This window comes from Mesoplodon mirus, assembly GCF_964341445.2.
Source record: "Mesoplodon mirus genome assembly, chromosome: 16".
In the NCBI taxonomy this organism is placed as follows: domain Eukaryota; kingdom Metazoa; phylum Chordata; class Mammalia; order Artiodactyla; family Ziphiidae; genus Mesoplodon; species Mesoplodon mirus.
In genome coordinates, this window is record NC_138992.1 from 6066854 (window position 1) to 6138942 (window position 72089).

A 72089-nucleotide genomic window follows, 5' to 3' on the forward strand; every position below is an offset into this window, starting at 1 on the left:
AGGCTCAGGAAACTGGACCCCTGATAACTGATAAGTGAGGGCAGGAGAAGATAGAAGTCCCAGATCAAGACGAGAGAGGGTGAATTTGCCCTTCCTCCGTCTCTTCGTTCTATTTGGGTCCTCAATGGCTTAGGTGATGCCCACCCACCTTGGGGAGGGTGATCTTTACTCAGCCTACCAATTCAGATTCAAATGCTAATCTCTTCTGGAGACACACCAAGAAATAATGTTTTAACAGCGATTGGGGTATCCCTTAGCCCTGTCAAGTGGACACATAAAATTAACCATCACGCAGGGCAACAATATCTTCCAAAGACTGAGGATAATATACAGTAATTAAGTCTAAACCACCAAGCAATGTCTCTGGCTCACAGCATGTACTCAGGAAATATTCATTCCTTTCCTTCTTCTGTTGAGGAATCAGGTCTTCACAACTGATACCTCTATTATTGGTATAACGTTCCAACTCAAAAAACAAAAAAAATTAAATAGAATTGCCCATGAGAAGAGAAGAGGAGAAATAAAGGTAACATATTCATTGTTCTCACAACCCTTTGATTTGATAGACAGGGACTCTTGCAGAAGTGACACTCTTGGAGCGAGTGGGTCTGTCTGAGCCAGGCCATCTGCATTCACCAACCTCACCCTAGTCAAGTGGAAGACCCCAACAGTACTTGCCATGAAAATACAATCTTCCTAAAATAATGCAAAAGACAGAAGAGGTTTGAATGGGACAAATGTCTGCAGCTGAGTGGTCCCAGAAGTGCACCCTGGACAAAGACTTGAGTGCATTGCATTTAGGTGGGAAGAGTTCTCAGGAAGCACAATAAATGAATGAATTGAGGTGAGGATGGAAGGCACACAGTGAATCATACACTGATGGGCAAGACACTGCTGCAAGCAAGTCGGGGGGTCCATACCATTGAGGATTTAGAAAGACTGGACAGAACCCACTGTTGAGTTATCTGACCCAAAGGCAAGGATACTGGGGTGTATATCCACCACTCCTGTCTGTCACTGTCTGTCTGTCACTGGTTGAGGGTTTTTCTCAGGGGAGTTGCTCCCCAGCATTCTGGCTGCCTCTGCTCTCCAGTTCTGACCAGCAAAGGACTCAGCTAAAGAGTCCCAGGTATTTGCAGAAGGGCCTCAGGGTAAGGAAATGGTGAGTGATGAAGGAAAAGGGACCAGACAGCAACAGCCGCTGCTGCAAATAAATGAGGTGACAAGTGAGTTTAATATAGCAAGACATAAACTGCAGCCAAGACTAGCCTCACCACAGTTGCATTATAAACATTATTACCAAAATGCGCGTGAAAACAAACAAACAAAACACTTCAGCAAGTGGGTGGGGGGATGAAGAACAATTGTTAAACTGGGGGACATGACAACTCGTTGGAACAACTCAACTGGGCTTTCTTTCCTGAAGCTTTTTAAAAACTATGCAGTAGAGAGGTGGGTTTTTTTTGCAGTGAAGGAACTTCGCCAAATGACCTCTCTAGGTTCCTATGGGAAGAGCATCTGAAATGTTGAATAAAGTAAACAAAGTATGCTTTGTATACGTACAGAAGGTACTAAAAAGGAGCAATAAATCCAAGTCCCTCATTTTTTTATCCACTGCATTAGTTTTTAATGTCATGTATTTAATTGCAAGTTTATGCTATAGTATCGTTTTGAATAATGGTTTTCATAACCCAGCTCTCAATGCCTTGCTCTTCTGATTTCAAATCCTACTCTCAGTCGTTCCATCCTTGGGAGAGTTTACTTGGTTACCTGTCTAGATGCAAAGGCCCCCCATGAGGTTTTTGATTACCCAAGTTCTACTTTTGGTAAGACAAAGTGTTTTTCCCTCTTTTCTATTTTTTAAGTTTTTCTTTTATTTTCTATTCTTAACTGTTGTTAAAAATATAAACACATAAGTAAAATTGACCATCTTCACCATTTCTACGTGCACTGTTCAGTCGGGTTAAGTGCATTCATACAGTTGTGCAGCCATCACCAACTTCCATCCACAGAACTTTTTTATCTTACAAAACAGAAACTCTGCACCTACTGAATTACAGCGTCCCATTTCCCCTCCCTCCAGACCTGGCCACCACCATTTTCCTTTTTGCATCTATAAATTAGATTCTTCTAGATACCTCCTATAAGTAGAATCATATCATACAGCACTTGCTTTTTGTAACTGACTTCTCTCACTTTGCATGACATCCTCAAGTTTCATCCGTGTTGCAGCATGTGTCAGAATTTCCTTCCTTCTTAAGGCTGACTGTTATTCCATTGCATGGATAGACTGCATTTTGTTTCTCTATCCATCTGGCAATGCATACCTGGGTTGCTTCCCCCTTCTGGCCATTGTGACTAATGCTGCTGTGAACGCAGGTGTCCAGTCCGCCATTTTTTCATGTGGGGAGACGAGTCTCAGCAATATGGATGAAATGACTTGCTGGTTCAAATGACCACAGGCAGCTAGATCTGGGCTCTGCTCTGGGTTGCCTGAGTCCAAAGGCCATGTTCTTCCCGTTCATTCAACCAATATGCTTTTTTGGATTACTTCCTATGGCCAGGCCCTCTGAGAGATGCTGGGGATGGAAAAGGAAGTAAAACAGACTCAGTCCTTGCTCTTTTTATGTTTATGTTCTAAGGAGGGAGACAGACAACAAACTGGCAAAAAAAAAAAGTACAGATTGTGATATGTTCTATGAAGAAAAGATGTCAGGCTCTAGTCACTGGTGAGCAGAACCTCTTTGCACAGGGCACGCCTCTTCAAGGGCATGACCCTTGAGCAGAAACCCAAAGGATGAGAAAAAGCCAAGCAGAAGAGAAGTCAGAGAAAGAGCCTTCCAGACAGAAGGAGCAGCAAGCATGCCTCTAGGATGGGAGCAAGCTTGGCTTAACAAGGGAACATGCATGATCACCATGCATCCAGAGCATCTTGGGCAAGGAGGTTAGGAGTGTGATCTGAGGATTAAGAGGCAGGCAGATGCTAAGCCATGCAGGAACTCTACTGAGGATTTTATCCTAAGAGAAACAGGAATCACTGGAAGGGTTTCAAGCATTAGGGTGTTGTAATCTGATTATCGTTTACCACTCTGACACTATTACACTATTATTAATCATCATCATCATCGCTAACTTTTACTGTGTACTTACTATAGATGTAAGGTATTAGTTTAAGCTTACATTAACATCTTAATTCTTACAACACTCCTAAGAATCTATTATTGTCTGAGACACAGAGAGGTTAAGCAATTTGCCCAAGGTCACACAGCTTATATAAGTAGTAGAAGTAAAATCCTAACCTCGGAAATTTGACTATAGTAACCACCCACGTAATGAAGACATAGAGTCAGTAAAATACTTTGATATAAATCCATTTGGATGCAGTTTTCCATTTGTTTCTTTCACGAAGACCTATTGCACAGGGCTTTCTAGACAACAAAAACAATTCCATCTTCAAGTTGTAAAGGTTTTCTAGTTAGCACAGTGTTTTTACATATGGCTGTCATTGTGTTTAATCCTCTCAACATCCCAGTGAAATAACCGACATGAAGGGCCTCTTATGGTGCTAGATGTTGGTGGGCAGAAGGGAAAGCCTCTTTCCACGCCTGACACTCCCTTCAGGTGGAGGCCGGTCACACCGCTGGTTTCTCTTTGCAGTGTCTCCTTCATTGCTCTTCCGGAGAAGTCTAGAGACGTGTCATTGTCATGTATACAAAAAGGGACTCGAGCCTGCCCAGCTCATGTATTTTCTCTTCTCTTCTTGAGAGCTGGCTGCCAACAGGTAGCTGGAGGCCTTGATTGCTCTTGGACATGGGGAAAAGTGGGCAGTAGAGGCTGAAAGAAGGCTGCCCGAGCCAGGAGCCTGGTGACCAGGGGACCGAGTCTGACTCATTCCCTGGATCTGGGTTAGAAGCCTAACTGGTGCTAATGCTGAGTCCTGCAGTCTCCCTCCACGACGGTGGTGGGATACTTTACATCGGGAGATATTTTGACTTTCCCATCCCGATCTAGATTTCTTTCTGTCATTCCTCAGCTGGTTTAGAAGACAGGCATTGCATCCGCTGACCTTCCAATCCCAACAGTAGGCATATAATGGTGACTCAGTAATTTGGGGGTCACTTCTAATTTTCAGAGAGGTTCAAGGACCCCCACTGTGTCACACAACTAACCAGTGACAATTGACATCAAGCCCATATCTGTCCTCTGTGCCCCAGGGATTTAATAAATCAATGAATGAATGAACACACGTGGAGCTCTTGGCTTCCCAGAGCCCCAACTGCGCCTACCACCAAAGCGCACATTCCATATGGCTTTCTCGGATGCAGAGCCCTCCCTGCTCAACGCCAAGGGTTTTCCGCAGGGCAGGGCACCCCCAGCTCTGGCTCCAGTAAGTCATGTGCCTGGCTCTGAAACACAGCTCCTCTAGCCCAGAGCCGTAATAGCTCCAGGCGTTGCTAGCCCAGTGCCAAGACTGCCATCAATAATTCAAGGAGCCGGAGAAGCTGAGTGTCTGCTGTTTTGCACAAACCCTGCTCCTTCAACCCTCTGCGGGCTGGTAGAGGCAACCGCTTCCCCATCAGGTGGGAAGCAGACAGTCTTAAACCCAGAATAGCGTTTTCTCTCCTGCAAGAAATAAGTAAAAATAAACACTGTCAATGGTAGATGACATCAGATCACACTGGAACATTATCCAAAGGTCAGAAGGTGGAGTCAAATGTCAAAATACTGGGAGGAAAGATTGCTTTTCTGATGCGGACATCTGTGGTTTCCCCTGATACCTAATACGCGACCAAACGCTTGATTGCTGAGGGGAAGATCATGACCCCAGGAAAATCTTTGGCTTCATCTCTTGACATTGTTCTTTTTTCTTGCTCTCTTTTATAACAGAAGAAATGGGAAATAGGTTCCATTTTTAAAAAAATGAAACTAGGGCTTCTCTGGTGGCGCAGTGGTTGAGAGTCCGCCTGCCGATGCAGGGAACACGGGTTCATGCCCCAGTCCAGGAAGATCCCACATGCCGCGGAGCGGCTGGGCCCGTGAGCCATGGCCACTGAGCCTGCGCGTCCGGAGCCTGTGCTCCGCAACGGGAGAGGCCACAGCAGTGAGAGGCCCGCCTACCACAAAGAAAAAAAAAAAAAAAAAAAGAAACTAATCTTTGGGTAGTGGTTAAAATAGCTGCTTTCACCATTAATAAGAAGTGGCTGTCTGAAATGTTTTCTAATTACATTTTATACATTTTTATTGGAAGAATAAAGCGAGGCAAAAGAATATAGGGGTAGGGAGGTGTAAGAGGTACAAACGACTGTGTATAAAATAAGCTACAGGATACATTGTACCACATGGGGAATATAGCCAATATTTTATAATAACTATAAATGGAGTATAACCTTAAAAAATTGTGAATCACTATATTGTATACCTGCAACTTATATAATATTGTACATCAACTATACTTCAATTTTAAAAAGTTTAGGGGAATAGTAATAGTCTATTTCTAGAACAATAAAAATAAAACAACTGCGTGTATACTACGTGGTTTTGACGGGCATCCAGCTCCTTTCCTCAGTGTAGATCATGTAATGATACTTTACTCCATACAACCTGTAATTAACCTGAATTCTACAGGATAAAATATTGAAGTAATGGTTTGTAGTCTCTTGAATCTTCTCAAATTTTTACTGTATTTCCACCCCCCTAGGCAAAAATCTCAATTCTTGAACAATCTTCAGAATACAACATACAAGACTTTAAAAAAATCTGACTTCAATATAGCATTCTAGACTCAGCTTCCAAAATACCTTCCCCATCGCCTTCCCCTTCCTTCTTTGATGCCCGGGGAGCAGGAAACGTGTCTGCAGCCAGGCTGTGTTGGGCTCCTAGGCATCTTCACTCACACTTGGACTGGAACACCTGGGGCTCCTCGGGCCTCTCTTTGTCTCTGCCTCTCTCTGTCTCTCTCTCTGTCTCTCTCTCGCCCTCTCTGGTCTCTCTACAAGGTTGTTAAGCTTGCGGTTTGGCTTTTCCCAACCCAGTCTCAGATGTCACATGGCGTCACTTCTGCCACATTCTATTAGCCAAGGAAACCCCCAAGCCTGCCTAGGTTTAAGGGGAGGGACAGAGATGCCTCTTAATGGACAGTGTGTCACAGAATGTGTGAACATGTTTTAAAGCCACCATGTATGATTACCCATTGATTGAATACTTTCTTTGCCCAGAAGCTTCACCTAACCTTATAATGATCTTTTAGCAATCATCTTAGCAATCTCATTGCAATGACTGTTTACCTGTTTTATAGAGAAAAATTAAGATGCAGAGCAGTTACATAAATTCACAGAGCTAGGAAGTGGTCAAACCAGGCCCATCTCCGGATTCTTGGCTACATGCCTGCAATCTCACCACACCTAGCACACTGTGGGTTCTGAATGCATATCTGGTCAATGAATGAATGAATGAACATTGGATTTCAAATCCTTTAAACATTCTATACTGTCTAACACACCTTAAATAGCATAAACTTTTGTCCTGGGCTCTAGACCCTGTTTTTATATTTCCAGTTGCTGGCCTGGATCATTTGCTTCTTTATTTATATGAGTATATCTCTAGCTTGGATCTATTTTAGACTTACTGTCATCTAGACCCTCTGCCAGGAGCTATGGAGAAGCAGTGGACAAGCCCAGCACAGTCCCTGTCACCAGAGTTTTTACATTGTAAAAAGAAGATGACATTTTAAGAGACAACTTAATGGATTAATGAATTATAGGTGTGACAAATATCACAAAGGATAATCTTGGGGTTGTGATCTAAATAGAATTGTTCTCCTCCAATTATGACACGGTTACCGGGAGTTTCATTATTGCTTAGAAAAACAAGCTGGTGCCCCTGGCTGGTCTGATTGAATCATCTTTGCTAATGACACCAGATTCCAGTCAGCTGAGGTTGACCAGATCCCCTGGGCATGAAGGTTTGCAGTGCTACCTATGAGTGCCTGCTCTATGGTTATTAGATTGTGATTATAGTGTTGTGGTGAATCAATTTAATTGATCATTGGTCTAAGCACAATTTCTCAACCTTGGCTCCAATGACATTGGGGCAGGTTAATTCTTTGTTGTAGAGTCTGTCCTGTGCATTGGAGGATGTTCAGGACATCCTACACCTCTACATACTATATGCCAATATCACCACCCGCCAGTGGTGACAATCAGAAATGTCTCCAGACGCTGTCAAATGTCCTCTGGAGGACTCAACATCCTACGGGGCTGGAGACAGATACCGGTACAAACCAAAGGACTTCTGTTTCCTTAACCTCCCAAGTCTCAGTGATAGCATCCATAAAATGGGCATATGCATAATGATTTCCTCATAAGGTTTTTGTAAGAACTTTAATAACTTTTGCTAACATTTGTTAAGTACTCATTATAATCTTGGTACTACATTCAGGGTTTTTGCACATTAATTCACTGAACCCCACAGAAATCTCATATGGTAAGTATGATTATCTCCATCTTATACATGAGGAAAGTGAGAGAGTCTAACCCTCTGGTCTATGGTCTATGAAGTGCTTTATGGAAAGGATACACTATTTTTAGCCACAATATGTGCCATTACTAGCTTTTTCCAAATGGCTACTGCTTGCCTGACAGATATATCCACAAGAGTTATAAGAGGATTTTTGAGAGATAAAGTAAAATAACAGGTTAATGGGAAAGTTAAAAATTACAGGATATGTTCTCTGTTCCTGGCATCATGGCAAGTGTTGGGAATCCAGAGATGAACAAGGCTCATGCCCTGTCCTCCAGCTTGTCAATGTTCCCCCTGATCTCTCTAATTAAAAGGCTCAAGCTCTCTCTGCTGCACTGCAGAGGTCCTCTGGGGGCCTGGACACCAGCAGGATCACGTGTCCTGAAGCTGGTCGGTCAGAAGCAATCCGGGAACGCACCTGACCACCCAGTGACATGCTGACGGTCCAGTCTTGAGAAAGGGTTGGAAGAAAAGGAGTCTGGAGGCAAGTAGATCAGCTCAAAGAGCTATTACAGAACCTCTGAGGGGACAGGAAGCCTCGATCAGGGCACCAATCGTGCGAATGACAAGCAGAGGATCTTACAACCCATGTGACTTGGCAAGTGAAATAGTTTGTCAGTTTCATCATCAACAAAATCATGATGACAGTACTGATTTATTCAGATACCATAAAGATTAAACAGGACCAAATCAGATAATGCATGTAACACAAGACAATGATGAATTCCTCAATCAATTTCAGCCACTATTATAACTACTGTAAAGCAATGAGCACAGAGTAGGTCTGAAAAATTAGTAGCTTTTCTTGCCCAATGCCCTTTTCTAATGTTTCGAATCTCTCCCTCACTGCCCTAAGGATAATGTTATTACAAACACTGACTTAATAAACACGCACAGAATCCTCTTTTCATACACTGAAGCAATGCAAAGCAAAACAAAACCCTAAAAGGCAAAGCAATTCTCTTTCGTGTTTTGCAAGTTCCACTGGGGTTTCCTTTCCAAACGAAGATATTCTATTTCTATTCCAGGAAATAAAGGTATTAAAAATAAGAAAGTTCCCCTTAACATTCACTATTCAGTAGCTCAGCAGTTTGGCCTTTTTATTTTCTCAGTTTCCCATATATCATCTGACTTATATTCACTCTCCTGTGTTCTCTTTCCAAGAATGTGTTGCATACATTTAAAGGGGGAAAAAATAGCCACTCAAATCAAAGCATCCACATCTAATAAACGTTGTTTCTTCAGTTTATTCTTTCAGCAAATAATCATTGTCTACCTACTCTGTGCTGGGCATGTTCTGGGCACTCAGCAAGCACAGATTTTTTAAAAAAATTCTCTGCTGTCATAGAGCTCCTACTTGAGTAGGAGGGGAACACAAGCAAACAAATAATACCATTTCAGCTAATACTTAGATCTATTCATACCCCAAAGTTGATGGTAGAGACTGATGGGAGGCGGGTGCTTCCTAAGATAGGGGGAGAACAGGAACGCCTTCTCTGCAGAAGTGGTCTTTGAGTTTAAACTTAATGACCTCGAAAAGCACGCCATGGGAAGCTCTGGAAAGGGCTGTTTAGGTAGAGAGAAAGCAGTGAAGCCCCCAGTGTTAGAACTTGTTGGGGGGTCTTTGAAGAACAGCAATCCACAGGTTGCACAAGAATGAGAAAGAACACAGTGGTAGGGGGTGACCCTGGAGAGGGGCAGAGGGCAGGTCACATAGCACCTCCTAGGCCATGGTAAGAACGTCAGATTTTTATCCTAAGAGAGACGAATGGGTAATTTAAGAGGAACCATAGAAGGTGCTCAGGGAACAGCTTTATAATGTAAATCCTCGAACTGGCTGATGTGCAGAGAAGAGAATTAACATGGAACTAGAAAAGTGAAGCTGAAGGCCTGAGTCCTGTCTCCAAGTATTTCACATGAGCAGGAGGTACTGAAGCTGCACTAGCAGAGGTGTGTCCGTGTTAGGGGTCCCAGGGTGCAGAGAAGGAGCTCCGGCTGAGGGCAGAGCTCTTAGAGGAGCAGCGGCTTAAAGGAGTCTCAACATTCATTAGAAGCCCTTGTAGCCAATACAACTGGGCTATCATAGTGGGCTAATTAATCAAAGGAATCAGTTAAAGAGAATCATAAAAATGATACATACATAATTCAAGCATTTTGTATTGACTTAAAACGTAAAAACAGGCCTTGTTTGCCAAGGTTCAGATGTACAACCAAGTCGTTGAATTGAAGAAGGGTCCCTGATTGACTGCAGGTCCTCCTGGTCTTTTCTGCAATGTATATCTTTGATTTCCAATATAAGTTTCTTGAAAGTAGAGTAAAAATGTAAAGACACTCAGAAAGCAATATGAATACACACTTCTGGATCTGTTTTTACTTTTTTATCCCCAATTTTTACTGATTTAACTATCATTTTTTTTTTATTTGTTTTTTTTTTTTTTTTTGTAGTATGCGGGCCTCTCACTGTTATGGTCTCTCCCCTTGCGGAGCACAGACTCTGGACACGCAGGCTCAGCGGCCATGGCTCACTGGCCCAGCCGCTCTCTGAGGCATGTGGGATCTTCCCAGACCGGGGCACGAACCCGTGTTCCCTGCATCGGCAGGCGGACTCTCAACCACTGCGCCACCAGGGAAGCCCTAACTATCATTTTTAAACAACTCACTTTCATCAAATTCTTCCCAAAGCATTTACATTTGTGTTCATAGAAATGACTCTCTTCATCTTTGCCCTCACATTTCGTCATTTACATGGCAATTAATTCAATGTATAAATACAGTAACAAGGACAACTGGCACAAATACAAGGGCTTCTTAAGACGCATAAACTCTCCCCTCGCAGGCCGAGGTATGCAAGCGTACGGAGAGCAGGTGATCAGCTCAGGTCTTTCAAGACTGCTCTACACATCATCGGTGTATTTTAAGAAGAATAGCTAGGTGCTGTTTAACCAGCAAATAATTAAGTAAAGCTCATCTAAGAGACTCCTTGGGAAAGAAAGAAGACATTGAAGAGGTTCTATAAGCAGCCTCTTCTTCCACCTACATTTCTAACCCCACTTTTGGCTAAAGCCAAAGTAATCAATTTACAATGAATATATGATTTGGAACACATCTGCTACAAATTATTTGATTTTTCCTTTTTTGTTTCAAGGTAATATTGATAGTTAACATTTCTCGATTGCCCATGGCATCCCAAGCACTGTTCTAACCACCTTCCATGCATTAACTCATGTTGTCCTCAGAGAACCCCAAGAGGTAGTAGGTACTATTACCATGCTCGGTTATGGATGGAATGGTAAGTGGGGCACAGAACAGTAAAATTCAAATCCCTTCGGGGCATCAAGAGTCCTATTTTCTGTTTCCTTTCTTTTTCCTTTTCCTGCACAGCTACAGAACTCTAGAGGAGGGGAGTGACTAACTTTTTCTGTAAAAGGCCACATAATGAATATTTTCAGCATTATGGACTATAGCTTCCATCCCAACTATTCTACTCTGCTGTTGTAGTAGGAAAACAGCCCTAGGTAATCCATATAAACACATGAGGGTAGCTGCCTTCCAATAAAACTTTATTTATAAACAGATGGTGGGTCAAATGTGGACCATGCACCATCAGATACAGGCTCCTGCCCTAGATAGAGAGGATAATTCACTATTTCTTGAGCAAATCATAGTCCTTGGTCAGATAATTCCCTACCCTGCCTTCCGAAGCCAGTTCTTGTTTAACTCTTATTCCATTGTTCTATTGTTTATTGTTGTCTTATAGTAGTTAAGGTAAACCCTAACATTCTGTGACTATCAAAGTAGAAACTTATTTCTTACTCATGTAAAGTCCTAAATGGATGCTCTGACTAAGGACAAATCTCCTTCAAGTGGTGGTGATTCAGGCACCCAGGTTCTTTCCATCTTGTGGCTCTATCATCTTCAACATGTGGATTCCAGGGTCATCTCAGAAACAGAAAAAGTAAAGGAGACTGTGCACAGGAAGGCTAGGGGTGTGGAGGTCACAGTCACAGCTTCATAAAGGAAATGCCATTTAACAAGCATCTTGAAAGCCAGGTAAGATTTTACTCAATGTTGTGGGTAGTGGGTATTCACAGCTATGGTAAGATCATTAGCCAACCTAACACTCTGCACAGGAGTAGAAAGTTCTGGCTGGAGTTTAGAAAACACATGATGAATACTTGGATATTGGAACAACCATGCAGTGGTATATATAGTAGCTAAAAGTCAGAGTACAGCTAGTAATCAAAATAGTCAACAATAAATAAATATCAAAGAATTTTGAACTCTGGTTCAAGACTCTCTGGTCCTGTTAAGGACAAAAGTTGTGCAGAGGAATTCAAAGAGGAGGCGATGTGGAAGGTGGATGAGAAAGTAAAGAGGGAGGAAGCAGGAAGTTCAGGAGGAGGTCACAACTACAATGGCGTTCGTGTTACAATTACCTAAATAACACCTGGGGGGCAATGTGAGTGATGGAGCATTGAACGTGAAGGCGGAAAACTTGAACCTAAGGCTTGGTTCTGACAACAAGCAGTGGTAACCTTGAGTAAATCTCTTCTCCTTTCTGGGATTCAGAGTCTCTGTTTCTCACAGAAGGGAGTCAGGGTACAAGAAGACAGAAGCATCTTCTCCTAGCACTAACATTTAGTGGCTTGATGAAAATTAAAAATAAACAAGGAACCATTTAAAATCTCTGCCACCTGTAGTACAGGGGAAGAGTCTAATTACAAAAGCAAGAAGACTCAAAAATGGACTAGAGATTGTAAATGAGAAACTTCTACCCATGATCGACTCCACGCGGCCTGAGACATGTAGCAGCCTCAGAGCAAGAAGCCCCTTTAAGCACACCTGTAGGGGCCTCCATTTCCGCTGATAATAATGTCCGTTAATTTATTCAACTTGCTTGCACTATTCTTTTCCTATTGTCCGGAATCCATCAAATTATTCTGCCCTCTCACAAGAACTGCTGATAGCAATCGATCCATTACTTTGTTTACAGAGGCTTGCAATGTCCCAGCTTTAAAATAAAATTAAAATGGAAAAAAAAGTCCTAAAACAACCCTGCAGCAATCAGGAACTTAATCATATGCTGGTTTCCACAACATGCTGGAGGCTGAGATTAAAAAGTATCAACAAGCCGCCCCTGCAAAGGATCACAGCACACAGGGGCCTTCACTCACCACCAGAAAATTATTCTGGAGTTTCCAGTGGAAGCTAAGCAAACCCTTTTCTTTGTGGCCACTCTCACATGCATTCCCCACACCACCCAGCCTCGACACTGATGAGTACCTGTGGGCTGTGCTTACACAAAACAGAGCAGTTTGGAAGCCATTTTGATAAACGGTACATCCCTTTCAGATATGGCTAGACACCCAGGTGTTGTCACTTCTAAGTGACATCTACATTGCCCAGCACGGTTAAGGCGTCATTTAAGTTCTAGGAATGTTTTGTCTGATTCGGAAACAGGAAGCCGCTTAAAACATAGGTATTCAATTCAAGGAAAAGAAAAACCCACTAAATCCATGTTCTATTCAAGTATGGGCCCTACTGCCCTTGATGACATGGTCAATAAATTGGCATGACCAGTAGGAAGACACAGAAACCTAACAGGGCTGTTCCTGACAATGGCTGGTTGTCTGTCTTCCAATTTGAGCAGGACCAAGGCAGGAAGGAAGCCCCGAACAGTGGCCTCTATCTTTTACTTGGTGCTGGCCTCTGATGCTTGATCAGATTTTTTTAGGATAGACAGTATCCCTCAGGTAGTGGTATCACCAGGAACTCTGGAATCACAGAGGGCATGGGTCCATATCCCAGTTCTGACACCCATTGGATTTGGAACTCCATGCAAGTTATTTAATTCTTCTACATTGTGATTTTTCTCATCTCTAAAATGAAGAAAAAGAAATACTTTACATTAATGTAGTGCTGTTCTTCAAATGCCCATTCATTTCTTGTCACTATGATGTTAAATGAGTGAGTGCCCTCAGAAATTAACATTTTATGAATTAGGAAAGTTTAGACTAGCTAGGAGAATTCGCCAGAATGCAACAGTCAGCTTGTATCAAGTCTGACTAGAATTCAGGGTATCTAATATTAATATCAATGTTACTATTAATAATTATAATAGCAGATATAAATTGAGTGCTGCATTTTAAACTTAATTATATGGTTTATTAGTTGCGAATAAGTCATCTATTACGTTTGTTCAAAATCAAACATATGAAAGTATTACAGGGAAAAGTCTTTCTTCCCTGTCCCTACCTCCCCAACAAGTACCCTCAATTAATAGTTTCTTATGTATATTTACAGAGTATTCCTATGTATAAAAAGCAAATGAAAATATATATTCTTGATTTTCTTCATCTTTACACAAAAAGATACCCTGCTACATAACTTGCTTTCTCAAATGTACTACTATATTTTAGCGGTATTTCCACATGAGCATTTTCTCATTCTCTTATAAGCAACTTAGAATTTGGTTGCATGAAAGTATCATGATTAATTGTTTACAACAATGTTGTATGCATAACAATGCTGTAGTTAATAATCCAATGCTTAAATCATCTTGTACATGACCAATTAACACTATAAGATAAATTCCCAGAAGTAGAATTTCTGGAACAAAAAGCATATGAATTTATAATTCTGATAGACATTGCCCTTCGTGTGGGGTTCTGCATTTCTACAAGTAATATGTGAAAGGGTCTGTTTCCCCACAGTTTTACCAAAGAGTACATTAACTTACCTTTTCAATCTTTGACAATATGGTGAGTAAAAATAGTAAGTACAATTTTAACTTCCATGTGTCTCACTGTAAGTGATGCTAAAGCATCTTTTCACGTTTAAGGACATTTCTCTGTAAACTCTCAATTCATATCCTTTGCATATTAAGGGCCCTTCCTTTTTTATCTATAAAATGAAGGCTTTCCTTTAATTTCTAATTTGCTTTTTTTTTTCTTTTTTTGACAATGCAAAGTCTTCATAAGACCTCTTTTCATCTCATCCAAACTTGACTCTGAGTGCTGGCTTGGAAATCCAAGTTTGGTTCTGTTTATGAACCAAGACTTGGGGTATGATGAATGAAATCATAGCTCATAATCATAGTTCATAGTTAGGTAATTTAGATCCTAACTCTCCTGTGTTGCTTTGACTTATCTGATCTCCCCAGCTGTGGATATCTGGGGGAGCCTTGGGGAGGAAATATTCACTCAAGATCCAGACTTAAAGCCAGCTCCCTCTATGTTCTACCTGCAGGATGAAGAGTCAGGCAGGCGGGTCGGGACAGATTCACTCCACTGCCTTCCTGATTCTGCCCTCATGCTCCTTTACTCTCTTAACCCAGCAAGCCGATATCATTCTACTCAAAACCATCTAAAGGGGGCTTCCCTGGTGGCGCAGTGGTTGGGAGCCTGCCTGCCAATGCAGGGGACACGGGTTCGTGCCCCGGTCTGGGAAGATCCCACATGCCGCGGAGCGGCTGGGCCCGTGAGCCATGGCTGCTGAGCCTGCGCGTCCGGAGCCTGTGCTCCTCAACGGGAGAGGCCACAACAGTGAGAGGCCCGCATATCGCAAAAAAAAAAAAAAAAAAAAAAAAAACATCTAAAGGCTCCCATTTCACTCAGAGTAGAAGCACGACATTTGACCAGGTCCTGCAGAATTGGTGCTACCTTCCTCAGCTCTCTGGCTGTATCTCATTTTTCCTCTCATTTTGTTCAGCCACATTGGCCTTCTTACTATTTCTCAAAGTCTACAAGTACACGTCTCCCTTAGGGGCTCGGCACTTGCTTCTCTTCCAAATGTCACGTTTTCAATGAGGCTTTCCAAGAATACACGACTTACAGTTACAACCCCTCTGCATCCCCTCCTCCCTGCTTTAAGTTTTTATAACATTTCATCATCTAATCACACACACACACACACACACACGCACACATTTATTTTAATTATTATCTCTCCCCCCACCAAAAATTCCATGAAGGCAGGGATTTTGTCTGTTTTGCTTACTGCTGTATCTCCAGTGCCTCAAATGATGCCTGGCATATATTAGATACTTAAAAAAATAAGTGTTGAATGAATGAATGAACAAAATGGTAGCCAGGAGAGGTTATCTAAATATTAAGGAATATTACTGGCAGATCCTAACAGTTGGGCAGATAAGGAACCAACTAAATGACGTTTTGGTGGTTAGATTTTGAGTTGTAAATGACATATTTGTGAATGTTGTACTATAGTGATTATTTAAAGAAGACTTTTACTTCCATTTCTTTGTCAGAAGAGAAAACCATAATCCTCTTACCTTAAGGAAATAGCTCTAGCCCAGGACAAAAATCCTCTGAAATGAGAACCACTCAAAACTGAGATTCGCAGAGTGTAGGTTATGCTCTATGGTACAGTGACCAGACTACTGGCTTTGAAGTCAAAGAGTCCAGAGTTCAAATCTTGGCTCTGCCTATAATTATGTGCATGAGGACATTTACGTCCTTTCAACTTTAGTATCCTCATCAGTACTATGGCAATACCACCATCTCATGAGGAATCAATGGAACAATACAGGTTAACTGTAAAGAGCTCAGTACAACATAAATTGTTTTAGCAATGACAATGTCGATAATACAGTCCAAAATCCCATAGCTACATTTCTGAAATCTGAAGCTTTTGGTAAAACTATTTAGTGGAACAATTTAACCTGACCTGGGCCCATTTAGTGGCAATACCTAATCTGGCCTGGCAAGAGGCTAGGCTTTTTATAATCTCTATTCATCCTACTTGTGTCAACATTCATAAGTTTGTGTCAAAAATATTGCTGTGTTTAATGGCAGGGTGCTCTCCCAGACCCCTTGGAGTATATGTGATATAGTATACCCATTCATTACTTTCAAAAAAATTTAAATAAAGAATTTCAGACTATATCTGCCTCCAAGGAGCTTAACTATGTGGCTTTGAACCTATATTTTTACAAACAGATACAGTTGGAATAAGAAGGATTATTATGAAGTTCAGAATTTGACACCACTGGGGCAATGTGTTATCATGGCACATATTTCTTAGCTCTAAAATGAATGTGCCAGTACTTAATTGATGATTCCCATATTCCAGGATATGAATTATTGACCATGGTACGGCTCAAAGAGCTACCTGAGAAAGTCTAAATGTGATGGTATGGGAATGGGGTGATGGTCTCAGTACAGAAGATCTTAAACTAAAAAGTGTGACCAGTGAATTGAGACATAAACTAAAGGATGAGTAATTGGATTTCCTGAACAATCCTCAAATATTTTGGAGGAAGTTAGTCATTTTATTAAAGCCTTCTTATGTGATCAGTTCATCCATGTGGCCAGTCCTTTTGCTCATGGATGATCATCTTATACATGCAAATGCAGGAATGAATTTGACCTTCAAAGTCAAGATCTGGGACTCAGAGAGGGAGATGAAATCAGACTAATGTCAAAAATTATCAGTTTTTATCATTATTATTATTATATATAAATCTATTTTTGGCTGCATTGGGTCTTTGTTGCTGGGCACGGGCTTTCTCTAGCTGCGGCAAGCAGGGGCTACTCTTCGTTGCAGTGCACGGGCTTCTCATTGCGGTGGCTTCTCTTGTTGCGGACCACGGGCTCTAGGCTGGTGGGCTTCAGTAGTTGTGGCTCGCGGGCTCTAGAGCACAGGCTCAGTAATTGTGGTGCACGGGCTTAGTTGCTCCGCAGTATGTGGGATCTTCCCTGACCAGGGCACGAACCTGTGTCCCCTGCATTGGCAGGCGGATTCTTAACCACTGTGCCACCAGAGGAGTCTCTTATTATTTTTTTAAACTTCCTATATTGACTTTATTTTCAAAAATTTTTATTGGAGTATAGTTGCTTTACAATGTTGTGTTAGTTTCTGCTGTACAGCAAAGTGAATCAGTTATACGTATACATATATCCCCTCTTTTTTGGATTTCCTTCCCATTTAGGTCACCACAGAGCACTGAGTAGAGTTCTCTGTGCTATACTGTAGGTTCTCATTAATTATCTATTTTATACATAGTATCAATAGTGAATATATGTGAATCCCAATCTCCCAATTCATCCCACCCCCGCACCCTTTCCCCCCTTGGTGTCCATACGTTTGTTCTCTACGTCTGTGTCTCTATTTCTGCTTTGTAAATAAGATCGCCTACACCAATTTTTTCAGATTCCACATACATGCATTGATATATGATATTTGTTTTTCTCTTTCTGACTTACTTCACTCTGTATGACAGTCCATCCACGTCTCTACAAGTGACCCAATTTCATCCCTTTTAATGGCTGAGTAATATTCCACTGGTAAAAAAAATAATAAATAAATAAATAATCAGTGTCCAAAGAGTCAGTAAGCGAGTTCTCTTGTTTCCTAGAGGCACTGATAACCTAATTTGCAATATAAAAGAATACGACAGGCAGAGTGGGACACATGGGGAAGGCAAGTTCATGAAAGACAAGACTATGGATTAAGTCAGCTCAGAAAACAGGAAGTCTTTACTTGAATGAACGTGGTTGGAGTCTGGTTGGCCTGGAGTCCAGGAAGTAGGATTTTTTGGAAGGAAATCGTAATAGATGGTTGATGGTGAATCTCAGGATATCAGTTGAGCTTAAAACCTCAAAGCTTAGTCATCATTCTTGCCCTTAATTCCAGAAGGAGGGAGATAGTGCTATTGAGCCAGGCTCAAGGAAGTAGTTTGGGAGGAAAAGCCTCCTGATACAGAAATACCCAGGTCTAGGATGGTCCCACTCTGGAGATTTAAGGTTTAAGGAGACAGCAATGTTGCAGAACAAAAGTGCAGGTCCTAAGGACACTAGACAATTAGACCACAGAATGGCAAGTAGAGATTTTTATTTTTGATAAAGGAAAGTCTTTGATTATCCAAAATGCCCTAAGCTATGAGAAGAGTTAAAATGTTCCTTTCCCCAGTTTTGGCAGAGAGTGGAGGCAGCCTAGGAGACTCCTCATACCAGGGGGAAACCCTTTGCGTTCCACCCTTTTCGTTTTTAGGAAAGTGAGCTAGCTAACACTGCTCACTGCCTGAACTGGTCTCTTCTTCCTCACAGCATCATCCCCTCCACTGAGAAGACTTCCTACATGCCCAGGACATACACATGTCCTCATTCTCTTGACCTCCTATTACAGCTTGAACACTCAGTGATGGAATTTTTCTTGTCGGTGTCTAGAACATACCATGGAAACCTTGAGGGCAGGGACCACGTTACATCTTCAAAGACCAAGACCTACAAAGGACTTTGCCTGCAGAGAACATGCCCCCCCAAACTGGGGCATTTCCTAAAGCCAATGGAGAGTGGCAGCTGATATATGTCTATTTTCCTGTGTGTATTTGAAGACACTGGGTATTTCTCCCACCAGTTTCATCTGCTGATGAGTAATCCATTCAACCTGAAGAAAAATATTTTATTATTAGGAATTTGATTAACTCTTGGCTCCATGGGTGTGTGGACACTGTGTGCTGGATATTAAGGTTAGAATATCAGTACTGGGAGCTAATTTAATTTTGATGTCTCATTTTTCTCTACTTTTTCTCCTTGGTAAAGTGTCAACAAATTGAAAGTTAATTCTGCTGCTAAAATTACCCAAGGTATGAAACAGATTTGTTTGCAGGAAATACAGATAGGCAATCACCTGATTCTGCAGTGTGCCTTGCAACAGGGCTGTTTGGACAAACATCATGATATGCTATACTATTTTTAAAAGTTAGTTCTGTGCATTAGGTTTAATGCAGTCAATTCTGCTTTTTCTCAAGCAGAAGAGGCTGAGTTGCTCAGATGTCTGGCTAATAAGAGCTTCTCTGTCCTAGGGCAAAAGCTGAAAAAAGGGTGCCTTTGTAGTGTGGGAAATCTGACTTATATGGATAAGGGCTCCATACATGTAGATGAAAAGAAGGAAGACACTGAGGGGGAAGGTGAGAAAGGACAGAGATAAAAGCCACTTATTGAGTATTTATATGTGTTAAGTATCATATTTTATTAAAATTTATTTAATCTTCATTGTACACTCTGAGATGGCTATTGAAAGACAAATAAACTGAGGCATAGAATAGTCATGTAAGTTGCCCAAAGTCAAGCCCATGTCCATAGAATGTGATCCAGTGTAGATGGAACAGAGGTTAAGAGCAGTTAATGGACTCAGAGCCGAATCCAAGACAGACGAAGTTGAGTAAGTCAACACGTCTCTTTGAGCCTCAGTTTCTTTGTACATAAAAACGGGATGGGGCTTCCCTGGTGGCGCAGTGGTTGAGAGTCCGCCTGCCGATGCAGGGGACATGGGTTTGTGCCCCGGTCCGGGAAGATCCCACATGCCGTGGAGCGGCTGGACCCCTGAGCCATGGCCGCTGAGCCTGCACGTCTGGAGCCTGTGCTCTGCAACAGGAGAGGCCACAGCAGTGAGAGGCCCGCGTACCACAAAAAAATAACAATAACAACAACAAAAAAAAACGGGATGGATGGTATTTATGGCCCATGGATGCCGGAGGAATCAATGTTATGATGGTCATCATCCGCTGAGCATAGAGTCCAGCACAAAGTGAGACAGACTGCGATGGGACCTGGGACCCTCTGCTGCAGAGCTCGCACCTAAACAAATGACTCCTCCAGCAACAAAATACAAAGAAACTACCAGGGACTAAAAATAGTGGCGCATATGCACACGCAGGTGGGGCAAATTATGGACAAGATACGAAAAGACCAAAAACCCAACTGCCACTTCCAGAGAGCTGGGAGCAAAAGCAGGGTACTGTGCATGCCCCCTGCACACAACACCTCCAAAGGGGTGGGCAAACCACCTAAGCTACCCCTCTGGCCTAACCTCTGGACCCGTCCCTACCCTCACCCCATACAAGGAGCCAGCTTGCCCCCACCTCGGGGGGCAAGCAAGGGAACGTGTTACTTGCTTTCGCTCCCCCATACTGCAGCAGGAGCCCCAGTAAAGTCTTGCCTGAATTTCTTGTCTGGCATCTTATCAATTTCTATTGATTAGGGAAGGCCAAGAACCCTGGTCAGTAACAAAAGTATTCAAAAACAGTCCTCCAAGTTTTAATAGTATTGGAGCTGTTTGGGATGCTATTTTTGGAACCACTGTTTTGTTTTGGCCTCCCAACTTAAATCCTTCTAGGACCAGTGCCAGGTATGAATGATACTCGGACATAAAACCTGGCAGTAGGAGAAGTGGCTCACAACTGCTTATGGCACCTTTACTCGTGGGTAGAAGATGAGGAGAAGCAGACTTCAAGTCGGCTGACACTGATAAATCACATCTTAAATGTATCTGACAGGGCAAGGGCCATAATTGCTTCCTTTGTTGCTCACAATTGTTCATTACGGCTTGGAAAGGCCCCCAGATCATACAGGGAACATCTGATGTAAAATATCACTAGCCTCATCCCTTTTTTAAATAAAAGAAAAATATTTGAAGGGACAGGTCATCAAATTTTAAGAAGTTACAAATCCCTCTCTCACTGTGCTCCCTCTCTAGGCCCTCACCTTTGTGTATGATTGAAAAGAGCTGGGAGAGAAGGTGTCTAGAACCAAAACAGTTCATAGCAACACAAAAAAGCGACACCTTAGCATAAATACAGAGCCTCCAGCCTTTTGTCCCCAAACACTGATGGGACACCTACACCACACTCTGTCTTGAGTGAGGCCCGTCTCCCCACCCACCATCCCAGCCTAGAATGGCACATGGTGACATGTACCCTCCAACTGTTCCTCTCATCTAGCCCTTCTACAGCATCCCACGCTGGCCACAGAGAAATATTCAGTGTGATCTTGCAAAAGTCGTCAGATCGAACTCCTCACTTTCAGATGAAGGGAGAGGTTAGCTTCTTGCCCAGCTGGGGATTACATTCCCCCAAAAGCCAGTCATAGAGCTGGAACAGAGTCTGGTTCACCTACCTGAAAGCTCAGTGGTCTCCCCTGTACACTGCATGGTTTCCAATCTACTCTGCTTAAGATGGCCTTACATTTGTTCCTATCAGAATATCATAACACGAATAATATTAATAATGGTAATAATTATTACCAAAAGAATAATAAACACTAAATATGCTCCAGGCACTGTTCTAAATGCTTTATATGTAGTAACTAATTTCAACCTCAAACCAAAGTGATGACGTAAGTAGTACATCCATTTCACAAGTAAAATCACTGAGTCACAGAGAAGTGAAAACACTTGGATTGGATCATAAAACCAATGATTTCAGGAGTCTGGAGAGGAGTGTTTATATTTCATTTTTTTCTTTGGTTAGCAGTTAGCATAGGCTGAGATCATAGCACCCCAGTCTCTGCAACTTGACACAACGAAGGTAAAATCTCACTCACAACACATCCAACTTGGGTTGGCAGGGCTTTTTTTCCACTCAAGAACTCAGGCTGATGTTGTCCGTGTCACCTCTGCACTTCCTTGATCAGTGCTACAGGATAAAGAGAATGCTTTGGGTCTTGCCCTGGAAATTCAATGCTTCTTTCCAGAAGCAATGCAACAGTCCAAAATTTAACTCATCACTCCCCCACTGTTTCCTTTAGTCTCTCCAGATCTCCATCTCTGCTGGTAGCAACACTTGGTCTCCCCTATGAGACACTGGGGATCATTCTTGTTTTCTCCTGCCCCTCAGTTGTTGACAGTCACTCACAGTGTCTCCTCTAGGTGGTTCTGAGTCAGCCTCTTCCTCTCCATCACTGGTCCTCTGCCCTTGTCAAGACTTTCATCATCTCTCCCCTGGACCACTGTGGATGCTCTCTGATTGCCCTTCCTGTCTCCAACCTTATTCCTCAGAAGATTATAGAGGAACAACGAGGTGTCCAACGTACCCCTTTTCTCACCCTCTCAGAGACAACGACTTCTGCCCCTTTTAGCTGCTTACTTGGGCATTTGCCCAATCTCATTGATTTTACGTCTTTCTGTCTGAAGTGGTCAAATTTCCCAGAAAAGAATCTTGCAATCTACTGCCTGGAGGCTGAAGTCCTGGCTGCTACGATTTCAGGAACTAAAGATTGGAAAAGACCCACGGTTTCAACCCCCTGTGTGCAAATATTTACTCAGTTTTCCTGTCCTCCCATGGTTCACCCCTAGTCCTAGTACCCTCTCTCCCAGGGTCAGAGGATAAGCTTCCCTAGGGGATAAACCTTCAGTCTTTATTGCCAGGTGACAGGGAGGCAATTTTCCACTGGAGCTGGTATGAGACAATATGGGGATTCGATAGCTTCATAAAAGAAATTTCAACAGAGGTGCCCGACACTGTGTATTCTGAAGGTTTTTTTTTTTTTTTTGGAAGATTTTACATCAGCTGGAGAGTTCACAGCTCTCCCAACTTCTGGCTTAGGACAGTTATTTTGTCAGTTCTACTAAAAAATTGCCCCCATCCATTTTCTTTCAACCTACAAAGTGTGATTTATGTTTCCTCTCCTGATATTCTATTCAGGTGGGTTTACATCTTTTTGTTTTTTGTTTGTTTGCTTGCTTTTATTTTTTGCATTGGGTCTTCGTTGCTGCACACATGCTTTCTCTAGTTGCAGCGAGCAGGGGCTACTCTTCTTTGTGGTGCGCGGGCTTCTCATTGTAGTGGCTTCTCTTGTTGCAGAGCATGGGCTCTAGGCATGCGGGCTTCAGTAGTTGTGGCGCACAGCCTCAGTAGTTGTGGTGCATGGGCTTAGTTGCTCCGCAGCATGTGGGATCTTCCTGGACCAGGGCTCGAACCTGTGTCCCCTGCATTGGCAGGTGGATTCTTAACCACTGAGCCACCAGGGAAGTCCCGGGTTTATATCTTTTGAAGTATCCATTTCTCTATAATTTTAGTGGGTTTGGGGGAGGGATTGTAAGCGGGCATGTGAGTTAATTGTCCCATATTTAATCAGAAAACTCTCCATTCTGTTCTTCACCTCTGAGCCTTGTTCACGCTCTTCCTCTTCTTTTTTTTTTTCATTTTATTTTTTTCATATTACTCAGCCATAAAAAAGGATGAAACAATGCCATTTGCGGCAACATGGATGGGCCTAGAGATGATCATATTAAGTGAAGTAAGTCAGAGAAAGACAAATATCATATGACATCACTCACAGGTGGAATGAAAAAAAAATGCTACAAGTGAACTTATTTACAAAACAGAAACAGACTCACAGACGTAGAAAACAGACTTATGGTTACCAAAGGTGAAAGGTGGGGGGAGGAGTAAATGATGAGTTTGGGATTAAGAGATACACACTACAGTATATAAAACAGATCATCAACAAGGACCTGCCATATAGCACAGGGAACTCTACTCGATATTCTGTAATAACTGATATGGGAAAAGAATCTGAAAAAGAAAGGATACACATATGTGTGTAACTGAATCACTTTGCTGCTTGCTATTCCTTTTCTTGAAACGTCCTACTTCCTGCCTGGAATCTTCAACTGTTTCTCTGAAACTCAACTAAATTATTACCCCCTTCAGGAAGATCCCTGATGCCACAGACTGGACTCCTCTCCCTCATGCTCGCATTATGCCCTGTGCTTACACCTGTAGTGACATCAACCACCAATGTTACAAGGGTCTCTCCTTGTGACCGTCCTCCCTGCCTTGTAGGCAAGATTGTGATTTACTAGGCTCTCCTAGAGTAGGCACCCAATAAACGTGTTTAATGTTCATTTTAGGGTTCGAAGTATAAGTAAATAGAATTTATCTGTACAAACTAAATTAAATCTGTCATGTATTTCTAGTGTAGCTACTATTTACAAGTACTTCTTTTAGGATCACATAGACCCGGCATCATAGCTCTGTGGCCCAAATAGCACTTAAAAGTCACTGAGCCTCTCTTAAGCCGTGGTTTCCTGATCTGAGAAGTGGGAAAAATGGAGATAATGCTTATCTCCCAGCATCTTGGATGAGCAATACATGAGAACGTGTTTGTGCCCAGAACATGTTAATTGCATCTGAATGACATGCAATCACAAAGTGTGAACGGGAGAGCAGGAACCAGCTGCTCTTTTCTCTCTTCTTTGAGAAGCAGTAAAGTCTGCTTGTTAAAGGTGGGTTCTGGAGCTGGACTGGGAGGTTCATCTCCCGAACATGCCACTTTATCCATCCTTTGTTTCAGTTTCCTCTGCTCTAAAGTGTGTGCAATGATACATATTGTGAGGTTATTGTGAGGATTAAATGAATAAATGCATGTTAGGAGCTTACAAGAGGAACCGGTCCATATTAAGTATTAGTAAACATTTGTTGCTGTTTTTTCACCTTTAAGGACACAGGAACAGTTGAAAGTGCAAGCGTTGTGCAGGCAAGAGCATGTGTAACCCTGCAAGGAACTGCGTGAAGGCAGCCCGGGGCAGAGGATGCTAAACCTGGAGAAGGCAGATAGGTATTCTATGAGATCTCGAAGATCCCTTAACTTAATCCTGGATCATTTATGAATCACTGAGGGATCATAAACAATGAAGTAATAAGATACTTTTTTAAAAGAAAAATCACTCTGATCATTTCCAACTCAATGAGTAGACATGGCCTAATGCCATATCCATGAAGTGACACGTACAGCAGTGCCGGGGCTTGCATCCAGCCAGACATACATTTTAATTATTGCTGCTTAATCTAAAAGCCCCTTTTCTGCAGTCTTTAGCTTTATGAAATAGAAACGCAGCTACAGTGACCCTTTGATCTCCCGACCCTTTGATCCATCTTTCTGAGATGACCCTGCTTAGGAAAATTCTGTCTAATTGAAGACAGATGTGTCACAACTGCCCAAGGTCCTTTGCTATGACAACAGTGATGGCTTTTCTTCAGTAGCCCAGGCACTATTCTTAGTCCCTTAAAAAGTAAAACACACTATACAATGTACTTGATTGCTACAGCTACATTTGGGCCAATCAAAGAAAACAATAGAAAGTTTATCCCAACTTTGTTTTTTAAGAAAATGCCTAGTATGTGCTCAGGCTGTCCTGGAATTCATTCACTCAGAAGCATGCACTGAGCCCCTGATATCATTAGGAATTCTGTAGGCCCTGAGGATACAAACATGAAAGGTAAGTCCAAGGATTCAGAAGGAGTCAATGACCACCATGTTAATCCCAAGTCCCCAAGCTCCATACAAGCTCAAATGAAGACACACTGGGTTTCTAAGAAAGAAAGATGGGGAGCAAGTCAGTGAACTAGTAGAATGTGTTGGTCCACAGTACTGCATGATTTCACCAGCCCGTGACTTCCATCCTTCATGGCCTCCCTCTGGATCTGGAAAGCAAAGACATTCTGACCTAGAAGGTAGCTCCATCACTCAAGTTCTACCTGTCACTCTTACTGTAAATTGCATAACCAGCTTGGCTGCTTCTCTTTCTTACTTTAGAAGCCCATCACTTTCTACATGCACCCCAATGTTCACTGCAGCACTGTTTACAATAGCCAAGACATGGAAGCAACCTAAGTGTCCATCGACAGATGAATGGATAAAGAAGATGTGGTACATATATATAATGGAATATTACTCAGCCATTTAAAATCTAATGAAATAATGCCATTTTCAACAACACGGATGGACCTGGAGATTATCATACTAAGTAAAGTAAGTCAGACAGAGAAAGACAAGTATCATATGATACCACTTATATGCAGAATCTAAAAAAAATGATACAAATGAACTTATTTACAAAACAGAAACAGACTCACAGACTAAAAAAAAACTTATGGTTATCAAAGGGGAAAGGTGAGAGGGGAGGGATAAATTAGGAGTTTGGGATTGACATATACACACTACTATATTTAAAATAGATAACCAAAAAGGACCTACTGTATAGCACAGGGAACTCTACTCAATATTCTGTAATAACCTAAATGGGAAAAGAATTTGAAAAAGAATAGGTACATGTATCTGTGTAACTGAATCAGTCTGCTGTACACCTGAAACTAACACAACATTGTTAATCAACTAGACTCCAATATAAAATAAAAATTAAAAAAAAGAAGCCCTTCACTTTGGTTGACCACAGACATGCCTTCATCCACTGCCTTCTCAAATTAGATCAATGTTCTTGTTGGGTCACTTTAGGAGAGAGCAGTGGCATGGGACACAGGGCAGAGGTACTGGACTCTAGACAATCCCGATTTGCCTCACTGGACTATCACCGGCCCCCTGGTCCCAGGCAACAACAACAAAAATGACAAAAACAAAACCAGCTGCATCTTCTCCCACCTCTTCCCAAACCCACGGCGATCAGACTGTAGTTTTATTGTGCTCGTGGCCAGATCTCAGAGCATTGTGTAGTTAGCAGCCTGGGGTTTAAAGTTCATGAGCGAAGAATGGCAAGAATAGGATTTAAGTCAGTAACTCTTCCTGAAAATTAAAAATGCTGAAACTTCCTTATCAGTAACATGACAAAAGCAATGCTCACCTTACTCCTAATTCACAGTGCTCATGAGAATCGGGGGGATGCTGGCCATGAAAGGCCTGTGCAAATCGCTGGGGGCCCTACAGGGGCTGGAGATTACTCGTGAGCAGATGGAAAAACATGAACTTGAAGTAAGACGTCTTTGGGCTCAAGTCTTGGCTATTCTACTGTAATGATCCCTGGAGGCCCAGAGTCCCTTTTCCCAACCTGCAATGTACTAAATATCTGGTTCAGTGGTTCTCACACTTGACTGAACATTAGAATCAGCTAGAGAGCTTCCACAAGCCCTCATACTCGTGCTCTAACCTCACTGGTTTTATCAGAATGTTTGAGGGTAGGACCCAGGCATGAGCATTTTTTTAGGCCCTCTTCTATTTCCAGTCTGCAAGTAACCCTGAGAACCTCTGATTTTGTGCTATGAATGTAAGAAATTAGCTCTTCTCAAAACCTTAGCATCTCTACATTCTAATGCTTCGTCTGTCACTTTGAGTAGCTGAGGTCAAGTCACTTGATACCTCACAGCCTCAGTTCATTTCATCGTCTATTAAGTAGGAATAATAATAATCATGTCACCCACCTTATTGGATTGCTGTAAGATTAACTTGGACGGTCTCTGTGAACAGGATACTGCTATGTGGATCTTAAGGTATTATTAAATCACGCCTGTTGAGATTCCTCAACCAGCAGAAGGCCCAAAGGAAAGTATGGGGATGGTCTGAAGCAAATAATAATTTCTGTTTCCAGAAACAAACACACAAACAAACTACTTATCTTCTGACAAGGAGGACCCCTACCATCTTCACAGCAAACCACAGAAGGATCTGGGTTCAAGTATGAGCCTGAGAACAACTCTTGTTGTTCAGAGACTTTCTAATGAATCAAACAACAGCTGGCTTCTGGTTTTTTTCTCCTATAAAATGATTCATTTCCCCTGACTCCCAGGAGTTTCTGTGCCCAAAGAAACAAGGACAAGGGGAGGATCTGGACTCCAAAATGGCAGGCTCTTTTGTTAGGAAGGCTGCTGGCAACTCAGCCGGCCTCCTCTGCCCTCCCTCTTGCTGGCTAATTGATTTAATGGGAGATCCTGATAGATGTATTTCAGCTCCACAAGGGCCTGTCTAGCTGATTTATGTCACGCCAGGAGAAACTCGTATTTGTTCTTCCTGGTTTCTCTAGTAATTGCTACTGAAGGAAAGGTGTGTCAGTTTAAGAGGAAGGACAGCCATACTTCAGCTCAACAACAGCCCATATTCGGAAGGTTTCAGCCCTTGTGTGTTAATAAAGATGCCCTTTCTTAAAGGGATGGCTCTGGAGGGCATATGTAGAAATAACGTCAGCAGAGAGAAGCCATTTCTGTGTCTACCATACCCCTGGCCTTTCCCCTCAGCCAGGGTCTGTGTGTCCAGATGACCCACTGAGACGAGCAAACAGTCTCCCTTCCGGTGCCTGCACACAGCTGTCAGGAAGCCCCCTGGGTCAAGCCCAGGGTTTCTCAGTCTCTGCACTACTGACATCTGGGGTCCGACGACTCTTTGCGGAAGGCAGCTGTCCTGGGCATTACAAGCTCTCAAGGGCACCTCTGACACCTAATACCCCAATGCCAGTCGTGATCCCCTCAAAGTTTTGACAACCAAAAACGTCCCCAGACAAACGTCTCCCAGGGGCGCAAATGGCCTTTCTTCCCCCGTTGACAATCACAGGTCTTTGGAACAAGGAAGCAGGTAGTCACCTTTGCCCCTGACTCTGGCCCCTCTGGATGGTGTCACATTACAAGTCACCTCCTTCCTCAGACGCTCAGTGTCCCCTCCTGAATACGCATGGCAAAGATTGAACATTAACAACGTGTTTGAACATGTTCAGTGAGTCATAACACACGACAAAGGGGCGGTGACAATTTTGATGGCAACAAAGATGCCTATTGCATTAGGTTCTCTTTGTGCTTCTAGGAGCTTCTAGCGGCAGCAAAGCTTCAGTCAGACAGGTGTGGCTCTTTCACACACCCTTGCTTGTTATAGTGTCAAAGGGCTTCTCTTCAATGTAGTTAACATGCCAGCAGCATCCTTGTGGGTGAACAAGCGTATGTGTATGCTCACTAGTGTAAATGTGTGTGTGTGTGTGTCACAAATGAGGAACAAGAGGTGAGCACAGACTGTATAGCATGTGAGGAATGGGGGACTGGCTGTGTGGCATACGGAACACGGGAAACAAAGGAAGGAATATGAATGTGTGTGAGATACGGGGTTATGATGAGAGTGTGAGGGTCCCTCTCACTTTGTGGTATGTAAATGTTCATTTACTGTGTTTTTATATATGAATGTGTACACATGATAAGAGTAGTATGGGAAAGTTCTGTGTATAATACAAGTAGGAATGCTGGTGTGGTATGCGTCTGTAAATCACACTTGTAATTTGGGGTGTGCATATGTGAATGCGTGTGTGAGGTGAGGATGTGGACTCTGGGCTTGGAGGCATGCAGGCGATGTCTATAGTGGGAGGGTATTTGTCATTTGTTCATCGTGTCGTTTATGTAAACCACAGGTACTCTGCACTGGTGTAGTGAGATGTGATGGGTACAAACTTGTGTAGAACGTGTTTGTGTGTGTGTGTGTGTGTGCACTTATCAATCCTTTATTTTAAGCCTTTAAATCTCGACACAGCTTTGTGGAATTTACTTGAATGGAATGAAAATAAAATGCTTCCCCAGTCCCATTGATCCCAGGGCTCTTTCATGAATTGGCTCCCAGACAATTCCTTGCTGACCCCTCTTATGGTTCTCCACTCCTCCATGAAATCCTCAGTGAACTAACCCAACAAACTGAGCTTTCTGCATTGGGTATCATGTCTCCTAATTTCGCTCTCTAACGAACTTCCAAATGGATTGGATCCAATAATGAGGGAAAAAAATGTGTTTTTTCTGGTTGAATATGGTTGAGTAACTTTTTGGCCCTAATCCCCATTCTATTGATGGTGTGGTGTAGGACCTCAGCAGTGAATCAGCAGGAGAAATCATCGTGAGAGTAGTAATAAAGTATTAGCTCTGACTTCTGATTGTATTTTCCACATCCTATACTCAAGAAACTACCTCTAGATACAACAAACATGTTTTTGGGCTCTTGCTATGTGATACGTCTGCCGGACGTTCTAGGAACTCAAGGATAATCAAGACATGACCTTCTGCCAAAAGCTTTCATATTAAATTAGAGAGAAACAGGGACTTCCCTGGCGGTCCAGTGGTTAAGACTGCATGCTTCCAATGCAAGGGGCATGGGTTCTATCCCTGGTTGGGGAACTAAAATCCCACATGCCATTTGGTGCAACCAAGAAAGTTAAAAAAATAAAAAATTAGAGAGAAACAAACAATAAAAGAACCTATTTCAGTTTGGCGGGGGGCATGTGAGGCTGCTGATGGGACCACTGGGCTTGGCTAAGCTGGCTAGTTTGGGGAAAGCCGGGGGATCACTTATCTCATGCACAGGGTGAGTGATATAATTCATTCTCCTGAGAAGGCAAGAAGGCAATTCCAAAGAGGACAGCATGAGAGTAGGTGTCTCTCCAGTAACTGACAGACAACTCAGAAAGGCGGGTGTGGAAGTGCTTTAGGACAGAGAGAAAAGCATCACTGAGACACCGGAGAACCTCGTATGTCAGGAGAGGGGCTTGCATTTTATATGCTATGGCAGCCATTGAGGAGCTCACGCAAAGAAATGGCATGACCAGCTGTGCATGATTCTATTCCCTTTTTTCTCCATACGAATTCCTATGTCAGGAAGTATATAAGGTATTCCTGTCTGAGGCAGAAGTCTCTCTGTTTCACAGCCCTCTTCTGCCTGGTATGTCCAAGTGAGCTGAAGAAATCCCCCCGGGTCATCTGTTTTTGTGCCGTTCGCTTTTGTGGATAAACCAGCTCTAATGGATGTCCAAATACCTTGTTTGAATTTATATTTTAGAACATCAACATACAGTGTCTGGGAACATTTATGTCAAAGGCAATCTGTAAATACAGTTAGAAAGTTGCCACTGTTGCTAGGGAGTCACTTTTAACGTTTGGCCAACACCAAACTGCCCGCATAAAAATGTGTAGGGGATAAAATGCCCTTTCTAATAATAGAATGAAAAAGCAGATACTTCTGACTGAATAAAATATACATAATCATGGTATATACTTGCAGTATGGGCATATTTTTTTTCCTGCTTCATCTTCTCAAATCTGGAGGATGGAAGAGAGAAAATCTAAGAATGGTCCATGGATGAGGAACCTAATCATTGTAAGATGTGACAGCAGGTAAGGCAGAAGTGACTCCCTAGGTGTGAATACCCATCCCTGATCACTCTCAGCATCTCCAAGGGCTTTGTTTGAGGAGCTCTGAGTTTGGAGCCAAGAGACCAACCTCTGCCCCAATCTTTCTGTGGAGGCTTTAGAGCACTGGCTCTTAAACTTTAGTATGATGACAATCACCTGGAGATCTGCTGAAACCACAGATTGCTGGACCCCACCCCAGAACTTCAGATTCATCGTGTCTGGAGCAGGGACTGAGAATCTGCATCTTTAACAAGTTCCCGGGCGATGCTGATGTTGGTGATGCTGCTACCTGTGGGACCACACTTGGAGAACCACTGCCTTCTGGAGCCATCTCCTATCTAAGCCCCTTACAATGAACATCTCAAAGTGAGAGATAAATTTAAAAACACATTTTCGGGCTTCCCTGGTGGCACAGTGGTTAAGAATCCACCTGCCAATGCAGGGGACACGGGTTCAAGCCCTGGTCTGGGAAGATCCCACATGCCGCAGAGCAACTAAGCCTGTGTGCTACAACTACTGAGCCTGTGCTCTAGAGCCCGCGAGCCACAACTACTTAGGCTGTGTGCTGCAACTACTGAAGCCCACTCGCCTAGAGCCCGTGCTCCACAACAAGAGAAGCCACTGCAGTGAGAAGCCCACGCACCGCAAAAGGAATAGCTCCCATTCACCGCAACTAGAGAAAGCCTGCACACAGCAATGAAGACCCAACGCATCCAAAAATAAATAAATAAAATAAAATAAAATAAAATTTTTTAAAATTTTTAATTAAAAAATAAAAACACATTTTCAAAAACACATTTTCTTGCAATGTAAATAGGCATTCAACCAGGGAGACCTGAAGTTACGCAGCATGAATTCAAACAAGTCAGGCACACTTCACGGCTGTCCTAGCTTCCTCTGAGCAAAGGAAAGAGGTTACATCATTCCCTAAAGAGTTTTCTACTGCTTTATTTTATATTTATTTCAGCCTAAAATCCACAAGCTATATCCTAATAGTGAAAGGCATTTGGATCCACAATAATATTTAGAAAGGAGTTTTATTTTGTATAAGACCCGTATTCAATCCCCATATCACTGACATATTTTAAGAATTAGTGAAAAATGTATATTTACCTTGGTGGTTATTTCTGTCAAGGTTTACTACATGTAATTAACAATTCCATTATTTAATATTTATAGTTTTCAAAGAGAGTTGCGTTTGAGATTAAACTAACATTATTTTTCAATTATAAATCTCTAGAATGTGATGTAGACAGACTAATATATTAAAGGACTGAGAATAATGGAGTACTCTTTTTTTTTTTTTTTTTTTTTTTTTTTTTTTTTTTTTTTTTTTTTGCGGTATGCGGGCCTCGCACTGTTGTGGCCCCCCCCGTTGCGGAGCACAGGCTCCGGATGCGCAGGCCCAGCGGCCATGGCTCACGGGCCCAGCCGCTCCGCGGCATATGGGATCCTCCCAGACCGGGGCACGAACCCGTATCCCCTGCAGCGGCAGGCGGACTCTCAACCACTGCGCCACCAGGGAGGCCCTGGAGTACTCTTTAAAGACAGAGAAATAATATTTAGCTCAATGATGACTGTGGTCAGATGGCTCTCTGGTAATTAAGCATTAACTTGTAGAAATAGATGAATAAAGCTTGACACAAAAGAGGTGATCTAGACTTATTTGCAGTGACTATTGTCAGGTGCCAGAGTTGGAGTACTGTGCTTTCCAAGCTAATTCAGTCATTTACCTGGGACTTGGGGCCTTATATTTGGGTAATATCTATACAAGTTTTAAATGCTTTTAAAAGCACTATTGGAAAATTTTTACTTCATTGAATTTGTTAACAGACACATACTCCAAAAATACAAGTACAAAAAAAATATTGTGACCTTGTTTATAAAAGCAAAAATAAATGTAACTGAAATGTTCTGCAGTAGGGGACTGAAAAAAAGTAGTGAGAGTTCATGTACACAGTGGAGATCTGTGAGTACTTACAAAGTATAAGTCCACCTCTTTGGAGTGCTACGGAACCAACTGCAAGATAAGAGTGAGAGAGAAAGCTGTGGAAAAGTGAGAACAGTGTACTACCCACTGCATGCAGAAGAGGGGGGTATGGTGAAATATCTACACTTAAACCTACACCTACAGCTATGGCTACACCTATATGCACACTTAAACCTACAGCTACATCTATATTCATAGTTATATCTCATCTACAGGTGCATCATATGTACATATATAATTATATCTACATCGACACCTGTATCTCCCACTTAACACCTATATCTCCCTCCACATCTATACCCACGACTACACATACATCTATTGATCACCTACATCTACAACTACATTTACGTCTGCAATTATATCTGAACTGCATCTATATCTACACATGCATCTATTGATCACCTACATCTACAACTACATTTACGCCTGCAACTATATCTGAACTGCATCTATATCTACACACGCATCTATTGATCACCTACATCTACAACTACATTTACGTCTGCAACTATATCTGAACTGCATCTATATCTACACATGCATCTATCTCATCTGTATTTATAGCTACACCTACATCTGCACCTGTACCTGCACCTATACCTCTATCTACACATACATCTGTATCTACATCTCACCTACATCTCCATGTGTCTCTTCTTGTATATGATTTTAAATCTCTGGAAAAGTATGTGAGCAATTGCTAATAGTGATTGATTTGGGTGTGACACAGGAGTCTGGGATAAGACAGGGTCAGAAAGAATGTTTTGTTCACTATTTTGTACAGTTTAAAGAGCTAGCTAAGTGCATGTCTCGGTTTTTCACTGTATACACACATACATAAGCTCTGAAAGAGAGCACAAGAGGTAGTCGTATTGTAACATGCAACTCTGAATTAAACACAAGTCCTTTCCCCTTTCTTTTCAGAGTTTCTGTGTCTGCCTTCCAGGTCAACCCTTGGTTGGATTTGACCTCGAAATTCTCTATGGATTCCTGGGTCCTTAAAGGCCTCTGTCTGGATTTTACTTCTGCTGTTTAAGTTTCTAGCCCAAGCTTGTTTTGAGAATTCTGACTCAACTTTCATTTCGTTTCACTAATATAACTAGGGCCAATATTACAAAGACAAGGAAACTGGGGTCAGGGGATGAAAGTAACCCCCCAGAGTCCTAACACCAGACACTGACCGAGTTGGAATTCGAATCAGGACAGCACAGGTTCAAACCTTGTGCTCTTTCCCATTCATACGGTGCCACTTTCAGTATGTCCCTGGATCCATCTCAAAACTTAGAGCTTATCATGATGTTAGGAATACACGATTAGGGAGAGTCAAATGAAAATCTTGCTGGTGTTATGTGTGTGGTCTTAATAATAAAATATTTTTCCTTCCTCACCTCACTATCCCATAAGCCTCCTACTGGTCCTTCCATCTCCCTCTCTTTCCAAATTGGTTCTTTCTCTCCCCATCTCATGTCTGGCATCAGACTAAACTGGATACCTATGCATTTTTCATCAATCTGGCAAGTTTCTTAAACACTTGGTATAAACACATCACCACCACCATATAATTCATTATGAATAGCATCAACCCCGGGTATGATTCTGCTACAAAAGAGTCAGCGTGTTGTACAAATTTTTTCTCTCTCTCTCTCCTTTGTTCTGAAAGTGATTTTAAAGCATTCCTCATATACGTATATGTTAACATCCTTATTCTTTATGCTCTTCAGCCATTCATTTCTGAGCTACCTTCACTCAGCTCTCTCATAGATGAGGATATTTGATTATATCAGTTCTCATTCTCAAGAGAAATGAGAAAGAATGAACCCATACGGTGGTCATACAGATAGACATCTGGGGTGAGGCGTGGTTCACAGCTGGCAGGTAGGTCAGAATTCTGCTTTCCTTTTATGATCTTCTCCTGAAAATTATGGGGAAATGACCAGCTGTTTTAAAATGCTCAGGATAATAGAGGTAACACATTATAGCTAGTGCTCCTACTGTACCAGACCCTGTACTTGCTGATTTTTAATGTTTTTGCTTTTTAATCTACTTCAGTCCTCAGGCTCACTCTACGAGATAACTTTTCTTCTCATTTGCTGAGAAAACCGAGCTTCAAATGCTGAAGTAGCTGCTTCAATGCCAAACGCTGCTAAATGGCATTGTTGATACTCAAATGCAAATCCATTTACTCCAAAAATTTGATTGGTGTTTGTCTGTGTGTCACCCACAAATATGGGGGTGAAGCTAAATAAAATGAAACGCAATGAATGCAGATTTTTTTAAGTTGATTATGAAACACCCGTGTCTGTACATCTTGCCTGGATTTCTGCCGTTATGTAATTACCTTTGTGACCATTTTCTGAGTTGGCAATTTCTCCTCTCTCAGCCCTTTTGAGGAATATCTGAGAAGCTCTACAGATTCCCTTACAGTTGAACTATATTAATATGTTTAATTAACATTAAGCAGCATTAACTCAGTAGTTGGTGCTTGACACTGGGAAAACTTGCTTCCCCTGTGCTACAAAATTTCAGGACTTGTGAGGGTTTGACCCAATTTATGCTGCTTGACTATGCAAGATGTCTTAACGTCTGGTGATCCTGGATGCCGCAGTCTGTCTCCAGTGGCGGTCATACCTCTCCCAAGCCTGCCCTTTCTGGATCTGTGAGTCCATCAGTGTTCAGGGCTGGATGCAACAGCAGGCTGGCTGTTCTCACTCCAAGACCTGTGGTGCAGAGTTCACGTGCCTCCCCCACACCTGTTTCTGCTCTTGATCCCTTAACCTGTTCACCACTAGACCATCCTCTCAGTGTTCTGAGAGTCGAGGCATCTCTGCCTCTCAAGCTATTTCTCCCTAACCGGTCTATGGATTCTTTCCCGGAAGCACCCCGTCACACAGGGCAGGGGCTCTGCTATTAGGAATTGTCTGCAGCGTCTGACGAAGGCTGAACCAAGGCTAGGGCAACCGCTGGATGGGCCAGACCAGATGAAGTTGGGAAACACGGGTCCAAACAGTTACTCAAGATGGTGCAAAAGTGAGGGCTGGGGCAAAATCAGCTGATCAGAGTGGGTGACTCAGAGATGTGGACATAGGAAGGTGAGTCCAAAGGCAGATTCTAACCTGGGAGCCGTTGTATGTGCTGTTATCCCACTGGCTGAAAAGTTGCATGGCCAAGCTCAGTGGCCGGGTGGTAGGAAACACCCCAGGGCGTGGACACAGAGAAGTGTGAACATCGGGGGGCATCGATGGAACAATCCACCAGCGGAGCAGAGTGAATTCAGAAGTGGCTTCACTGTCTCAGATATCAGGTCTTAGGACTAGACAGAAACCCTAAAAGACAGAGAATGAATGAGAAAGGTCTGGAAAGGGCTGAGAAGTGACATGCAGGGCAACCCAGAGCAAAAGTGTTCAGGGTCCAGCCTCGGAGTCTGGAGTTGGAAAGACTCAGTGAGCCGTTGGTGTGGATGAAAACATATTTGGGATCCCCAGCCAGGGAGTCAAGCCGTGCCATGGTGAGAGGGGGAAGAAGAGGCTGGCTTCCTTGTAGCACCAGTTAGGTAAGTAAAGCTGGCAGGAAGGAAAGGAGCTCTGAGCACAGCTATGATCTATTCCTGAACGTGTGCACAGGAATGATTAAAATGATTCCCACTGAAATGCCTGGAAAAGGAAGCACCTAGCTCTCCCCCTGACACTTTCCAAGACTGCAAAACACCAAAGAAGCAAACGAGTTAATCTCTGAGAATGTCTCCGATAAATAACAGCGTTGCTCTACAGTCAGCTGTAATCACCAAAGAACTATAAATTCAATCCATCTTCACTCATTTAGACTGATTACTGAGCACCTACGACATACCAGGCACTGTAAATGTGCTGTGCCTGCTATGCTGTAGAATGTTCACTCCCAGGAGTGCTATATATCCCATCTATAATACTCTTATTTTAGCACAAGTTGTTATTCTTCCCAAATATTACTGAAACAGCCCCTCCCCTCCCCTGAGAATCACTTTCTGGGTGGGAAACAAAATATGGGAAGAACATTGTCTTTTATGCTCCTCTAAGTGGGATTCATTCACATTTCTATGTAAACAACAGAGCACCATCTTCAATTCAAATGCCTCTGCACTTAGTTAGGGTTTTTTTTACTGAGATATAGTTGATTTACAATATTATGTTAGTTTCAGGTGTACAACATAGTGATTAGATATTTTTATAGATTATACTACATTTAAAATTATTATGAAATAATGGCTCTATCTTCCTGTGCTGTACAATACATCATTGTAGCTTATTTAGTTTTTACCTAGTAGTTTGTATCTCTTAATCCCTTACCCTTACCTTGCCCCCACTTCCCTCTCCCCACTGGTAACCACTAGTTTGTTCTCTGCATCTGTGAGTCTGTTTCTGTTTTGTTACATTCATTCGTTTTTTTTTTTTTAGATTCCACATATAAGTGATAACATAGAGTATCTGTCTTTCTCTGTCTGACTTATTTCGCTAAGCATACTACCCTCCAGGTCCATCCACATTGTTGCAAATGGCAGAATGGCATTCTTCTTATGGCTGAGTAATATACCATTGTGCACTGCACTAATTTAGTTTTTATAGAAAAAGTCAGCTCTGGAAATCCTCAGTGTAGGCACAGCTCAGAAGTTCATCATTAGGAAAATGGACAGGCTGAAATCAGCTAAGACTTTAGCAATAAGCCTATAATAATATCAAAGAGTGACTGATGGCAGTGATATTTAGGGAAGAGGGAAATGTATTCTACTTAGACGCACTGGCCTTCTAAAGCTTACTCTTCCTTGGCTTGTTGCTTAAACAAAACTAATGCTTATAGATTACTAACAACTTACACAGCAATTAAGAGACTTATATTTTATAGAAAAATCACTAACTGCTTGCTTTTGGTTTATTTCAACAGACTCAGTTACTTACACATAAGAGTAATTTAATTATGTGCCCTAAGATGCAAAACCTAAATTGGAGAAGGAAGCCAGGGAGGCTTGAAGGCTAGCACAGAATCTTCAGAATTCCATTTGGAAGACCTCACAGTTTCACATAGACCATCAGTAACATAATTACATTGATCTAGAAGTTTCTTCAAAACTATTTCATATTTTTTTTTGGTTTTCAGTTTTTGGTTTTTCAATTTACCAGTGAAGGCAGTTTCTCATTTCTAGAATACCCTCGCCTAGGGTAGGTTGTATATCCTTCCTATATCTCTACTCTTATTACTATCAGAGCACATAATCACTGTTTTTGTTTGTTTCTGTTTTGCCCACATACACTCCAGACTCTGAGCTCCTTGAGATTAGCAGTTATATATTATTGTTTTCAAATCACAGTCCCTATCAGAGATCTGGTACACAGTAGTTGTTTAGTGAATGTTCTCAGAAAGAAAATTAAAGGACATGAGCAGCATGTCCAGGGGATATGTGTTTTTGCGTGTCCTCCATAAACTAAAGCTTATAGGGTAAGGTTTCTAAGGCTGACTACAGACATGCCTAAATAAAAGGGGTGGAAAACACATAATCCAGACACATAAATACGATATTTTCTTTTCTGAACCATGTTTTATTTAAAATAACAAGTGAGACAGCTAACTCTCACCTCTGAGCAGAGCTTGGGAGAACACGTCTGCAGAACCTGCTGGGTTCTGTTCCAGAGCATCTCAATGACCTCTTGTGATGGCTAGAGCAGAGATGGAGCACAGGGATGTTATGGGGATGGGGGTGGTGGTGGGGATGAAGGGTGATCAAGAAATTTAGGAATACTGTCAGTCCTGCAGTACCCAACGTCTGTAATATTATTTAAATACAAATTTGATCACATCTACATGCATACAGAACTCCTATCATACGTAACACCTATTAATCTGCCCATAGAATGTCTGCGTGCTTGGGGAAACACTATCTTCAGCCTTTGTTATCAATCACTACGTTTAAAAATCTTTCTATTCTTTCCTCTCTGGAGAGTGTTGCTTTATCTCATCTGTGTTTTCAGAAATTGAAACCTCACATTTAAGTCCTGAATTTCCCAAGAGGCTTGTACGGTTGGCATTGGAAGCTGCGTGGTACCTTTATCAGATGGAGGTGTCAACTGTGTCTCTACAAATCACACCCAGATGGAGTTTGCTTCCAAAAGCCACCATTGCTTTTGGCAGACAGCACAACTCAAATATGACTGCTAACTCTGAAAACAGCACCCTTGTTCTTGGTGACCAGTAGGGTGGTGGAGACAGTGCAAGTATAAAATACACCACCAGCCTCTATCAGAGTAGTATGTTCTTCAATTAACCTGGAAGCTTCCTACTAGCACTGGTGGCTAATTTGGGGATGGGGGTTAACCCTTCACTGCAACGAATATACCTTTAGCTTAGACTAAATTTCTTTTTCCTGAGGATCTTTTTACAGCAGCCATAATTACTTTCCTATGCAAAGCTTAAAACATAGCTTAGCTGAACAAACAAGGTTAAACACACTGAGAGTGAGTTTATTTATCAAAAAGAATTAAACAGATCTAGTCTTAACTCTGGACTCTGTTATTTAATATTTGTATCACACTGGACATGCCTCCCTTCTCTCAATAGAACTGGATTAACAAAATATATCTCAGGGTTTTTCTAAAAGGATGTAGTATCATGAGGAACATACAGCTCCTGGCATTGCATACAGCAGATCTATTCACCTAATTCCCTGACACTCACCCAAGAGAAACTAAGGTGGATTATAGTAAACAATACAGTGAGATATTGGTGAATGGATAGAAAACACAATGGCAATGCAATGAAAAGAAAGAAAACATGTCATCGGGGATTACAGATGTCCTATAACAAACTGCCCAATCAAGGCATCTGGGAGCCAGAGGGAAGACATTCAGGGTAAAATGTCTTTAGGTTAAAACATCTAGGAGTCAACTTCAACCTCACACGATCCTGAATCCTTGTCAAATCATCACCGCCATAATCACCATCATCTTCATCATCATGGTTGCTCAGATCTTGAGGCTCTTAAAAATTCACAAAATCCTTTCTCCCACTTGACAGTCACAAGAGCTCTGAGATTTAGATGGGTCTGTATTGTCCTTCAACTACAGAGTAAAACTGTGAGGCTCAGAGAGGTTGGGAGGCTGTCCAAAGGCACAGAGCAAATGTCAGAAGAACTCAGATTCTACCTCTGGTCTTACGATAGGCACTCAGTTCGTCTTCTCAGTCCTCTGCTGCCCCCAAGTCTACAATCACCCTGCATGTCAAGGAACCCCTACTTTAGAGTGTGACTTCTCTCAGGAATTAGTAACAGTGATTCATTCCTCTGACACAGCTCCCAGTTTCCTCCATGATCTCCGCTTTTATCCTTAAAAACGTTCCTACAAAGACTCCTTCAATTGCTGAGGAAATCAGCTTCCTAACTTGCTATTAATGACTCGCAAGGACTCTGGGCTATCACAGAGTATCAACACAGGTGGAGTTTCTCTGTTAATTTATTTCCTTCCTTCATTCTGTATTCTAGCTGATGGACCCTCTTGGCATTATAAATCCAGAGCAAGTAATTAACAACTACACTTTGAACCCAATTCTCTGGATTTTTTTCTTCCTAACTACCCCTGCCTCCTTTGATTTGGTTCATTTTCTTAATTAACTTATGTGCCTGCCAGACTTGTTTCCTTGTGTCTGTGTAAACTGGAGAGCTTTGGATGTGTGACAGTGAGGCTGACTTCACAGCAAAGGGGCAAAACAAGGTCATGGCCACCACCACAGCAGCGTGAACCCCAAGAAAGTGCAATTAACAACAACTAAAGCCACTATAACAAAATCACTGCTTACTAAGCAATCACCACATCCTTAACTTCTCATCCTCACCATCCCCTGTGAGGGAGGTACCTGTATCATGCCCCCTTCAGTGATGGGTAATTAGCCTCAGGGGAGGTAAATGATCTGCTCAAGATCCCACAGCTAGGAAGTAACTTCAAAACTGTTTTCTGTCCTACTAAGATGTTCTTACAGAGATGGCCTCAAAGTTGGGTGAACAGCAGTCCAGGATAGAGTGTCCAGTGAGGCACATGGGACTCAGGCCAAACTACAGGTGGCCCTGAGAGGGTGAATGCAATTCAGTAGGCAGGTAGAGAAACAGGCATGGAGGAGCTGGGCCCATCCCCAAACCCATCAATTCTGGTTGACCAGTCTCTCTGGAGCTGACCTCATGCAGAGCTTGGTGGTACAAGGAACATAATCTGGGACACAGAACCATGACCAGCAAGCAATAGGCAACTTTTCAAGACTCCAGACAACTAAATGAATCCAAAGTGAAAATGTCAGTCCCAGTGGAGGACTAGAGAAACTCAAGTAACCAAGACAGAAGCCAGGCCATGTGACAGGGCTTCAGGAAAAGTGTCCTGATTCCCGTGGGGCAAGTTGGCCACCAGGCCCACAAAACAGAGGCGGTCAAGCTTCCAGATGGCAGAGAGACACTGCAGGACAGAGGCTCACACCATAGCACTTCGGGTCAGACAGTTCTGAGCCTAATCTTGATTCAACTGCTGATCTGCTGCAGTGTGTCCTTAAATTACCTAATGTATCTGGGTTCTGGTTTTTTTTATCTGTAAAATTAGAAGGATGGAACCGATCTCATGATGGGAGGTGAGCTATGACACAGTGAGCGGGTGTGTTCAGAGATCTGGTCAGCAATATTAAGTTGGTTTCCACTTTGATCAGAACTCATTCTAAGACTGGATGGAGTTGGACTTGGTCTTGGTGGCTGTACCATTTACCGCTCATGTGAGCAATAACTCTATGCTGAGGCTGAGGCTTGGCGCCTCACTCATTCCTTGTCTGTCTCTTCCGTCATTTACTGTAACAACACTTATATTAGGAGCTTAAGCAACAACATGTTACTGGATCATTCATTTAATTTATTTTTCTGGCTGCATTGAACTTAAAATTATTTATATAAGCATTTTTTATATAAAGGAATGAATTAATTTATAAAACTGTTTATACCTCCAACTGCCCTATGCATTGATTCTCCTCAACAGCATTTGACAATCCTGAGTCTGGACTCCAGATAGTATAGTTCATGAAGGAGAGACATAAACCACCTTATGTGAGCAAGGAATGTTCAAACACGGCAGTGCAGGCACCACTCATTAACCCAGCTGGCTAGAGCTGGAGTGGCCTTGGCATTCATCTAACCCCCCACACAGAGGCTGCTAGTGGGTGACCCAGGCCACAGATCTGGTTAATGTTAGAGACAGGATCTCAACTCTCTCCTCCGTCTTTAGCTCCAGTCGTCTGTGGGGAATGCCTCAAAAATGATCATTGGAAGAAAGAAAGGAGGACCGTAAAGCTAGAATAGCCAAGGACAAGATCAGCAAGCTACATCCTTAAGCTCTTTGGTGAGAAGGTCGCTGGAACGTGGGTGACACAGCTGATGGAGCCAGGGCCCCTCTTCCTGGACATACAAGTTTCTGAGTGAGGAAAGGCCTGGATAGCCTGGTGTTTCTGACAGGGGTTTAGAATTAGCCCAGATGAACCTTAAAGTGCCTTCCCAAGGTCTGCTGAACTGAGTATATAATTAATTAACCGTAACCATGGCCTTTGCCTCTCTCATGCACCCACGTTATTCTCTGCCTCTGGAGCCATAAGGACACAGAAGGGAGGGCATCAACCCTCCTGTTTCTACACCTTGCTGAGAGTTGCTTCCTCTTGTGCTTGCGGCCAACAATTTTCCACCGAAGCAGATGGAAAATACAGCTGTAATCACAGGCTGAGTGCAAGGCCACAGACTTCATTTGTTGGGTGTTACCTAATATGTGGTCAAATCTCAACCGATCAGAAGGCTTGGACAGGAGATTGTATTGAGCTAGAACTGCTCTACAGAGTGATTATCGATTATGTCTCTAATAGCACTGTGGCCCATTGACCGTGAATCCAATTAGAAGTAATTATACACTTTAAACTAATGCGTCCAATTGAAAGCACTGGAATTTGCAAAGGCCTCTAGGAATTCTTGCATGATCATGGAATACACCTAAAGAGAGGGGAGTTACCGAGTTTTGCCAACGGAAGTCTTAGGCTCTGCAAAGCTCTGCTGGCGGGAAGTGTTTGTTGTTACATATGTCAAAATCCAAGAAACCTCAGGATAATGGCAGGCAGCCAAGTCCAGTAGACAGACAGATGCCGATCACAGTGGTCATCATCATAATCTCTATCACAGCTATTATTTTATTAGGTACTTCTATGTTCCAGACATTGAGCTGAGCATTTTACAAATAACATCTGATTCAATGCTCTTGAACAAAGGCTGGCAAACTACAGCCCGAGGGCCAAATCCTGTCTGCCTTGTTTTTGTCAATAATTTTATGAGAACACAGCCACAGCCTTTTATTTGCATATGGTCTATGGTGGATTTCACTATACAGTCAGAAGTTGAGTTTGTCCCAACGAATTGCATTTAGGAGAGAGCTACTCTACCTGGTCTGCCCCCTGCTGTGTTCCTAAATCTGCCTGTGAGATATTCTACCTGGCCCGCCCCCTGCTGTGTTCCCAAATCTGCCTGTGAGACCTCACTTTTCCTCCCTCCAGTCAGGAGTTCTCAGCCTGCTGTAGGACAAGTACTCTGATGATTGCATTCCCAACTATGGAACAAAGAAAATACTCTGTTCAATTTAACCCATTTTCCCTAGGAATAATTCTTAAGTGTACAAGTCACTGGAAGTTAAAAGTTAAGCCTTATTGAGGATCATGAAATCATGGACAAAACTCAATTGCCCGACTACATATAGGTAAAATAAGTTAGGTCTAGTTGATGGAATGGTAAGCAACCAATGAAATGCATCATTGCCATCCAATGTTTACGATGTGATGCTAAGCGAAAAGGGAAGAATGTAAAAGTGAGTCTTTATAATTAAATTCAGTCGTCAACAATGATTCCACTATGATCCAGGCCTTCTGCAGATGCACCATGTGCGGTGATGAATAAATAGATGTTCTCCACCTTCGGGAAGCTTACAATCTAAGGGGGAAAAGGATATGGCACAAAAATCATCCAAACTACAATAACCAGAGGGAAGCAAAAGTAGAAAAGTACAGGGTACTCTGATATAGTTTAATTAAAGGAATCTAATTTATTTTTTAAATTATTTTATTTTATTTATTTATTTTTGGCTGCATTGGGTCTTTGTTGCTGCGTGCAGGCATTCTCTAGTTGTGGCGAGCAGGGGCTACTCTTCATTGCAGTGCGCGGGCTTCTCACTATGGTGTCCTCTCTTGTTGCAGTTGCAGAGCACAGGCTCTAGATGCGTGGGCTTCAGTAGTTGTGGCCCATGGGCTCAGTAGTTGTGGTGCACAGGCTTAGTTGCTCCGCAGCATGTGGGATCTTCCCGGACAAGGGCTCGAGCCTATGTCCCCTGCATTGGCAGGTGGATTCTGAACCACTGCACCACCAGGGAATTCCCAAGAATCTAATTTAGATTAGAGTAAGGAAAAGCTCTCTGACACATGTAGGATGCCTTGGACTCATCAAGCGATAAATAGGGCAAGAGTGTGCCAGATGAGATAAAGCAGGACAGAGATTGAGCTTTGAGAGCAAACTCGGGGGGACGTTTGCAGGCATCTAGCAAATAAGGAGGATATTGATGGGAGATAAAGTCAGAGAGATGATCAGGGCCCGACTGTGTAAGGCTGTGTTTGCTGTGCCCGTTAAGGACTTGAAATAGTATTCTGAAGACTCTGAAGGAGATTCTGAAGAGTGTAAGCAGTGCATAGTATGACCAGATTTACATGTTAAAACAATGACTCTGAATGCCTGGGGAGAATGGGTTGTAAGGAAACAAAATAAAAATGCAAACATGACACATGTGCCATCAGTGACAAGATATGAATATAAAATGAAGCTACTTCGATTTATTTTGGATGAGAGGTGTTTTTTTTTAATTTTCTCTATTTGAAATTCTCTTCATGTTTTCTATGTAATTACAGTTTTAAAAAATAATAATTCAATTATCCCCCGCCAAACAAATGTAAAAAGAAAATGCAATGAGGCCATCATCTAGATGGAATAAGTACAATCTAGCGACCCTTCTTTTGCTGAAGGAAGCTCCCGCCCTACCAAGCCTGCAGCTCCTCCCTCCTTGGGGCTCACCTGTCCTGCCCCAAGGCTGTGGTCCTTGCCCCAAGCTCCCCTCTCCTCTAGACTGTACCCAACAAACAGCTTGTGCCATTGATTAAATGCTGCCGCTCGCCCGGAGCCATTAATCAATTTCACCAGCTGTTTACAGCTTTATTTACTATAAAGGAAGCAAGGTAATCCCTGTAAACTCAATAGATCTAAATTAACTGCATGTTCAGTAGCCAGCTTAGAAAGAATTATTGCTCCCTGACTCAGGGGGACAGAGGAAAAGAATGAACACAGAAACCAGTGACAGAGGGTGACAGAAGTTGTGACTTGCTCCCCAGTGTCCAGGGAGGTCATATCACAAAGGGCACTTACTGATCGTGTCTCTATTAACTAGGTCTTTGAGCCTGGAGTCCAGCTAAAGCCCTTCGTTGTTTGGAATCCACATTTCCTGCCATGAATCCTGTGTCTCTCATTTCTTTCTGTCTCCTTCCCTCCACTCCTCTGCCTTGAATGGCCTTCCATCCCTTCCGTTCTGTAGGAACTATTCCTCTTCCATGATAACAATTTTCTCCACATTCTTTCATTTGTGAATGATCACGATAATCTTTCATTTGTTTATCTCTGTTTCATGAAATCATATTCAGTCTGAATTGACTAGGCAACAACTGAATGCCTGGGGAAGAAAGTAATATTTATATGCCAGGAATGGGTCATATAAATGCTTTTACACCATTGGATTTCTTTTCTTATCTGCTAGAACAACCCTGTAAGAGAAACACTAATGTTCTTGTTTTAAAGATAAGAAGACTAGAACACTCAGAGAGATGAAATACTTTGCCTAACATAACAAAAATGGCTAGTGGATGGCCCCACTGGGCTTCACCCTGATTTCCCAATACACGCTTCTCCTCGGTCATCGTTCTAGGTCAGAAGGAGGGTGGTTGGCATTGTAGGGTCAAATCGCTTCCAAGTATAGAGAGAAGGTGAGAAAAGGGAAATCCAGGGCTACTTGGGATACATAACCCCCCGTTTTTTTTTTAAACGTCTTTATTGGAGTATAATTGCTTTACAATGGTGTGTTAGTTTCTGCTGTATAACTAAGTGAATCAGCTATACTTATACACATATCCCCATATCCCCTCCCTCTTGCATCTCCCTACCACCCTCCCTATCCCACCCTTTTAGGTGGTCACAAAGCACTGAGCTGATCTCCCTGTGCTATGCAGCTCCTTCCCACTAGCTAGCTATTTTACAGTTGGTAGTGTATATATGTCCATGCGACTTTCTCACTTCGACCCAGTTTACCTTCCCCCTCCCCGTGACCTCAAGACCATTCTGTACATCTGCGTCTTTATTCCTGTCCTGCCCTTAGGTTCATCAGAACCATTTTTTTTTTTAGATTCCATATATATGTGTTAGCATACAGTATTTGTTTTTCTCTTTCTGACTTACTTCACTCTGTATGACAGACGCTAGGTCCATCCACCTCACTAAAAATAACTCAATTTAGTTCCCTTTTATGGCTGAGTAATATTCCATTGTGTGCATGTGCCACATCTTCTTTATCCATCCATCTGTCGATGGACACTTAGGTTGCTTCCATGTCCTGGCTATTGTAAATAAGGCTGCAGTGAACACTGTGGTACATGACTCTTTTTGAATTATGGTTTTCTCAGGTTATATGCTCAGTAGTGGGATGGCGGGGTCACATGGTAGTTCCATTTTTAGTTTTTTAAGGAACCTCCATACTGTTCTCCATAGTGGCTGTATCAATTTACATTCCCACTAACAGTGCAAGAGGGTTCCCTTTTCTCCACACCCTCTCCAGCATTTATTGTTTGTAGATTTTTTTTTTCTGATATGTGGGCCTCTCACTGTTGTGGCCTCCTCCATTGCGGAGCACAGGCTCCGGAAGCACAGGCTCAGTGGCCATGGCTCACGGGCCCAGCCGCTCCGCGGCATGTAGGATCCTCCTGGACCGGGGCACGAACCTGTGTCCCCTGCATCGGCAGGCGGACTCTCAACCACTGCGCCAGCAGGGAAGCCACTGTAGATTTTTTGATGATGGCCATTCTGACTGGTGTGAGGTGATACCTCATTGTAGTTTTGATTTTCATTTCTCTAATGATTAGTGATGTTGAGCATCCTTTCATGTGTTTGTTGGTAATCTGTATATCTTCTTTGGAGGAATGTCTATTTAGGTCTTCTGCCCATTTTTGGATCAGTTTGTTTGTTTATCTGATATTGAGCTGCATGAGCTGCTTACAAATTTTGGAGATTAATCCTTTGTCAGTTGCTTCATTTGCAAATATTTTCTCCCATTCTGAGGGTTGTCTTTTTGTCTTATTTATGGTTTCCTTTGCTGTGCAAAAGCTTTTAAGTTTCATTAGATCCCATTTGTTTATTTTTGTTTTTATTTCCATTTCTCTAGGAGGTGGGTCAGAAAGGATCTTGCTGTGATTTATGTCATAGAATGTTCTGCCTATGTTCTCCTCAAAGAGTTTTATAGTGTCTGGCTTTACATTTAGGTCTTTAATCCATTTTGAGCTTATTTTTGTGTATGGTGTTAGGAAGTGTTCTAGCTTCATTCATTCTTTTACATGTAGCTGTCCAGTTTTCCCAGCAACACTTATTGAAGAGGCTGTCTTTTCTCCATTGTATATTCTTGCCTCCTTTGTCAAAGATAAGGTGACCATATGTGTGTGAGTTTATCTCTGGGCTTTCTATCCTGTTCCATTGATCTATATTTCTGTTTTTGTGTCAGTACCACACTGTCTTGATGACTGTAGCTTTGTAGTATAGTCTGAAGTCAGGGAGCCTGATTCCTCCAGCTCCGTTTTTCTTTCTCAAGATTGCTTTGGCTATTCGGGGTCTTTTGTGCTTCCATACAAATTGTGAAATTTTTTGTTCTAGTTCTGTGAAAAATGCCATTGGCAGCTTGATAGGGATTGCACTGGATCTATAGATTGCTTTGGGTAGTATAGTCATTTTCACAATGTTGATTCTTCCAATCCAAGAACATGATATATCTCTCCATCTGTTTGTATCATCTTTAATTTCTTTCATCAATGTCTTATAATTTTCTGCATACAGGTCTTTTGTCTCCTTAGGAAGGTTTATTCCTAGGTATTTTATTCTTTTTGTTGCAGTGGCAAATGGGATTCTTTCCTTAATTTCTCTTTCAGATTTTTCATCATTAGTGTATAGGAATGCAAGAGATTCCTGTGCATTAATTTTGTATCCTGCAACTTTACCTAACTCATTGATTAGCTCTAGTAGTTTTCTAGTAGCATTTTTAGGATTCTCTATGTATAGTATCATGTCACCTGCAAACAGTGACAGTTGTACTTCTTCTTTTCCGATTTGTATTCCTTTTATTTCTTTTTCTTCTCTGATTGCTGTGGCTAAGACTTCTAAAGCTATGTTGAATAATAGCAGTGAGAGTGGGCAACCTTGTCTTGTTCCTGATGTTAGAGGAAATGGTTTCAGTTTTTCCCCATAAGATGGTGGAGTAGTAAGATGTGGACATCACCTTCCTCCCCACAAATACATCAAAAATACATCTACATGTGGAACAACTCCTACAGAACACCTACTGAGTGCTGGCAGAAGACCTCAGACTTCCCAAAAGGCAAGAAACTCCCCACGTACCTGGGTAGGGCAAAAGAAAAAACAGAGACAAAAGAATAGGGACTGGACCTGCACCTCTGGGAGGGAGCCGTGAAGGAGGAAAGGTTTCCAGACACTAGGAATCCCCTTCACTGGCGGAGATGGGCAGTGGCCGGGGGGAAGCTTCAGAGCCATGGAGCAGAGTGCAGCAACAGGGGTGTGGAGGGCAATGCGGAGAGATCCCCTCACAGAGGATCAGTGCTGACCAGCACTCACCAGCCCAAGAAGCTTGTCTGCTCACCCACCGGGGTGGGCGGGGCTGGGAGCTGAGGCTCCGGCTTCGGAGGTCAGATGCCAGGGAGAGGACTGGGTTTGGCTGCGTAAACACAGCCTGAAGGGGCTAGTGCACCACAGCCAGCCAGGAGGGAGTCCGGGAAAATGTCTGGACCTGCCTAAGAGGCAAGACACCATTGTTTCAGGGTGCACGAGGAGAAGGGATTCAGAGCACCGCCTAAATGAGCTCCAGAGACTGGTACGAGCAGCAGCAATCAGCACGGACCCCAGAGACGGGCATGAGATGCTAAGGCTGCTGCTGCTGCCGCCACCAAGAAGCCTGTGTGCGAGCACAGGTCACTGTCCACACCTTCCCTCCTGGGAGCCTGTGCAGCCTGCCACTGCCAAGGTCCCGTGATCCAGGGACAACTTCCCCGGGAGAACACATGGCACACCTCAGGCTGGTGCAACGTCACACTAGCCTCTGCCACCGCAGGCTCACCCTGCATTCCAATATGACTACTATAACCCCCTTTTGCTATTTTATCTGATGTTAATCCAGAGCCCCTGCCTAAAGTTGGCCCACCTCTCTCAGCCCATCCTTTTTCTGACTCCCTCTCACCTCTTCCAAACTCCCACTGTCACTACTGTACAGTCTAGACTTTTACACCTCAAAAGGCTTGCAAAACCCCCAAACAAACCCTGCCTTTACCTAGGCTATTTCTTCTGAAATGTTATGGTCTCCTTGCCTCTCTGGCAAATCTCTACAAAGCTTCCAGGCCTATCTCTGCCACTTCCTTGAAAACATACCTTATCCCTTCCACCCTTTCCTGCCTTAGGAAGGGTTAACCATCCCGGTTCTCAGCACCTCAAGCCACTGCACCTATCACTCTGTTGTATTTACCCTCGGGTCCCTGCCACACAGAGATGTGGCTGGCACGGAATTTGTGCTCAGTCACTTTGTTGAAGCACACGAAAGCAGGAAAGTCTCTGTCCCTCAAACACACTGGGGAGACAGGCCTTAAACACACGCAGAGCCATGAGACAGAAAAACAAGCACATAAGTTCACATCATCACAAAATTATTACCTTTTCCAAAGACGACAACCTCATCTTTTTCAAAGTGTCATGACATCAGGCAACATAGCAACAGGAGGTTATTTATCCCAAGCCCCTGTGGTTTTCCCTTCTCTCGCCTTCTGTGCATACTTTTGTTCCTGGCAAGCTAAACAGGAGCAGATGGATTATACAGCACCCTTTGCTTCCTCCAAAGTCTGAATCCAGTGCAAACTCCAGTCACAATGTAATTACATGCACTTGCTTTTCACACCCTTCCCACCCCAAGCTAAAAATGCTCTTGTTGGGCTTCCCTGGTGGCGCAGTGGTTGGGAGTCTGCCTACTGATGCAGGGGACGTGGGTTCGTGTCCCAGTCTGGGAAGATCCCACATGCCGCGGAGCAGCTGGGCCAGTGAGCCATGGCCGCTGAGCCTGCGTGTCTGGAGCCTGTGCTCCGCAATGGGAGAGGCCACAGCAGTGAGAGGCCTGCATACTGCAAAAACAAACAAACAAACAAACAAAAAGGCAATAAAAATGCTCATGTTCATCCTCCTCCATGGAATCATCATGACCTGCCACCAGCCTCTGAGGGCAGAGATTCCCAGTGCTAATAGATGTTCTTGTGCCTGTGATCTGCACTGACCCATAGGATCCAGTCTGCCAGGGCTTACCAGGATGCTCGACCCTTTCACACAGATGCTGTTGAAACTGTCTACAGCCCAGGTGTATGAACCCCCTAAGGAAATGACTCTCTGGGTGCAATTTATAAACAACAGACAGTAGTCTTGACATCTCTTGATCCAGACTGGACAACAGAGAGCAATTATGACTCGTCAATAAGAGTTTTACCTGGTGTTCAGGACTCTACTCCAATTTTTAGATTGTTTTTGTTACTCATGCCTCTTGACTCTTCTGCAAATATCAGCCTCATGATAAACAGATACCGAGAGGGTGTTTTGTTTATCAACATGGTGGTAAAGATTACAAACTATGAAGTCAGCTAAAGCAGGGTTCAGCTCCAAGCTCGAGTGCTTTCTAAGCACTTGATTTGAGAAGTTATTTAACCTCTTTCAAATTCAGTTTTCCTCTAAAATAGAGTTGTCATATGATCCAGCAATCCCACTCCTGAGCATATATGTGGACAAAACTATAATTCAAAACGATATGTGCACCCCTCTATTCATAGCAGCACTATTCAGAATAGTCAAACACGGACACAACCTAAATGTCCATCAACAGATGAATGGATAAAGAAGATGTGGTACATATATACAATGGAATACTATTCATCCATAAGAAAGAATGAAATAATGCCATTTGCAGCAACATGGATGGACCTAGAGATGATCACACTAAGTGAAGTAAGTCAGAAAGAGAAAGACAAATACCATATGATATCACTTGTATGTGGGACCTAAAATATGACACAAATGGGCTTATCGGTGAAACATACAGACTCACAGACATAGAGAACAGACTTGTGGTTGCCAAGTGTTGGGGGAACAGATGGGTTGGGAGTTTCAGATTAGCAGATGCAAACTATTATACATAGAATGGATAAATAACAAGGTCCTACTGTATAGCACATGGAACTATATTCAATATCCTGTGGTAAGGGGGCCTCCCTGATGGAGCAGTGGTTAAGAATCCACCTGCCAATGCAGGGGACATGGGTTCAAGCCCTGGTCTGGGAAGATCCCACACGCCACGGAGGAACTAAGCCCATGCACCATAACTACTGAGCCTGCACTCTAGAGCCTGTGAGCCACAACTACTGAGCCCACGTGCCACAACTACTGAGCCTGTGCTCTAGAGCCTGGGAGCCACAACAAGAGAAGCCACTGCAATGAGAAGCCTGCGCACCACAACGAACAGTAGCCAAACCTCGCGGCAACTAGAGAGAAAGCCTATGCGCAGCAGCGAAGACCCAACGCAGCCAAAAATAAATAAATAAATAAAATTAAAAACAAAAACAAAAACAAAAAAACATTCCTAATCATCAACCTAGCAATAACATTGGAAGAAATCTATCCTAGGAAATGCCTCCCTGCCCCCACTGGCAATAAGACAAGCTATGTGCTGGAGTTGTTACATATAAGTGCAAAAATTCTTGGAGGAACATAATAGCTAACAGAAAGAGAATAGTTCATTAAAGCCAGTGGCATGCTAGGTAGGTATTAGGAAATGTTCTTATAAAGATGCCACAGACACATGAAAAAATTACCACGTTGAGTCTCCAGAGTGAGATGGAAAATTGTATACAGTCTGATTGCAATAGTGTAAAATTATATAGGCATTTGGACAAGCCAAGACATGAACCTGCAAGAATGAAAATCATCATTTTAGGGTGATGAGATGGAGGGTGATTGGAGGTCTATTTTTTCTTCTGTTGTGACACTGTCTTTACTGTGAAGAAAGGGAAACAAAAATAAGCACCTTCCGCTACTCAAGTTTTGACCTCAGCTTTAGCTAAAGCGATCTGGCCCCTTTGCTTCTCTTGCAGGAAGATGGGGCCTGAGTGCCAGGCGATGATAACAGTAATTGGAATTTTCCCAGGCGTAATAACCCCTTTTTGAGACAAACTCTCTTTCTTTAAACAAGATACAACAATCCTCTAAAGATGACAGTCCTCCCTCACTCTCCTCTTTGTTGCCTCCAGGCCATTTTTGTCACCGAAGCAATTGTTCTAAAGCATATGTCTGATCACTCTACTCTCTGGCCACAAAACACTCAGCTGGAGTCATGGGCTTCCGATAAAGTCCAGAAGCTCTCAGGCAGCCCTGCTCCCGCCATCCCACTATGTCCAGTCCTCAACCACACCTGTGCTCTCACCTCCAGGCCTTTGCTCACGCCGTTCCTTCTGCCCCAGATTCTCTCCCTCAGATGTCCTCTCTCAAGTTTCATCTTAGAAGTGAATTCTTGACATCTCAGCATGCCCTGCCTTGCCCAACACAAATACAGAAGCCAGTGCATGAACCCACACACATGTCCTTTCTCAATGCTCCTGCTATCACTTTTTTCATGGCACCTAATATACACGTGGCAATTAGCTGGGTAGTAGGGTGATACTTTCTGAAACATGAAGGGGCTTTCTTCTCTTTGGTATCTTCTTGAAATTATTTCCTACCTATTGAGTCAGAGGCTTCTGTATCTTTGGGGAGGTTTAGAATTGCCAGCATGTTCAGGAGAAAAATCATCATGATCATGGGCTCCCATGGTGGGTGCCAAGACCTCCTTTCAAAAGGCCACATGGGACCAAGCATAACAGGGTAGCCCCCAGACTGTAGGAAAGACTGTCCAACTTTGGGACTCTGTACTAAAGTTCCAGTGCTGCTGGAACAAATTACCATAGGGTCAGTGCCTAAAACATACCCACTGATGATTTCATAGCTCTTAAGGTCTGAAGCCTGGAGACACAGTGGCTCACCAGGGTCCTCTGTTTAGGGCGTCACAAGGTCAAAATCAAGATGTCAGCAGGGTTGTCTTCTTTCCTAGAGGCTCTGGTGGTCAACCTCCTTCCGACCGCATTCAGGTCATTGGCCACATTCAATTCCTCACCCCCAGGCTTCCCTGGTGGCACAACGGTTGAGAGTCCGCCTACCGACACAGGGGACACGGGCTCGTGCCCCGGTCCGGGAGGATCCCACGTGCCACGGAGCAGCTGGGCCCGTGAGCCATGGCCACTGAGCCTGCACGTCTGGAGCCTGTGCTCCGCAACGGGAGAGGCCACAACAGTGAGAGGCCCGTGTACCGCAAAAAACAAACAAACAAACAATTCCTCACCCCCACTGCCTTGCTGAGTGTCAGCAGAGCCAGGTTTTGCTCCTAGAGGTAACCCACAGTGCTCCGCATGCTTTCCCTGTGACTCCCTCTGACAACAGTGGGTCGAGTCCTGCTCACACTTTGAATTTCTCTGACTTCTCCTTCTGCTATACCTCTTTTACTCCAGCCAGAGAAAGTCCTCTGCTTTTAAGGGCTCATGTGATGAGACTGATAACCCAGGATCTCTCCTGATCGAAAGGTCCATAACCTTTACTACATCAGCAAGGTCTCATGTGCCGTGTAAAGTAACACATTCACAGGATTTGGGGGTTGGAGCAAAGACATGTCAGAGGCTGTTCTGTCTACCACGGGCTGCAAAGACCAGAAGACGTTCATGAACCCCTTTCCTAAACAACCACAAGGTCACATCAGCCACACACCCCTTCCTACAACCAAATCTTCTTTAAATTGGAAGCAAGGGATGCGTGTCCTCTGTAAGCCTAAGCATTATCTGGGCTAAAGAAGCTGTTAAAATGTTTCTCTGCATTAGACTCGGACTTGGTTTGCCCACAGAATTGTACAACCATTTTTTTTCTTCTACCCAACAAATGCTGGCTCATGAGAAAAAAAAAACGAAAACTTTAGTTAAAAGGAATGTATCAGTTATAATTGATTGCCTTTAAAGCAAGGCTGATTTTATCAGGCTTCCAAGATTTTGTAAAGAACATATGAAATTATGTCCAAAATAGCCTGACACATAGAAAATAGCTATCATTTAAAATTCTGAGTGGATTTCATGGTAAAAACGTTCACCATGACCTAGAGAAGGAAGGAGGCTTGTGAAGACCCATCCTAGAATAAGAGAGGAAATTTTCAGTGGAAATTCTAGGAACTACATTCCTAAAATGTACGTATAGGGACCACGATGGTGAGTATCCTGTGAGATTTGAGGACCTTTGCCACCTCCACTCCTGGAGAGGTAGGGAAGCATGCCTTTGGTTCTTTCTTATTGATCTTGTCTCTCTACTCATTTGAATCATTAGACAGAACCTTTAAACAAAAGGAGACTCTTATCCTAGCTTTGAAAATATCAGGAAGAAGAAGAAATGGAGAATCTGGGGACCATAGCCCAGGCCAAAGACAATGTGAGTGGAAGAGAAACTCCATGTTTACAGTGGGTGGAAACAGTATCAGGAGTGGAGAATAGACTTGGTCTCCAGGTCAAAGAACTTCTATGAGACCAATAAAGGCTGGAGAAGGGTTTGGGACAGGGGAGAGGGTACTGGAATCCCTGGATTTAGTCTTTATCTGACCACTGACTGGCATAAATACACCAAAGACACATAAATTTTCCACATTTAAAACAAAGATATTCAGATATGTATTCATTCATTCCTTTTTACCTCATATTAATTCTGAGTGGTTCATCCTATCTAGCAGGGGTTAGAGCAAGCCCATGAAGGGCACTGAACTGGAAGGAGTCTATGGATCAGAATGAATAAGCAAGATAGAACACAAAAGAGACCCAGTGCTCTCACCCGCCAGGCTGTGTGGAATCATTGCTGAAACCCATTACATGTTTCAAGTGCAGGGACTGCAGAGTTTCAGTTCCCCTGAGGCACTCTGATTTTTCTCTGTTTGTGAGAGAAAAATGAAGAGTAAGCAAAATTAGTACATTATTTTATATCCAATACATTTAGAATCATTATGTTGATCAATGGAGGCTAAAATAGACTTTAGTCTCCACTTCTATTGCATTTTCAGGATTTAAATGATGCATAATGACATGGATTCAGGCTCAGAACAACAAAATTTAGGTTGGAGATTAACTGGGTAGATGTTTTTCTGTTTGATAGAAAAAGCAGATAATTTGATTCCCAAATTTCAGTAAAAGGAAGGCACAACAATGAGGGAAAATGGAAAATCTCATTTTTTTCTTCTGGTATTTTTGCACAGCCCATAGCTAAAAGCAGTGGGTTAACTATCAAAGTCAGCATATATTTTTGCATTATGTGTAAGAATAGAAAGTTGTTTGGGGCCATAAATTATTAACCTGAAGGGGGAAAGTGCCAGCATGCTCACCCCTTTCTGCTGGTATTTGCGATGCTCAGATATTGTACTATATACAAACTTCCTGTGTTCCCTCCTTTGCTGAAAGATGTCAGGCTGTGCTGTGGTGGCAAAGGCTGTTGGTTCGCAAACTGGCCCTCATACATGGAGGTCAAGGAGAGAGGGAAGAAAGAGGCAGCCACCCCAGATGAGTAGGTGGCAGGCTGAGTAAGTACAGAACTTGTAAATGAGGCTTGTCTTGAGCTGAAAGACAAGTACACCTCCACACCCACCCGCCACAGTCTTAAAAGTTTACAGAGAGGACTTAACAGGGTTCAGTCACATAGACTGTCCAGAGGGTCTCAACAAAACCATACTCCCTCAAGGCTGTGCCCTTGGAACAGCTCCTAGTGTGGGAACGATGGGCAGAGCATACATTCCAAGGACAGGGGAGAGGACAAGGAGCCTCCAATTGCCCTGGTCTAGCTCATGGGTCAACCAGCAGTCATGTCCTCCTCCAGCAAAGACACAGGATTGGAGGTCCAGAGATGTGGTTTCTCAGGCCAGCTCTGCCAAATGGCATCACCTTTGGCACATCAGGTGGGACAGGATGATTTCAGGTCACTTCCAGCCAGCCATCCAGCTTTCTACACATCCCTTTGCAATTGTTGTGCCAGATGCAATGTGAAAGACTGGAGAAATAGAAATCAACGGTCATGGTCCCTCCTTGCTTTCTAAAAACTTACCAACTAGATGAGACACAGACATGTAAACTACCATACAGTGTGATCATCATGGTCCAGACCAGACTAGCAGTCAACACACGGAGCTCTGCAGAAAGACTGCATTCAGACCCCAGGAATACACTTACTAGTTCCTGCGAGATGAGGCAAGTTACTTAACCTCTCTGAACCTGTGTTCCCCAACTATAAAATGCATATGAGAGCCAAATGGTCACATTACATTCCTTAAGCCTTTTATGGGGATTGGATAAAATAATACACGTAAAGAGTTTATCCCAGATGCTGGTAGCAAATGGCAATTACTTATCCTGTTGCATCATCATCATCACCATCATCGTTATTATTATTATTGTCATTATCATCAACAATAATAGTATCATTTAGAATTTGAGATCTGCTCCGATTGGAAAAATTTCCTTTTACATTGGCTTCCAGCAAAAATTCTCCTTCCACAGTAAAGAGATTATGGCTATCAGCTGTTCCTGATGCAAGCAGGCGTTTCACAATAAGGTGACCTGCTTTATGCTGCATCAGATTGAGGAACCCTGCTCCCTGGGGGCTCATGCTGCTGTTATTGTCCCACCCACTTGGATCATTAAGGTGAAGAAACCTCAGGATTGTTACCTGAGAAGAAGCAAGAAGAACTACAATCCTGCAGCTAGTGGAATGAAAACCACATTCACAGAAAGATAGACAAAATGAAAAGGCAGAGGACTATGTACCAGATGAAGAAACAAGATAAAACCCCAGAAAAACAAGTAAATGAAGTGGAGATAGGCAACTTTTCCAAAAAAGAATTCAGAATAATGATAGTGAAGATGATCCAGGACCTCAGAAAAAGAATGGAGGCAAAGAGCAAGAAGATGCAAGAAATGTTTAACAAAGACCTAGAAGAATTAAAGAACAAACAAACGGAGATGAACAATAACTGAAATGAAAAATACACTAGAAGGAATCAACAGCAGAATAACTGAGGCAGAAGAATGGATAAGTGACCCGGAAGACAGAATGGTGGAATTCACTGCCATGGAACAGAATAAAGAAAAAAGAATGAAAAGAAATGAAGACAGCCTAAGAGACCTGTGGGACAACATTAAAAGCACCAACATTTGCATTATAGGGTCCCAGAAGGAGAAGAGAGAGAGGAAGGAGCTGAGAAAATATTTGAAGAGATTATAATCGAAAACTTCCCTAACATGGGAAAGGAAATAGCCACCCAAGTCCAGGAAGTACAGAGAGTTACAGACAAGACAAACCCAAGGAGAAACATGCCGAGACACACAGTAATCAAATTGACAAAAATAAAAGACAAAGAAAAATTATTAAAAGCAACAAGGGAAAAAGACAAATAACATCCAAGGGAACTCCCATGAGGTTAACAGCTGATTTCTCAGTAGAAACTCTACAAGGCAGAAGGGAGTGGCATGATATATTTAAAGTGATGAAAGGGAAGAACCTACAACCAAGATTACTCTACCTGGCAAGGATCTCATTCAGATTTAACAGAGAAATTAAGACCTTTACAGATAAGCAGAAGCTAAAAGAATGCAGCACCACCAAAGGAACTTCTCTAAGTGGGAAACAAAAGAGAAGAAAAGGACCTGCAAAAACAAAACCCCAAACAATTAAGAAAATGGTAATAGGAACATACATAATGTTAATTACCTTAATGTGAATGGATTAAATGCTCCAACCAAAAGACAAAGGCTTGCTGAATGGATACAGAAACAAGACCCATATATATGCTGTCTACAAGAAACACACTTCAGACCTAGGGACACATAAAGACTGAAAGTGAGGGGACAGAAAAAGATATTCCATGCAAATGGAAATCAAAAGAAAGCTGGAGTAGTAATACTCATATCAGAGAAAATAGACTTTAAAATAAAGAATGTTATAAGGGACAAGGAAGGACACTACATAATGATCAAGGGAGCAATCCAAGAAGATATAACAATTGTAAATATATATGCACCCAATATAGGAGCACCTTGATACATAAGGCAAATGCTAACAGCTATAAAAGAGGAAATTGACAGTAACACAATAATAGTGGGAGACTTTAACACTTCACTTACACCAATGGACAGATCATCCAGACAGAAAATTAATAAGGAAATACAAGCTTTAAATGACACAATAGACCAGATAGATTTAATTGATATTTATATGACATTCCATCCGAAAACAGCAGATTACACCTTCTTCTCAAGTACATATGGAACATTTTCCAGGATAGATGACATCTTGGGTCACAAATCAACCCTCGGTAAATTTAAGAAAGCTGAAATCATATCAAGCATCTTTTCTGACCACAATGCTATGAGATCAGAAATCAGTTACAGGGGAAAAAAACGTAAAAAACAAACATGTGGAGGCTAAACAATACACTACTAAATAACCAAGAAATCACAGAAGAAATCAAAGAGGAAATCAAAAAATACCTAGAGACAACTGACAATGAAAACACGATGATCCAAAACCTATGGGATGCAGCAAAAGCAGTTCTAAGAGGGAAGTTTATAGCAATACAATCCTACCTCAAGAAACAAGAAAAACTTCAAATAAACAATCTAACATTACACCTAAAGGAACTAGAGAAAGAAGAATAAACAAAACCCAAAGTTAGTAGAAGGAAAGAAGTCATAAAGATCAGAGCAGAAATAAATGACATAGAAACAACGAAAACAATAGAAAAGATCAATAAAACTAAAAGCTAGTTCTTTGAGAACATAAACAAAATTGATAAACCTTTAGCCAGACTCATCAAGAAAAAGAGGGAAAGGACTCAAATCAATAAAATTAGAAATGAAAAAGAAGTTACAATGGACACTGCAGAAATACAAAGCATCATAAGAGACTACTACAAGCAACTCTATGACAATAAAATGGACAAACTGTAAGAAATGGAAAAATTCTTAGAAAGGTATAACCTTCCAAGAATGAACCAGGAAGAAATAGAAAATATGAATAGACAAATCACTAGTAATGAAACTGAAACTGTGTTTAAAAATCTTCCAACAAACAAAAGTCCAGGACTAGATGGCTTCACAGGTGAATTCTTCAAACATTTAGAGAAGAGCTAACACCCACCCTTCTCAAACTCTTCCAAAAATTGCAGAGGAAGGAACACTCACAAACTCATTCTACAAGGCCACCATCACGCTGATACCAAAACCAGACAAAGATACTACAAAAAAAGAAAATTACAGACCAATATAAATGACGAATATAGATGCAAAAATCCTCAACAAAATACTAGCAAACAGAATCCAACAACACATTAAAAGGATCATACACCATGATCAAGTGGGATTTATCCCAGGGATGCAACGATTCTTCAATATACACAAATCAATCAATGTGATACACCATATTAACAAATTGAAGAATAAAAACCATATGATCATCTCAATAGATGCAGAAAAAGCTTTTGGCAAAATTCAACATTCATTTATGATAAAAAAACTCTCCAGAAAGTGGGCATAGAGGGAACCTACCTCAACATAATAAAGGCCATATACAACAAACCCACAGCAAACATCATTCTCAATGGTGAGAAACTGAAAGCATTTCCTCTAAGGTCAGGAACAAGACAAGGTTGTCCACTCTCGCCATTATTATTCAACATAGTTTTGGAAGTCCTAGCCATGGCAATCAGAGAAGAAAAAGAAATTAAAGGAATACAAATGGGAAAAGAAGTAAAACTGTCACTGTTTGCAGATGACATGATACTATACATAGAGAATCCTAAAGATGCCACCAGAAAACTACTAGAGCTAATCAACGAATCTGGTAATGTTGCAGGAGAGAAAATTAATGCACAGAAATCTCTTGCATTCCTATACACTAATGATGAAAAATCTGAAAGAGAAATTAAGGGAACACTCCCATTTACCACTGCAACAAAGAGAATAAAATACCTAGGAATAAACCTACCTAAGGAGGCAAAAGACCTATATGCAGAATACTATAAGACACTGATGAAAGAAATAAAAGATAATACCAACAGATGGAGAGATATACCATGTTCTTGGATTGGAAGAATCAGTACTGTGAAAATGACTATTCTACCCAAAGCAATCTACAGATTCAATACAGTCCCTTCTCTTTGCCCTCCTAGATTCATCTGCTATAATTTTACTGTGAGCATCTAGTAGGTGACTGCCTTTAGCTGAAGGTGGTGATTCTGGCAGTTGGCAACAGGTAAGAAATGGTGTTTGTGGTATGGTTGTGGAGGTCCAACTATAAGCCTGTTTGCTAAGGAGTGTTGTAAGAAATGAAATTGTATCCAACAGAGTTAAATCTGAATAGCAGAACCTAGAAATATATTATTCAGGGATGTCTGTCGCTCTATCTGTCTGTCTGTCTCTATCTCTCTGTCTTTCTGTCTCTCTGTGTGTGTCTCTCTCTATGTATAGAATACACATATATGGAATTTATTGTGGACATCTGAATTGATGCCATTGCAGGTGCTGATAATGCTATTGTTTTGCCATCTGATTTTGGAGCTTGAGTTCTGCAGACCAGATAGTCAGGGTGAGCAGACAGATGTAAAATGGGTGAGCACAAACTCACAAGAGCAAGCTGGCAGATCTTGCTGCTGTGAGTGTCCAGAGAAGGGATCCCGTTCTTCCCAGAGCACATCTGGCCCAACCGTTGGAGACACTGAAGGAGGACGTGCGACAGTGGAGCAGCCCAAGGACCTGATGCTGCTCTACACCCCCAAGGCGAGCCAGCAGGTAAGGGACAACATGTGTGAGCTGCTGCTTCACCTGAACCCTCCCCAATAGGGTGACCAACTCTCCCTGTTTGCCCAGGACTGTCCAGGTTTTTGCACTGAAAATCCCATGACCAGGGAAAACCCTCAGTCCTGAGAAAACTGAGATGGTCAGTCACCCTGCTTCCTAATTTTGCACCAGAATCTGTGGACCACCCTCACCTGAAACATACCAGAAAGAGGATTCTGGACAATGTTATACATTTGGACCCCACTGACTCATTACAAAGGCAGTAGAGAAGCTAACCAGTGGTCATCTTTTCTCTCTTTAAATACAATTCTTTATTAAAATCACAATAGAGACAATTTTATTATATACAACATAGTATATAACTAAGGATGTGATAAAAATACTATTAAAAATTAGGAGTAGCCATAAATTGTGTCCCTTACTCTATTTTCAATCTCTACTTAACCAAATTTTTGGCTGCCTCTCTACGTTCAGGAATTGTTTGTAATTTTTTCTCACCTCCTGTGCTTTTAGACTGAAGAGCTCTGGGTCCCAAGAGCACTGATAGTGGCTGACAGATTTGAGCAACTTGGGCACACAAGTCCTCATGGACATTCTTCCTGCTGTCTTTTTCACTGAGCGCTGTTGCTGGAAGCTTTGCCCCGTGTGGATCCCTCTGTCCATTATGGACACATCCAATGACCGCACCAAGCTCTACTTCTTGTCATGCGCCCCCAAGGACCCCCATTGCCTATTCACCTTCATTGGTGTGTTGGAGGGGAAGAGACTTTCCTCTCCTAGGTCGGAGTACACATGACTGAGGCAAGGTAATTTTACAACCAGCATCTACCATCACTACTTATGACCAGCAGGAAGTACGTGTCATACTCAACAAGGAGAACAGAAGTGTTCAATGCCAGAACTATTACAAAGACATAGACAAGGTTAAGGTCAACCAGCAAAGGATGATGAAACACTATGGTCTAATGACGACAGAGAGCAGAGACTGAAGTGGTTAGGCCTGAGGGGCAGGGTGGGGAATGGTTATGGGACCTAGAGAGTGCTGTAGTTATCCTACAGCTACAAGGAAGCAGCCCTGGTAGGAGCTGTGGCTTCGGGCAGGCACACTCAATGACCAACTGCAGCCCAGGGTGTATAACCACCCCAAACTCTCTATCCAGCTCTATCTTCCATCTCCTGTCTCTGCTTCCCCCGGCTGAATTCAAGCTAGAACAGGACAAAGAAGTGAGGTTGAAGCAGTCCTTTGAGGGGGGGGGTCAGCCTCCCAGGGCACAAAGCAGGCTAGTGAGGCAGGAAGGAACCAAAGGAGAAAATCCAGCGTACACTTCTTACAGTGATGTTCAAACCAACTTTTTCTAATTTCCAATAAGGAAAGGATTATCTTAGCAACAACGTTACTAACCCAGTTGATAAAGCCCTCCAAATACTTCATCGTCCAATTAACATGGTCACATCTTTGTAAAGCCCTATAGTTCCACGATGCATTCAGATCAATATGCCCATAAAGGGTTCACGGATTTATTTTCTCTAAATTTTTCTTCTCAGAAAATGCAAGTATGGCAGAACAAATGAATAGAGGCCCCTGCCCTTCCTATCTGCATTCAGAATCTATGCTTTGGGACAATATGGCAAATGAAATCATGTAAAAAGGCGTTACCAATAATTAGCCTAATTGAGCCCCTTGAGCCTAAGAGAGGCTGATGAAGCAGCACAGTGAGGATGGCGGTCGCGATGCCAGGAGTGGGAAGGGGTGTGTGTGAGCCCTGCCTTAGGAGCCTGTGACCTTGGGCAAGTCACTTCACCTCTCTCAATCCTGGTTTCCTCACCTGCTCATAGAAACAGTCAAAACAATTATTTCATGTGTTGTTATGAATTACAAATAAGAAAACATATACGAGTGCACTTTAGACACTGCAAAATCTATATGAGGATTTATTGACTGTTGATGGACAATTGAACTACTTGCAACTGATTGGCAGGTTCTGGGAAGTCTCAAATTTGTGTCCCAGATATGCTTTGGAGAGAGAAAAGGTCATGACAATACTTACCTTGCAATATTTCTTTAAAAATTATAGGGAGTGTTCATCATTATCTTAACTTAGTAATAATAGAATTACATTTGGGCATTTGCCTTTTTGTAACACTTTACTGTTTTTGCTTGTTTCTCTGAACAATTCTGGGAGGTAGAGAGAGCATACTATTTTTTTTTCCTTTTGATGGGTTAGAAAATCCAAAGGATAGGTTGTTAATAGAAATCAGAATACAGTACAGATAGCTAAGGGCCTAGATAAATCCATGAGATGAGGTTCATCCAGAAAAACTGGTGTGAAAGCTGACCTACTCTAGAAGTCAATGTGATGCTCATATCTTCCAGGTAAAGGAACTGACTCAACCTCTACCTCTGTTCCTGACCGTCTGTAAGTTTGACCATCACCATACCCACCCGACTGGATTGTTACGAGATTTTTTATGAAATTACATAGAGGCATATATAGCACATTTTCTGGCACAAGCAGGTGATAACCTTAAATGCCATCTGAATAGGGACTCTTATTTTCAAGTGAAGATTCTAGGGATCTTTCTCGGGTACCTCGGACTGAGCACCCTTGACCATGGTCTACATTTTATTTTATACTTATTTCCAAAGATAGTTCTAGCTTTAGCCCTCCTGTTCATTAGAAGGATGCATATTATATTCTCTCATCAACACAGATAGTCTTCATTCATTCGTAGTTGTATTCATGCTAAAAACATTGAATGATAAAGTTCCCAAGTATGGATTGCTTGCTACATGTCAAGGATTATGCTAAGTGCTATATAATCATTATCCCATTTAACGTACACATATCTGATGTGTGTGTTGTCATTTCCATTTTAAATATGTGAAAATTGAGTCTTAGGGATATGGTGAATCCATTCAGTCACTCAGCCATCCACTGAGCGCCCACACTGTGTCGGCACCATGTTCTTTAGGTGAGCAGGACCTGTCTTCATGGATACCACACTTCAGCAGTTTATCTTCTTGCCAACTACACACTGGTCAGTGGTAGAACCAGGATTAAAACTGAGTTACCTCTGGCTCCAAATCCTGTGCTCCAAGCCACCGTAACTTATGGCTAATCGTTAGTGATGATACAGCACAACGAGAGGTCCCTTCCCTTTGTGTCCTCACACACATAGTTAGCCTGGAAGGAGAAAAAGTCCAGAGTGACGTTTGCAAGTTACAATCATGCTGAATGGCTGCAGGAATCAGAAATGGTCACTTGTCCGTACATTAATAGTCTACATATTCTGAAAACAGGATTTATGTTTACTGAGCTTACTTGTATAGCTTTTTCCTGACTTTGGGGTGAGGGGAGAAGACTCTAGCTTTGTACTTTAGCTTTTGTTATTTGTTTGTTTGTTGTTTATAAATTCTCCTCCTCTACTTAGTCACTGGGAGGCAGCAAGATGTTGCTCAAAGAGTATCATCCTGGGCTTCAAGAGCCTGTGTTCAATCCCAGCTGTGATGAGAATGACGGTGATGACAAGGATGATGATGATGATGATGTTGACATTCGTGTCCCTGATCAAGTGTGACCTCCTCAAAGAGACCTTCTCTAACCCACCTATCCAGGTAGGTTTTCACTCTCTAATTCCTTATCCTACTTTATTTATTACTGTAGTTATTATCACTACCTAACATTAGATCCTACACATATTTTCATATGGTCTTTTTTTGTTCATGGTCTGTCTCCTGCTGGAATATAACCTATATAGAGCCAAAGACTTTATCTGTTTTATTCTCCCTTGTACTCCCAGAACCTAGACTAGATTCTGGTATTCCATAATTAATTCATGTTTTTTGAGAATTTACATCTGCCAGGCATTGAGCTAAGCATCATAATTATATTAGCTTATAGAGTACAACAACCCTATAACAAAGCTATTTGTTCTTATATCATTTTAAAAATTAAGAAACTGAAGCACAGGGAATTTAAGTAACTTGCTCAAAGTCATATAGTCTCCAAATGAGCCAGGATTCCAACTTGAGCATTTAACCACTTCTCTGTACTTGCATGAAACGATCCATGTAACTTTGGGCAAGTCACATCGCTTCTCTGGGACTCAGATTTTTCATCTGTGAGATGAGGGAGGTTGGTTGTGATTACTTCCAAGTTACTGAGCTGCTCTGACTCAACTGAATTCCACTGTCTTCCACCAACTCTCGGTAAACCTCAGAGTATCTGTAAGCTATGTTTTCTACAGAAGGCTTCACGGATACTTATGAGGTTTGAGCGGATCCCTGAAGGCTACACAGAGACCATCCAAAATAAGAGGAAAACAGATTCTCATTCCAGGGAAATGAGCTTACTGCAAGGACATGGCAACTTGGGGCTGAGGGGCAAAGGCTGAAGCTGGGAAGGATTTCTAGGCTCCTAGATGGCTGGGCATCTGTGGAGTTATCTATTTCTGCATAACTGAACACTCCAAAGCTTAGTGACTTCCAATAACAGCCCATTATTTCTCATAATTCCGTGTGTGGATCTAGATAGAAAACTTTCTACAATGGCTACAGGTTAACTAAGGGGTAAGCACAGAGTAGGTAGGGCAAGATACCAAGATCTATAGGTTATTACCTGGAATGGTAAATTGAAGGATTGCCTGAAGGATGGGAAGAAAACCAAGGCAATTCCAGAAGGATATGATCCACTGTCAAGTCTTCAGCAAGAAGAAGTGAACATATTTAGCTTGACAGCTCATTCATATTGGGATTTGCTGTCTGGTAGAAGGGTCAGGTCAGCAGATTTAACGGAGGTGACCTACCATTTCTAAGAAATTTAATCATCTCAGGGAACCGAATTGCCAGGGTGGAAGACAGCCACGTCTGAGTCGCATCTCACTCGGGAGGGTACCCAGCTTTAGACAAAGTTTCAGGTCAAAAAACAACATTAAAGCATCACCACAATTAATCACTTTGGATGGAAAGCTGGTGACCTAAATGCCGGGGTCTCTATCTTAACTCCCAGCTGCAGTATCGACATTAGAGGAACTTTACAACCCTTGGAAATTCTCATCCCAAGAGGGTCCTGGTGCAGAGCAGATGTTTGCAAATCATTTAGCCTGTCGGTGATGAATTAGTTTTTAATGGCATGCTCATGTACTTGTTATAAATCATTAAGTGTCCAACAGACTGTCTCCTGTCTTGGTCTGCCGGGGTTCCTAAGTAGCAAAAATTCACAGTGATGGGAACGAGGTTGCCTCACCCAGTTGAAAACAGTAATATTCCTCGCTCATTTTCTCCCTTGTCCTTGACATCTGTCCACAGCCCTTTTCTCCCCTCTCCTCCTCCCTCCCTCCCCACTTCCTCCTGTCACCCAGTGTCCCCTGCCCTTTTCAACCTCCTCACTCTACTCTCCATCCTTTCCAGCCTCCCTCACAACTCTCCATTACTCTTATCTCTTTCCTCCCTCCACCCTTTTCCCTACTTCTCTTTTTACCACCCCAATCTTCCCTCGGCATTAAAAATAAAAGCTGTTTTCTTTCGATAAGCCGAGAGAGAGATTCACATGCTGACACCGTATGATTCTTAACACCAGTAATAAATTCATGGTCAGCTGTTCCTGGAAATGCAGGAAATTAGAGTTGGGGTGGGCATAGGGACAGAGAACAAGAACAAACCTGAAAAAGAGAAAAAGAGATCTAAGTGGGCTAAAGAGCAGATATCAGCATTAACTATATGTGAGACAGTGCACTAATCATGAAAACTAACAAAATAGTATTCTATACTGCAGAACGGTCCGTCCTCTGGAAGGAACATACATGCTTTTTGGAGACAGGTGAGTAATGGTTTGAACCTTGGGTGTGCCACCGACTCACCAGGTGACTCTGAGAATTTGGGACATCTCTAGTCTAAGATACCATAAATAAAAGATGGTAGTGCAGAATAGTGTTTCAGAAATAATTATCTTTTCTCATTTTAGCATTTACTTGGGAGTTAGGAAAGAGAGGAAGATTAGAGAAAAGATAAGCGAAATTCAAATATTGTTAAAAGCAGACATTTATCGATGGTGTATTTATTGAATATTGCCATGCGCTAGCCTGGATCCTGGGTTCGATGCAGGTTCTATGGATTCAGCACCACCACAGGCTTCTAACCCCAATAAAACTGAAAGACAGATAAAGCTTTATTTTGTCATTGTCAAGTTAAACTAATTTTAATCCGAGGCTATTACTCTTGGCAAAAGCTCTAGATGCTTCCTTCACTGAGATGAAGACTCTGACATCTGAGGAACTTCAACTTCCACTCCCTCCTGATAAAGAGTCTCCGCTCATCAACGTCTGTCTGTTCTGCTCCCTTTGTTACCAAAGCCTTTGCTACGGGTTCTTCCTACCTGCATCCTCAATGCCAGTCTGAGTGCCCTCTGTGCCACCTGCGTTATCAATCCCTCTCTCTCACCTGTATCTGGACTCTCTTTCTCTCTTGTTAGGACTTTTTCCCTCAGCTTTAAGAAGGGAGCAGCCTTCCCTTGTCTTAAAAGATACAAGTCTCCTTCGCCTCCCCCCACCCCCATTTATTGAGGGACTCTCCTCTGTCCCTTTCACCTCACATCCAAACATCTAGAAAGAATGCACCTCACTAGCTGCCACCGTGCCTGATCAGCACCTTCCTTGAGCTCAGTGCACCTCTGTCATCGATAACATCCTTATTCTTTGTCATTGATTTTCCTTTGGCTTCCATGACCGTCTCCTACTCAAAAGACCCTCAGCACCTCATCCGAGCCTGGAGAGTTGAGTCCGGATTAAGCAGCCCAGCTCCCACATTCCTCCCGACTTTCACAATGCTTCTCCTGTTCTATCGGCCACTTCCTCTAGATCCCACTGTCCCATCGCTTGTCTTCTGTCTCTACACAGTCCCGCCCTCCTTGGGAACTCTTCCCCACTCCCCATGCTTTAACATTAAACCCTCTGCTGTTTATACACAAATGTTCGGGTCCAGACAGTTCTCTCTCCTGAATCCCCAATTCTGGAGTACCTGACATCTGCCTGGTAGCTCTATTTGATCATTTTCTAAACTTCACATGCAATACACCTAGAAATTCATCCTTTGTGTCACCCCAAACTCGCTCTTTTTCTGAACCTTCCCATTGCTAGAAATGTCACCCTTATCCTGCTGGGCACCCACAGTCTCCAGCCGACCAACCTTAGATGCCTCTCTCCTCCTTGGCCCTGGCATCAATTAGCCTGCTTAGTTCTTTCAGCACTGACTTCAGAGCATCTCTTATGGAGCCTCACCACTGTCAGTGCTATTCCCATCATCACTCTCTAGTCCTTCCTGCAGCTTATCACCATTCACTTGAGCTATTTCAACAGTCCCTTGAATGGTCTCCCTGTCTGCAGTGTCTCCCTTTCCCTACCCCTCATCCTGCAGACCACTGCCAATCTGTGCTGCTGAGGCTCAAACGTCAGACTGCTCCTGAAATGGTACTGAGATTAGTACCAGCTCCTAACCTCTTGTTCCAATGCCTTCATGTTCTTTCCCAACCCAGATCTTAGCATTTAAGCAGCTAACGTGTAGGCACTGTGTTAAGCAATACACATTTGTGTGTGTGTGTGTGATTATTACACTGTCTGACAAATAGCAGGTGCTCATTCCATTGTGAGATAAATAGTAGCTCAATAAATAGTTGTCATTATTACCTTGAGAACCCTGAGTATTTTTCTCATATAACAAGGGAGTGATAATATATAATTCAAGGAGTTATTGTGAAGATCAAATTAGAGAATATATTTATAAAGCTTAACACATTATGTACTAAGCACATGGTGATACTCCATTGATATTGGTTTCCTTCCCACCCCCATGAACCTGGGCCTGGTAGTTACTCTCCAGGGCCTTAAAATTGAACTAGAGATCCACACATTGATTAGAGTTTTTATTAGGTTATTGTAATATCAAAAATACAATGTTAAAACCCATGGGACAGGAAGTAAATGCTATAGAATTGCAGAGAAAAATACGGCTTAAGCATAGAAGGAACTTAAAAGTTGAGATGACAGGCATGCAGATTTCAGTAGAACTAGAGCATACACAAACCTTAAAGTCTTTATTCCAAATAAAACCTTTTATAACCAGAGTGGAAAGATTTTCATTTTAATCAGTCTCCACTCATTTTTGATAGGATAATGTGTTGGACCTTCTTTGCAGATAAAAATGACGAACACTTGTTGATTATTTTGAAACAATGCCACGTGCATTATATATTTGCTCCAGCCCTGTGAGACAGGTAATTGACCCTTCCAGTTCACAAATCAGAAATGGAAAAGCTAAGAGCTCATTTCTTGCCCAAGACACACAGCTGAAAAAGTATAATGCTGATCCATACTGAGATGACAGACTTCAAGATCTTTTGACTCTACTACAAATACTTTTTATAATATTTGGATTATTTAAACAAATACGTAGATGCATATGTATGTATGCATATACGTATATGTGTCACACATATATGAGATGCATAGGTATATGCATATATATATATATGCATACATATATATACACACATATGCATGCATATACATATGTTGCTCCGGACAATGACCGGCACACAGGAAGTGCTGCCCACCAAATATTTCCAGTCCTCCCTCTTTCAGGAACATGGACGCTCTGCACTTCCCTTAGGGGTGATCATATGACTGGCTTTGGCCAATGAAATGTGAGTGAAATTGACAGGTCAGTTCCAGAGGGAAGCTTTTACAGTTGGTACCTCCTTCAGGATTCTTGCTTTCCTTATACGACTGACAACAAAAACAATCCAGATGGACTTCCCTGGTGGTGCAGTGGTTCAGAATTCACCTGCCAATGCAGGGGACACAGGTTCGATCACTGGTCTGGGAAGATCCCACATGCTGCGGGGCAACTAAGCCCATGCGCCACAACTACTGAGCCTGTGCTCTAGAACCCGTGAGCCACAACTACTGAGCCCATGTGCTTGCAACTACTGAAGCCCACGCCCCTAGAGCCCATGCTCCACAACAAGAGAAGCCACCACAGTGAGAAGCCCACCCACCACAATGAAGAGTAGCCCCCGCTCGCCGCAACTCGAGAAAGCCCACGCAGCAACGAAGATCCAACACAGCCCCCCCCCAAAAAAAAAACAAATCCACATAATGGCTGTTCCATATGCCTGGGTACTAGAGAGATGACAACATGAGTCAGAATCCCTAGAGAACTTTGGGTGGACAAGAAGGATGAGTGAGAAATAGACCTTTGCTGTTTGAAGCACTGAGATGTCAGGGCTGTTTGTTATTGCACTGTAACCTAGCCTCTCTTGGCCAGTGTTTCTGTTGTTGCTGCTTCTGCTGGTTGATTATTATTACTATTGGTAGTAGCCGTTGTAATGTCATCATTATTATTATATTTTGCCATCCCCACTCGTGTTTGTGAGGAAAAAGCAGAAATGCCCAGCGTGAGCCTGCAGTACTACATATATTAAAGCTTCATTATACAGACCGTGAAGTGTGATTCAAATTCCCTTTACCATATTCCACATGGAGACCCCAGACAGCCTCAAGTCACTCCCCAGAGGAGAAGGGGGAAGGGGTGTAGGCAAGGCCAAGACTACTTAATCACACTCATTAACTTTGAGGTAAAAGTTGGATTTATAGTGTTATAAAATGCAAAAGTTCTCCCTTGCCTAACTCCTTAGGAGACAGGCCTGAATGTCATTCTTGGTTTATTTCTCTAGGGAATTAATGGCTTGGATTCCTTCAGAGTTTAATTAAATTGTCACATAACACATAAAATAGCAAATAAAACAGGCTTTTCCTATGTCCTGGTGTTAATTTTATGCCATCAAAATTGTTTAGCTTGTTAGCTGCCCAACTCCGGCTTCCCCAGTTACCAATTAAGGGTTCTAGGCGAGTGCATCATCCCCATTTGAACACCAGCTCTGGCTGCACTCTTGTTAAACTTTTCACTGCCTTGGGGTTACAGCTACTAATTTTTTAATAGGTTCTTGGTCATTTAAGTTTTATGCTGTGCAGGTTTAGATGGCAGAAGAAAATTTGGAAAGTTTGGCTTAAGGAAAAAGTATCACTGAGTTGAAGTGTTTGTAAAAGGGACTTTACAGATTGACAGCTCTAACCTGCTTGTGATGTTGACAAAGAAACTGAAGCTCAGAATGGAGACCTGTGCTGTCGTGGGCCCAGGATGAAGCAATGGCCAAGATGAGATTATAATCCAGGAAAGCAGATTCTAAGCATGATGCTTTTATGGATGTGTACAGCTGCCATGTTGCCTGATAACCTCTTCTCCATTCAGTGACATTTCCTGACTGGGGGGGTCTCATCCTTTTTTAGGCAGACTATTGACGTCATAATCTTTGGATTGGCCTTCCTGATTCTAGGCACAGTGTAAGGAAGGAACTCTTATCCATCCCACATCCTTCCTCTTTCTCCCCCTCCCCACGGCTCAGTTTCCATAAGAAAGGATGAGGAGATGTTCATTTCGCTCCTGGGGGGGGCAGAGTTGGCTTGAGCACCTCAGGTCATCTGACCCCACCTACCCCA